The sequence below is a fragment of the Hemicordylus capensis genome, chromosome 2 (assembly GCF_027244095.1).
Source record: "Hemicordylus capensis ecotype Gifberg chromosome 2, rHemCap1.1.pri, whole genome shotgun sequence".
Classification (NCBI taxonomy): domain Eukaryota; kingdom Metazoa; phylum Chordata; class Lepidosauria; order Squamata; family Cordylidae; genus Hemicordylus; species Hemicordylus capensis.
The window spans coordinates 166,145,364-166,216,941 of record NC_069658.1 but is presented as its reverse complement, the minus strand read 5'-3'; the positions used below and the strand labels follow the sequence as shown (position 1 = coordinate 166,216,941).

General features: G+C 48.6%; 1 long non-coding RNA gene across 4 annotated transcripts; it reads left to right on the top strand.

Annotated features, from left to right (window-relative positions):
- Positions 1-40,681: 40,681 nt before the first annotated feature.
- LOC128346586 (uncharacterized) lies at positions 40,682-58,976 on the top strand. 4 transcript variants are annotated; one of them, XR_008317069.1, is made up of 3 exons: positions 40,682-40,962; positions 42,546-42,705; positions 51,933-54,352. It is a non-coding gene; the product is annotated as an uncharacterized LOC128346586 (long non-coding RNA). The 4 variants fall into 4 exon arrangements; XR_008317066.1 differs by having other exon boundaries at positions 40,684-40,936; positions 51,933-54,351; XR_008317067.1 differs by lacking the exon at positions 40,682-40,962 and adding an exon at positions 41,986-42,261.
- Positions 58,977-71,578: the final 12,602 nt, after the last annotated feature.

Genomic DNA, 71,578 nt, shown 5'->3' with positions numbered 1-71,578 from the left:
GGTTCTCAGTAGCAATATGCCAAATCCTATGGGACAGTGTTTTGGAGAGTACAGATGGTGAGGGGATTCCCTGTGGCCCGGAGAGCGTTGGTATCACGTAGGGTCTCTTCCAGATCATTGGTATCGTGCAGGAGACTCTTTTCGGTCCGGAGGCGGCCGGTCCTGAGAAGATCAGCTAGTGTTGATGGTATCATCCTCCATATGTGCTTTGTTGATGTCACCTTCAGGATCGGAGGGTGAACTTGGTGTGACTTCTCTGGGGTCTCCCTTGTTGGGAGTGGAGCGGTCTCTCGAGTCTATGTTGGGATGGTAATGATCCCTGTCTTGGCCCGGAAGTCACTGTGCAGACTTAAGGTTTGTAGATACTCAAGTCAGCTTTTTTGGAATCAGAGCTGCTGACTGAGACTTTTTTGTGGACTTTAGGCAGTAGAGATATCAGGATGGGAGTGACGAGCTTCACGGTCGACATTCTATTGGCAGCACAGTGTAGTGTGTGCATTGGCTGAGGAATCTTTTCATTCGTAGTTGGTGAAAAATGCTGAGAATAGAAAGAAATATAGAAACACTTGATTTAGTTAGGATGCACATTCCAAAGTCCTGGGGAACCCTAGAAAAGGCTTGGTTTTTGGTCAGCACCAGCTGAACCAGTGGCAACTGCAACCAAGCCTCCCCAGATGATCTGAATAGGCAGCAGCAGGGTTCATGAAGAAGGTAGCATTTCCTCTAATATCTTGGGCCTAAGCCCCAGAGACCAGCCTGGCTGCTGTATTCTACATACATTCGGCATACTACAGACAAAAACTGCCCAATGTACAGTGCATGGCACTAGTGCAGGATGTTACCAGCATATGCGCCACTGTTTCCAGGTGGTCTATCTCCAGGAATGGACGTAGCTGGCGTATCAGCCTAAGCTGATAGAAAGCCCTCCTGGCCACTGCCTCAACCTGAGAGACCAGGAAGAGGCTTGGGTCCAGAAGTACTCCCAGACTACATACGGGTTCTTTCTGGGAGAGTGTAACTCCATCCAAAACAGGCAGATCTAAGCCACTTCCTATGTCCCAACTTCCCACCATGAGTACCTTTGTCTTCCTTGGATTCAGCCTCAGTTTGTTCTCCCTCATCCGGCTCATCACGGACTCCAGGTAAGTCTTTCGGGAAGTTAGGCCATTTCCTAATGAAGTTGACATGGAGAAAGAGGTTTGGGTGTCAGCATATGGGTAACACCCTGCACCAAATCCCTGATGATTTCCCCGCACCGATCCATGTAGATATTAAAAAGCATTGGAGATAGAATGGAGCCCTGTGCAACCCCATACAATAGCTCTCATTTGGAAGAGCAACAATCTCCAAGCAACAGCATCTGGGAACTACATGAGAAATAGGAGTGGAGCCACCGCAAAGCGGTGCCTCTCACTCCCTACCCCTCTCCCTACCCCTTCAGGTGCTCCAGGAGGTGCCATGATTCACTGATATCAGAAGGATCGGCTGAGAGATCCACAAGGATCCACAGGCTCACACTCCCCCTGTCAATGCCCAATTGGGGAACAGGCCAACCAAGTCCTTCTCAACCCCATAGCCCACCCAAAAGCCATTTTGAAATGGGCTCAGATCATCTCCTTCTTCCAAGACTCCTGGAGCTGAGATGGCACTACCCTCTCAGTCCCCTTGCCCTACCATGGGTGGTTGGAGACAGGCCTAGAATGGCATCCAATGCAGGTTTCTTCAACAGTGGTCTAATCATGGCCTTCCTGAGGCAAGGAGGCATCCTGCCCTTCCTCAGAGAAGCATTCATGATGCTTCCAAGACCTAATCCGATCACCTCCTTGCTAGATGGTATAAGCCATGTTGGGCAAGGATCAAGAAAACAGGTAGTCAAGTGAAGTCTCCCAAGCAGCTTGTCCACATCCTCCGCTCTCACAAATGGAAAATGATCCAAATTCACTGTGCAAGAGGAGCTTCCGGACACCTCCACAGTAGGCTCTGCACTACCGGTAGAGTCTAGTTCCGTTGGATGAAGAGAGTTTTCATCTGCAAACATCTCGTTTAAAATGTCAAAGTGGGTAACTGATGGATCCAAATACTCATTCAAGGGAGGAGGGTCATGTACTAACCCTTTCACAACTCGAGACAACTCTGCTGAACGTGAGCTTGCAGAAGCAATGCGGGCAGAAAAGAACTGCTTCTTTGTGGCACGCATGTGATTGATGGATGGAGTGCTGTCAAGTCGGTGTCAACTCTTAGCAACCACATCATTTTGATAATGGAAAGGCAAAATGTTCATAATAAAAAATGATTTTGCCATCGAATGAATTCTTTGCATTGCATCAATATTGGGTTTCTGTATCATATACCTTTTTCACATAAGAAGTAATATAGCTACTCCTGCTAACTTGGCAAAGAGGTACCTTTAACTTGGTGATTCTCTTTATTTAGCGGGGGAGAGTAACTGGCCCTATCCACCCCCAGCACAGTATCTCCAGTGACAGTTGCTGGTGTCTGTCTTATGTTTCTTTTTAGATTGTCAGCCCTTTGGGGACAGGGATCCATCTTATTGATTTATTATTTCTCTGTTTAAACCGCCCTGAGCCATTTTTGGAAGGGCGGTATAGAAATAGAATAAATTATAAAGAATAAATACTTCCAAATTGGATCTATCCAGTTTCTAATGTCAGAAAATGAAATTAGAGCCAAAGAACATGTTTCCCATTTCAGGAGTAACCTGAAGGGTGTGTCTTCAGGGTGAGACCACTGTGTTTGCAATTTGAGCAAATGCTTTACAGATCCTACACACGATTGCTGTCTGGAACACAAGACCGAAGGGATGGAATCAGGATGACAGAAATGGGGATCTGCTGAGTCAAAGACAGCAGCCAAGACAGGAGGTTCATTGAGGCCGGGTGGGCCAACGTATATGACGACACTTGGCTTGGTGGATCCTGGGTGGTTTAGACCTGCATTCAATGTTTGTGTACAATTCCATATGGGAACACCAACCAGTGATCCTGTTCTTACGTGTGCACGGAAGGTGTCAGGGTTTCCATATGAGAGCCACTTTCACTTTGACAAGCAACACTACTCCAGAGATTTGCATCAGAGGATAAAATGGGGCACAAGCTGGGGCAAGTCCTCTCCGCCTTTCCCTGTTCTTTCTTCTGTTTTTCCTCAGCATCCAGCCCTCAGAGGGATACCTGCAATCCTTCACCGGGCTCCCCAGAGCTCACCTGTCTATCAACAGACCTATCTTCCATTAATTGGCGTAATTCTTAAGCGAAGCCGGTGGCACTCCCGACATCTCCAAGGGAATCCCGCAACATAAAGATGCATTGTGCAAAGCAGTCTGTCCTGAATCTACTGCCACTGGGTAACCAAGTTCTATTATTGTTGTTGTAGTTGTTCTCTCTCAGTCTAGAAAACCAAACAAAAAGACAAAAGATTGAGTCTCCGGTTCAAATGGCTATTCAACCACTCCCACCCGCTCCATTCTGATACTCATACAATTACCAGACTCCTCCTCCTCATTGAAGTCCTCCAGGACAAGATCATCTGAAGGGAAGAGAAGAGAAAAGATTGGGGTTTCTTCTTTCAATTTGCTAAGAGAAAAGTTAAGGAGGGACAGGTCCATGTTGAATAAATGAGGAGGTTCTAATGGGTCACTTTTTGCACTGGGCTTGCCAAAGCGGAAGACAAGCATGGCTTCCAGACCTCGCAGTTTCACTGCAAGGGCTTTCCCAAGAAGAACCATGTTTGGCCATGTAAGAGGGGTTGGGAGTTTGAGACATGCCCACTCGGGAGGCCTGCCACAGAGAGGTCAGGGCAAAACTGGTGCTCCCTGGACGAATGATGACCTTTGTCACCCAGGACCATTCTGGGATTCCAAGGAGACAGTTCTGCCCTCCCCACTTCCCTGGAAATTGGCATTACCTTTGATGGTGCTTTTAATCAAACGATGTGTCAAGTCATCTTCTATGCGCAAGAGAGCCTTGTGTGTGGTCAGCTGTAGAAATTAAGACGGACATGTTTCTTTCATGTCAATGTGACACCATATCCAAAGCAGTGAAGCATTGAAGATGACCCAGTTGGGAACAAAGTTGAGGATTCCCAAAGATGGAGTGTGGCTCTTCTGGGCACTGGGCAGCCCGAAGAGACATGGGGTGGGGGTGGGTGACAGCTCTGTCCTGTTCCTCCTGTTCCTCGGTGAGCCCCAGTGGAAACAGCCCCTCTCCAGCAAGTGTGCTGCCAGGCAGCCCCCGTGTGAGCAGAGACCAATGGGAGGTCTTCTTCTGAACCTGGAAGCTGACAAGGGGTCCCAGAGGATGCTGAAGCAGAGCCAAGCCATGTCCACAGCAGGGTACTTACTTCCACATTGGGCAGTCTGGCAACATGCTGCAGGACGTAGACGTAGGCTTCTCGGCCCAGAGCCTGCAGCCGGGGCTCCTCTGATTCAATATACCTGTGGAGCTCCTGTGGGTTGAAACAGCAGCTCAGAGTCATTGCACTGGCCTAAATCATCCCTTGCCATGCTACTGAGAGCTAAGCGCAGTAGGAATTTGTTCCACTACAGGAACTACAGGAACACTCCCTCTCTGTACCACGCCTGTGAGGGGCCCGTGCCCAGGTTCACTTTGAAAAGAAATGCAACTACAGTCATGCAGACAAAATCATGTCAGCGTTCAGACACCTGCACGCATCTGCTACCTAATGTCCCAATAGGGCTTTCATTGCGCTTACCTTCAAGATGCCAATCGTGCTGTAGACAGAGGGGGCCTCCTCCAGCAACCCCCTGAGCATCTTCTTAAAGGATGCCATTGTCTCCTTCGAGGGGGAAAGAGAAGATCAGTCATGAGTAGGAGGCACAACCGGTCTTGAGAATACAACATTGAAAAATCACTGGTACTGACTGTGGTATCACCTTTTCTTCGCAAGAGGAAAAAGCCCAAGAAGAATTTACCTGGGTCCCTGGGTCCACTTGGTTCAGCCCGGACACCGCCACGTTGAGGACTGCTGCCTTGAGATTGAAGGGCATAGGCGGCTTCATTTTGCTGGAGGGAGAAAGATGAGATTTCGTAGTGTGAGGAGGGCTGGTGATCCAGCCAATGGAAGCTCCTCTACAGAAGAGGAACATGGCAACCCAGCAAGCGTGAAAAACGACGACAGGTCTGTGATGGTTTCCCTTCTCTTTTCCAAAAATGACCAATCCCCGTCTGGGGAGGCCCTGGTTCGCAAAAGGCCATAGTACTTAAGAAGATTTGTTTCTAAAAGAAAAACCTTCACTTCAATGGCCATCTTTTGGGAAAGGGGAGATCCAGTTACAGATCTGGCCTGGTTTGCCACAGCCCTTTCCTGACACAACCCCCTCCTATTTAATCCCCGTGGGCTATAAGCATACGTGAGTTCCGTGACGGTGTCCAGGCTTAACCTCAGCAGGAACCCAGGGTCCGGATGCTTTTTGACATCCTCCATAATTTCCTGGCAGAGATCAAAGAGCAGAAGAGAGTTGCTCACTACCCACGGACTTCCTTGGGATAGCTCCACCCCCAAACACACACTTTGGACTGAGCCCTCGCTTGGGCATTCCCTTCCATTCTCTGCCACATCTCACTCACAAGTACGGCTTCCGCAGCCTCATTCTTATCATAGGTCAGGAGTTGTCCACCCTGCGAACTGACTTCTTTGACGTCTTCTATTACTGCGGACAGGAACTGGGTCCAGCTGAAGATGACCTGAAAATTAAAAGCACTGAACTGTTAGTGATGGAAGTACTCTCCGTGCCTTCCTGCAAATGGAGCGGGCACCCTGACTTGGTGGGCTGCTCTCAACTCTTTTCTGGGGACACCACCTGCTCCATGGAATATCCTGCAGCTACTGCTTCTCAGGGAGAGTGCAGAACTGGGAAAAGGATCAGAGCAGAGAGTGGGTGCTCCCAGATCCCGGATGGAAGAAATGCCTCTCACAGAGTTGTCTTGAGCTCTGTGGAGGAAGGCCCTCTACTCAAAGGTTCCCTACCTCAGCTCTGTCCATTTCCTCCGTGACAGTTGTCAGTCCTGGAAGGGAAGAAGAATGGGAAGGGAGGGGGGATTCAGGACTTGAATTCCCATGAGGAATTAACCAATGGGAATTCCCTTTGTTGGCATTCAGGCTGGCTCCCGGGCTCCCAAGCACCAGCTGGCTCACCTTCCCCAAAGGGTCAGCCCCAGTCCCAACCATTCCCCAGGAGCCTGGGCCACCTCCTCACCGATGGTGACTCCGGAGATGGCTGGGGTGCCTCCTGAGGGAGTTGGCGGTGGCGCTGGAGTCGGCTCAACCCGCTTGCTTCGTGGCCAGAACCTCCCTCTGGGGGGCTTGCCCTTTTCGGAGTCACTAGTGGGGGAGGTCTTAAAGAACTTTCTGCAGCATCTGCAGACTCTTCGCAACCTAGAAGAGAGCAGGGAGAAGGTGAGAATGCGACCTTTAAGCAGACATTGGCAGGAGAGGGGGCCAATGGGGCAGGGAAGGAGTGCAGAACAGAAGGAGGGGCAGCAATACAGGTAGCCCAATAGGCTTCCAGATGGTGCACCATCCTCCTTCTGGCTGAGGAACTGGGTCGAGACAGATGCTCCAACGCTTTGGGGCAGAGACCTTTGACATATGGGGTGCAGTTCTGGTCAGCCCAGTTCAGCCAGATGATGTTAGAGCTGGGAAAGATGCAGAAAAGGCCCGCAAAGGTGCGGAGGGGTGGAACATGGAGGCAGAATTACAGGCTCCGAAGGCACTGCCAGGGACACCAGGCAGCTGAACTTAGAGGTGGTGCTGCTGGTGCCGGACTGCACACTCCTAGGCGCTCCAGCCCTCTCCTCCTGCTTGCGACCCAGCCTCCTCCTCTACTCTGAGCTCATTTAATCGGGTTACTCTGCTAAAGGAGGGATTGATTCAATTATTCCCCCCTACAATCGGGACCTCCGTGAAGCACGTCACAGTAGGCATCTTCAGAACTGGTGCCCTTCCTAATCGGGCAGCCGGGCAGGCAGGCAGGCGGGGGTCTCTAGTCAGACCTGTCCGGGAATAGAGGGAGCAAGGCAAAGCTGTTATGGAATCCTACTCACCGTGCGAAGACGTATTTTCTCATCTTCTCCCCCATTTCCCTCCCTGTCTAACTATTCCCCCCTGACTAACTATCCCTCCTGTTCCTAAAAGCTGACTGTCCCTCCCTCCCCCCCTAGATCCCTCCCAAAACCACCCCAAACAAACAACAAACAACAAGCAACAAAATAACAAAGACTAACACTAACTGTAATACTGAATGGATAAATAAATGGATAAATCGATGAATAAATAAATGGATAAAGAAACAAATAGATGAATAAATAGATGGATAAACAGAAACAGAAACAGAAACGGACTCGCTAATACACTCTTTCCTTGCTATCTCTCCAACTCCTCTCCACCTCGCCTCCTCCCTCCTCGCCTAACTCACCCACAAAGAGCAGCTGAGCCCCGGAGGTGTCATAAAAGAGGATGTGTCATGAGCCTCAGCAATGGCCATTGGTCCTCTTGCCTCTAGTGGTTGCTTCAGGACTAGGAGGCATCCCCTGCCAAGCGGGCAAAGAGGCACCTTTTCAAAGGGCTGATTCTCTTTATTGAACAGAGGCCGCACGGGGGAGCAGTTGGCCCTACCCACCCCCTGCCCAGTAACCCTCCAGTGGTGGTTGCTGGTATCAATCTTAGGTTCCTCTGTAGATTGTGAGCCTTTGGGGGCAGGGAGCCATCTTTATTCCTTTATTCTTACTCCACTTAAACTGCTTTGGAAACTTGTGTCGAAAAGCGGTATATCAATAGTAGTAGTAGTAGTAGTAGTAGTAGTAGTAGTAGAAGTTCTTCCAAACCTCACCCTTCCTGTTCATATGTCTGTTGTTCTGAGAAATCAGAGGACTCTCTTCCCCACCATGTTGAAAGCAAATCACCACCACAGGCCCCTCAGAGCAGACCCCTCCACCTCCGCCCACTGCCATTCATCCCAAGAGCCACCTTGGTTGCTGGGATGTGCTCTTGTTTCAGCCCGACACGGGGACTCCTTCCTTCAGCGCAATCCTGACACTGATTCTCACCTGAGGGGACACGCATCACTTTGCTGGCTCTGCCCTCTGGCCACTGCTCTCTGCTCTTTCCAGAGTGTGGCGATGCTGTCACTTGCCTGCCAGGAGGCAGCGTGGAGCAGGTCGGTGGCTGCTTAGCCTTCTCCACTCTGCCTCTTCATCGCTGACTTTGGCATTATTCAGTGGAGGGTGGCAGAAGAGGCAGCAGCAGGATTCTCCCTCCCTCCCTCCCTCCCTCCCTCCGAGTCTCAAAGCCAAGAGCTGATGCCCCAAGTGGAAGGAAGCTCTGAACAGCTGCCTGGCTTCCCTCTGGACCCTCTTGTTTGGGGAACAGCAGGGCTCTCCTTCCCATGCTTGGAGAGGAGGAGACCCCGTGGAAGTGAAGGAGGGAGGAGGCTACTGACGGAATAGTGCAGCAGTCAACCACAGAGAGGCAGCCCCTTGTCTTCTCCATGCTGCCTCTCACCAGGTGCCCCATGCAAAGTGCCAGCAATGTTCAGCAAAGAAAAACAAGGCCTCTCTTGTATCCCTCATCTAATATGGAGCCCTGAGGAACACCATATGAAAGGGAAGAAAGGGAAGGGGGCGAGGAAATGTAGAGGGCCAGGAGGGTAGTACTGACCCTGGTCCATTGGTGCCAAGCAGGTCTCCTCACAAGTGGCAGGCAGCAGGAAAGCAGGAGAAGGACTGAGACGTGACATACAGCTACCACTCACAAGGTAGAGAACAAGTATGGGGAAAGTCCGTATAGATTTGGATTGAGTTCTGATCCCGAGAGCAGGGGCTGGGCCAGGAGGAGTCGTATTTCAAAACCTGCTTGGAGGCCATGCATCAGTCATAGCTGGAGGGTGTGTGTGCAATATTCAGGTAGAAGAATGAGTTCATGGATGCTAGAGTTGGTCCGTTTGGGTGCAGACCCAAGGAAGAGAAGTCTGGAAATGGCTTGAGTGAAGTGTATGTGCAGGTTTGAAGGGGTGACCTTCAACTTCTCTGAGAAGTGGGATGTCTCTTCCAGGTGGAGAGCGAAAGTTTTCTGAACTCTCAACGGCTGAGGCCTCACCAGCTCCTTAGGTTTACAAGTAGAGGGAGTTCCCTGTCCTAAAAAGGGCAAGTGGGCAACCATGAGGGTCAATCTCAAGTGTTGTTTAGCTTCCCACAACTGCTTGGATACCAACATTGCTCGCTGCTATAAGCTGCAGCTACATTGCTTTCATAGGGCTGTAGAGCTGACAACTGATATTATGGTGAACAGCATAGCCATTGCCTGATGACGTTTGAAGACTTGGGGAAGTCTGTTTCCTGATGTCTGCTCTTCAGAGTCCCAATGGCACCAGCTTTTGAACCCCTTTGAACCCCAACGTGAGTGACAACATGACACACTTGATGGTGGACTTCTCTCAGGAAAGGCACGTGCTCCAGGCTTGAATGCTCATTGCCCAGATCCTAAAGGTGGCAACTGCTGAAAGAAACCTAGAGGAGGAAAACCTGGTCAGAATAGCTCCAGAGATGACTGACAGTCTGTCTACACAATAGAAAGGAGGACACCCATTTCTCACAGACAGAGAAGCAAACAGAAGGTTGGATTGAAAGAACAGGAAAGAGAGAGAGAGAGAGAGAGAGAGAGAGAGAGAGAGAGAGAGAGAGAGAGAGAGAGAGAGAGAGAGAGAGAGAGAGGTCTTTCAATGTAGCAACCAGAAATGAGAGGAATAGTTTTGTTATTGATTCAGGCACTACCCCAAACATCCTGAATTCCCCTCAACTGTTGATAGATGTAGACAAAAATGACAAAGTTGCTGTTTGGTTTGCTGATGGGAAAAATAGTTATTCATCCAGGAGAGGAACTGCTGAACTGTATAGTAAGCAATTGGATGGGGAAATGGAAAAGATTTTGATCCAAGATGCCCTCTTAGTCCCTGATATGGAGAGTAACTTGACCTCTGTGAGAGATGGAGTCAATCAAAGCTGCAAAGTGACTTTGCAGGACAAAGTTTGCTACATCAGCTAAGAAGGATGATTTCATGATGACAGCCTATATGCATAAAGATGTGCTTTTTCAATTGGACTGTGTAACTGAACAGGCCAGGCTTGCAGCCTCATGCAAACACAAGAACTTTTCGACCATATGGCCTAAAAGACTAGCACATAGGCAAATCCATGTGATAAATGAGCTTGGGGGAAATGGCATTAGGAAGGACTTTAAAGTGGAGTCATGCAGAGAAGCTGCCACAAGGGGTCAGTGTTGCTGACTTAATCAAGGGGTGAGACCCAGCTTTTCTGCACAGACACAGACAGAGTCACAGTGTCCTTTGGAGCTCATACATTCTGCTGTCATAGAAACATAGGAAGCTGCCATCTCCTGAGTCAGACCATTGGTTCATCTAGCTCAGTATTGTCTACACAGACTGGCAGCGACTTCTCCAACGTTGCAGGCAGGAATCTCTCTCAGTCCTATCTTGGAGAAGCCAGGGAGGGGACTTGGAACCTTCTGCTCTTCCCAGAGCGGCTCCATCCCCTAAGGGGAATCTCTTACAGTGCTAGCCTCCCATTCATATGCAAGCAGGGTGGACCCCAACCTTCTCCCAACCTTGGAGAAGCCGCTGCCAGTCTGTGCAGACAATACTGAGCTAGATGGTCCTGTGGTCTGTCTCAGTCTATGGCAGCTTCCCATGTGTTCCTAAGTCCTTGCAACTCAGATTGCTAGCCAAAGCAACAGACAAGACACCATCTGAACGATGGCTTGGGCACAAACCCTCTCTAAAGCATGCCAACATGTTTGGATCGAAAGCTTATGCATACATCCCAAAGGCCAGGAGAACCAAACTCAATCGCAACTGTGAACTGGGAGTGTTGGTTAGATATTCGCCTGGCCAAAAGGGATAGAGAACCTTTGATCGTACAAATGGAGAGGTCAGGATCTGCAATGTGGTGTCTTTTGAGGAGAGACAAGGGCCAACTAGGGATGATGTGCCAGAACCTGTGCCAGAGATCCAGGTGAAAGAGGCAAGATGTCTCACGATGCAAGAGCCAGACCGTGAAGCCGAAGAATCTGTGCCACAACCAGAAGGAGGTTCAGAAGGGGATACAGATTAGAGAAGGGGCTGCACAGCCTGAGCCCGAACTGAGGCGCTGCTAGAGGCCCAACAAGGGGATTTCACCCAAAAGGTTCTCACTCGTGACCAAAGGAGGAGAGCTACAAGAACCCACCACATGGCGAGAGAAAGAAAAGATGCCAGCTGACACAAGGTGAGACATGGAGATAAGCAGCATTCGAAGGAATTGATTCCCTGCACCAAAAGGAGACTTGAAGACGTGTCAATGCCCACAGGAAGAAAGACTGCGGGATGCAAGTGGGTCTTCAGAGTCAAGCAGGATGCAGAAGGGGAGGCAGAGCGCTACAAGGCGAGGCAAGTAGTCGAGGGATACTCCCAGATCTATGGTGAGGACTACAAGGGGACCTTTGCACCACTTGTGACATACACTTCAATGAGGACACTGCTCAGCATAGCAGCGGCCAGAAAAATGCAAGTTGAAGACATGAATGTAAAGACTGCCTTCCTTCATGGGGAAATCAAGGAAGACATCTCTATGCAATAGCCACCAGGCTGGGAGGTACCTAGAAAGAAGGGGCAGCTTGTGTCCAAACCAGAAAGAAGCATCTATGGCTTCAAAGAAGCAGCCAGAGTGTGGAATGAGAAACGAAATCAACTGCTACTTAAGGAGGGGTTGATGGAAGGAAAAGCTGACCCCTGCCTATATTCCAGATTGAGAGACAATAGATGGACTTACATCCTGACTTCGGTTGTTGACTTGATTATTACATATGAGGAAAAACAAGATAGCCATGAGACTGTACAGCACCGGAACAAGGAAAGAGAGGTGAAGGAACTCGGAAACATCTCCTATTACCCTGGCATCCAAATACAAAAGAGAAGGGGGTGGGGCATTCCTTCTCCACCAGAGGCAGAAGATAAAGGGTCTTCTCCAATGCCTGTTAGCTTCCTTGGTGCTTTTCTAAATAATCACAAACCCCAACAACAGCCTCTTGGAGGCCGTTTTCAGCAACAGCTCCCTGGTGACCACCAGTATCTGGTCTGAACTTTCACACTCTGATTTGCTTGCAGAAAAGCTTTGCCATATATGGGCAAAGCTTAAGTACACCAAAATATACCCGGGATACCAATAGGGCTGGCTCATTATAAGAGAATAGCAACTGGCGCTTGTATTGTGCCAGCTCAGATGCAGCTCTTTGATTAGAACATTGAAGTCCACTCCCCTCTTCCACATCAAGCGTGATTTCTGTGCATGACAAGCCACATCAAACAGCTCGAGATATCCCATGTGCAGCCTGGCTTGCTCTGTACAGACCTCTGCTACAGGGTAAACTTGTCCCAGGCTAGTTAGATGGTCATGAACATGTTCCAAAGCCCAGCTTTCTAGATCAAATGGAAGTTTTGATGCTGACCATGAAACTTTGATGCTGAGAGAGAGAGAGAGAAAGAGAGAGAGAAAGAGAGAGAGAGAGAGATTCAACTCTGCACAAGAGACTCCCATGCTCCTTTGGAATTAGGTCAGAAATTGCACTTACTGTAAAGAAGCTACTACTCTTCGAGTTGGAGATGGAGTTCCAGTGCATCGAGCTTTTGCACCAGCTCTCCTAATGACCACTTGGGGTATTGGGAGTAGAGGTAGTTAGTGAGGGTCTCCTTACCTGTCCCTGCTTGCCTCTACTCTATGGCCCCTGCCTCGACTCCTCAGCTATTCCCAGTCAAGAATCAGTCCTCTTCCTTTCCTCTTAGAGAGTAGATGGAAACATCTCTCTCTCCCTTCCTATTCATTATGTAGCTGATAGATAGGACAAGGTTTCCCCTCTCTAAATGTACTTCACCAATACATCTTTTTCGTTTAGATTGTACAACAATCTCCATGCGAGTTCTTCACATAATGGCAACAACTCAACTCTGCACTCTACTCTGTAACTGGTGTGGGTAGCTTCCTTTTGGCACCTTGCTAATAAGATCAATACGATGCATAGCTATGTTGTGACTGGACATCAAACCAAGACATTTCATAACCACATGCTAAGACAGAGATCTATCTATCTTGGATGCGTTTTTGATCACATTTTGTCTGTTCCTTTTGCTCTTTTGGTTGCTGTTGTTGTTGTTGTTTTGTACTGAATGTGTGAAACAACCTTGAAGTGAACTAATCACAAAGTCAGATTTCTTGTGATAGCGAAAGGAAAATTATAGCGTCTGTGGACTCCACCCCACGCCTATAGGCTTTACTACCTTGAAAGAAGTTTGCTTTTGCAACAGAAGGTTGGAAGGCCATTGCGGTAGATTCAGTCTAGAACACACAAGTCTACTTGGTGGCATTGGTTAAATGGGTCATTGGTCAGGAGATCCATGTCTGGTGTTAGCAGCAGAGCAGATCCTTCTAGGGTCACACCAAGGTAATTTGGGCATCTGGACCGCCCAGCCACGAGCCCCCACCCCCATGCAAGGCTCCCCAAAACTTCCTTTGTGGGCCCACCCCACCAAAGGTCCATTAAAAAACCAAACCAAAGACTCTAATGGTGGCTGAGGGGTGGCAGCAAGGGGGGAGGTATGGTGTCTTGAAGCAACTGAGTGTCTTGAAGCAACTGAGATGCACGCCTGTGCAGTTTAGAGATCGTCACAAGCTCGTGATGTTACGGGGGACAACTCAAGTTGTTCAGAGGGCAACCCAAGCCATGATATTGTTCAAAACTGAGCCGGCTTCATCCAGGTCAGGGTCTCCTTGGAAGTCCAACTGGCACTTCCCCCCTCTGTGAAGGAAGGATGTTGAGAAATGGAATACAGAAGCAAACAACTACTTATCTTATTTATATCTCATGTTTCAAGGCAACTGTTCTCAAAGTGGTTTACATACAAAAAGGAGAAGAAAGTGGCCCCCTGTCCCCCAAAGAGCTCGCAATCTAAAAAGAAGCACAAGGGAGAAGCTAGTGCCAGTCACGGAAGGAATGCTGTTCTGGAGTTGTCGCCTAACAGAAAACCTGAATTGGTCATAAAGGTCTGTTGCCAGTTGTTCAATGTCTCGGAATGAAATAAAGAGGGCTTGGTGCTAGCATCACCAAGTTCCAGATGTCCTCTTGTCTAATCAAGTGCTGAACCTCCAGCAGGATTGTAAACTGAGAGCAGGAGCAAGCCCCAAATCCAGCCCTATGGCCATTGGTGCTCCTGTGGAGACAGCCTCTCATAAGGCATGACTGAGCCACCTCTCCTGGCTTCAGATTCTCTTTCAGCCATGAAACACACTGGGTGGCCGTGGGCCAGAAACTATTCTCCGCCTAGCCTACCTCAGAAGGCTGTTGCAAGGATAACATGGAGAACTCTACCCTCAGGGAGGAAGAGTGGGGTATAAATGTAATGGGGGTGGGGTGGGGCGGGGCAGCAGTGTTGATCTGGACCCCGGCTGACATCTGTGCTCAGCCATAAACTCACGGGTGGTCTTGAGCAAGTCACACTGTGATCCTGCCTGCCCACTGGTAAAACAGCAGCTATCATGACTCACCCAGTTAGGTGCAGATTAATCCCACCAAGAAAATGGTGTGTACAATAAAAGATGCTATGTCAAGACTATCATCCAGCACTGCTGTCAGTACAGAGCTCCTCTGCAACCTCTTCTCTACAAACCTCTTCATAACGTCACTGTATATAGACTTATGCAATCCGATTTGATCGGATTCCACGCAACACAGCCCAAAATCAAGCAAGATCAAAAGCCTGTCCATAGAATCATTGAGAAGTTCTGCTCCACTGGGCTAGTCTGTGAATTGGAATGTTTTGGATCTTACAGCCCTGAACTGAAGTATGCTTACTCAACGTAAGCCCTATTGATTTCAAAGGGATTTACTTCCAAGCAGCTATGTTTAGGATTGCTGCTTTAATCTTACTTCTGCCATCTATAGATGATGTGATATGCTTCAGGAAGTAAGACACTTTAATTTCTAGTTGAGATAAATTCAAGATATATAGCAGTTTCACTAATAGTAAGAATAAGGATGCAAATAAGAATAAGAACAATAAACTGTATTTATTAAGATAAAACAAACAAAAAATTAAATCATAACAGATCAAAAAGGGGGGAGGGGTGAAGAAAATACAAAATACAATAAAGAAACATTTCAAAGTCATTGTTAAAATCAATCATGTCACATGATATGTATTCTTAAAAACATATAATACTTCCAGGCAGCTATTCTCCTATCTTCAGGAGCATTAAAAAGAAAAGGAAGCAAATGGGTGATCAGACAAACTCCTCCTTTTCATGGAAGTCCTTGAAGACAAATCCATCTGAAGAGAAGAGAAGAGAAGAGAAGAGAAGAGAAGAGAAGAGAAGAGAAAGTTTGGGAAGGAAGGAATGCTCTGTCACCCATGGGGCACCTCCTCATCGATGGTGACTCCGGATACTGCCGGGGAGCCCCCTGTGGGAGTTGGAGGTGGTGCTGGAGTAGGTTCAACACAGTGTTTCCATTTAAAGAACCTCCCTCTGGGGGGCTTGCCCTTGGCGGAGTCACTGGTGGGGGAGCTCTTAAACAGCCGCCTGCAGCAACGGCAGACTCTTTGCAGCCTAGAAGAGAGCAGGGAGAAAGCGAGAATGCGACCCTTAAACAGACATTGGCAGGAGAGGGGGGCAATGGGGCAGGGAAGGAGTGCAGAACAGAAGGAGGGCAGCAATACGGGTAGCCCAATAGGCTTCCAGATGGTGCATCATCCTCCTTCTGGCTGAGGAATTGGGTCGAGACAGCTGCCCCAACGCTTTGGGGCGGAGACCTTTGACATATGGGGTGCAGTTCTGGTCAGCCCAGCTCAGCCAGATGATGTTAGAGCTGGGAAAGTTGCAGAGAAGTACCATGAACGAGCTCAGGGGTGAATGGAAACCATGGAACCAAAAGGCAGTCCTGTTTTCAGGCACTGCATGACACTTCCTAGCTGGACCAGGCCTGTGAGGGGCCTGTGCCCAGGTTCACTTTTAAAATGAAGCAACTACAGTCATGCACAAAAAATCACCTACCAGTGTTCAGACACCTGCACACATGTACTACCGACTGTCTGAATAGGGCTTTCATTGCACTTACCTTCAAGATGCTGATTAAGTTCCAGACAGAGGGGGCCTCCTCCAGCAAAGCCCTGATCATCCTCTGGAGCACCTCAATGTTCTCGTTCTAGGGGGGGAAGAAAAGATCAGACATGAGTATATGAGTGACAACCTGTCTTGAGAATGCAACATTGAAAAAGCACTCACGCTTATCGTGGTATTGTGTTTCATTCCAGTTGGGCCAAGAAACCACCAGGACATATGGAAGTGGGAAAGGGTGCTCACAATTAACTCCGAAGAAGAGCTTATACATTCAATCTCAGAAAAGTAAGAAACCACCTCTGCAGGGAGTCACACCATTTCAAACTTGGTCATTCTTTGGGAACTCTCCCGTTCAGTGTGGGGTCAAATATTCACTTTCCAAAGTGTTTTGGCAACCAGTTCAAACACCTTGAACCAGTTTAGTTACATTTCCTACAGAATAATATCCAAACTCTTAGCTTGACATGTAACTCTAGAAAAAGACAACCATGGGACTTGACTTGAGAAGAAAGCATCATGCCAGTCTTTCTGAATGAAACCAATGATGGAATGATGGAACGCCATCTTCTGAACTGGTTACCACTACAGGGCTTCGCTTCTGGTTCCAGTTGGGGCCAACCGGGAGATTTTCAGTTGACACTGAATTCTCCCTTCTTCATAGAACATATTAGGACAAAGCAAAACTGTGGCATCCTTACATAGAAAAGATTCCCAAGTGGTCTCAAATGGGACAAGTAGCCCGGGAGTGGAAGCAGCGGGAGTTTGTGGCGCAGGAGAAAAAAAGCTCAATAAGAATATCCCTGCGTCCCTGGGTCCAGCTGGTTGACTCTGGACACGGCCACGTGCAGGACTGCTGCTATTAGATGAATTGGCAGAGCTGGCTTCATTTTGCTGGAGGAAGAAATCTTAGATCTCATCGTGTGAGGAGGGCTGGTGATCCAGCCCACGGAAGCTCATCTAGAGCAGAGCATCATGACAACCCAGCAAGTGTTGGGGAATGTCCCGGGCTCGGTGGAGGAAGACCCTCTACTCAATGGTTCCTGACCTCCGCTCTTTCTTTCTTTCTTTCTTTCTTTCTTTCTTTCTTTCTTTCTTTCTTTCTTTCTTTCTTTCTTTCTTTCTTTCTTTCTTCTGCTTTGCAGTCCTCAGACCTGGAATGAAAAAAGAAACAGAGAGGGGTGGGACACCGTCTTTTGGAATGAAGGCTGGCTACCATTGATTGGTTACAGCACAAGTCAATAATCCATCGGTAAGACAGCCGCCTTGCTACCAAATGGCAAAACCTAGCCTGGCTGCTGGGCAAAACTTTGGGGAGGAAGGAATGCTCTGTCACCCATGTCTTGGTCTGTGGAGTCACACCAGCTGACTGGGGATGTGGATGGTAACTGTGCCTGTTGGTGGGGGCTTGCATTACAGGACACAGCAATAAAACCACAAAGAAGACATTGGAAATGTGAATGGCACCTTGCTGACAGTGGGAAGGAAAAGGCTGACCAATGGGAAGACTAGTCCTCCCAGAAAACCAACTGAGAGACTAGCTCTCACCATATGTAATTTTATCTGGCTCAGTAGGGCAATGGACTGAAATGACCCTGACACAATTAAAAAGAAATCATTAAAAATCACCTGATTTCCCAATTGCTCTGTGGGTTGAGTGGTGGGTAGCACCCATCATGCCCAACCCTCTCTGGTGCCCCCAGAAACCATTTATTTATTTATTTGAAACATTTAATCTACTGCCCATTCCAAAGACTCCGGGCAGTGCACAAAAACATGCAAAGAAGGCAATATTAAAAATCACGTTTTAAATTAAAAACTCAAGTAACTAACAACAAACAAATATTTGAAGTACAGGGCAAAAGCCTGGTGAAAAAGAAAAGTCTTCAATAGAGATTTGAAGATCAGTAAGGAAGGGGCTAGATGGATCTGAAGGGGAAGAGTGTTCCAAAGAAGTGGGGCAGCACCCAAAAAGGCCCTTTCCCGGGTCCTAGAGCCCCGAACCTCTCGGAAATCAGGGACCGACTAAAGGGCCATCTGAGACGATCTAACCGGAAGGGATGTAACCTGAAAGGGAGAGGCGGGTCTGTAGGTAGACAGGCGCCAAACCCTGCAAGGCTTTGAAGGTCAGAACCAGGACCTTAAATTGAACTCGGAAGCCAATAGGCAACCAGTGCAATGACTGCAGGAGAGGTGTTACCCCATCATCTTTTCTGGCACCCATGGGAAGGTGAGCCGCTGCATTCCAGACCCGCTGTAGCTTCCTGATTGTCCTCAAAGGGAACCCTAGATAGAGAGCTCATCACAGCAATCACCAAGAAATATTACACACAGACACATAGAGCTGAGCTGCCACTGTCCCTTTCTCTCCACAACACCATCTCACACACAGACTACCAAACCAGAGCTCTAGGAAGGAAGGAAGGAAGGAAGGAAGGAAGGAAGGAAGGAAGGAAGGAAGGAAGGAAGGAAGGAAGGAAGCCAAGTACTGCTTTTGTCAATCTGAGATCCAGCAAAACCAGATCTTTATACTGACAAGAGAACAGCATTACACTCAGTGCAGAGAAAAGGACATTACAGAATCAAACCTCCTTGCCTCTCCTGAGGCACAGCATGGAGCAGAAAACCCCCCAACCAAACCATCCCGCAGAAGAAGGTCAGAGTTCCACTGGGTAGGAACCTCCTGAGGGATCAGGTGTTCAGGTAGGTCCAGCTCAAGCTGCCTCTCCTTCAGCATGCACTGAGCCTTTTCACCCCGGTGGAAATGGCCGGCTATCTTGTGGCGCTTCTCCGCAAGAGCGCCATGGGAGCAGCAGGGGCCCGTAGCCAGGGTGTGTCCCAGGTTGTACACTGAGGCTGGCTATGGGCCTGAGCAGGGCCTGTGTGGTGGGAGCCCCCTATTGCAAGTGCCCTTCGCATCCTGGAGGCTTGGGAGCAACAGCAGCAGCAGCTAGCCGAGGGCACGCCAGACCCATTGCTGCCAGCAGGAGAATGGACCCGCAGGTGAAAGGGGTCGCAGGTGCAGCAGCACCACCATTGTCCCAAGAGGCTTGGGGTCCTTTCCCATGCTGACCCATGTAGGTGCAGACAGTATCTACTACCCACTACTACCCAGTACCTGCTACTCAGTAGGTGCAGAAAGCATGTCTATGGTCACTAAGGCAGAACTTGAAGTGATCCCACACCATCCTGCCACCATGCTCACCGGCCCATGGGTGGTGAAGCTGCTGGTTCCTTCAGGGACCCCACCATCACAACTGGAGACTGGCATTGCTAAGGGGGATTGGGGGCATGGTGTGACCGATCTCCAAGCGAGACCACTCTGGTTGGGCTAGCAGCCAAAGCAGTCGGCACCTCCTCCACAACATGTATTCAACATCAGTCAGTCCCTGCTCATACCTTTGGCTAGTTCACACAGAGAGATGCAGCAAGTTCTCATCATCACTGGCAAGAAGCAAGCAGCCTGGCCTCTGTTGGAGGGTTTCCTTGTCTCAGGTTCAGGATTACATGTCAAAAGGATCTTCACTTTCAAAGAGTGTTCTAATCGGAGGCACCTTCAGCTCAAGATGCAAGTGCCTTACAGTTCTGTGTCCCCCTTGTGAGGAACCAGCAGGGCCGGTGCTACCGTTAGGCCAACTAGGCAGCAGAGTGCAGACCTCAGACCTCAGGGGGGTGCAGAGTGTCGAGTGTCAATGTGTTTGCCTAGGGCGCAAAAGAGTCTGGCACCGACCCTGGGAACAAGTGCACCAACATCCTACCGTTGGTTTTTTCTGCTAGATTGTCTTCAACATGTTCCAAAGCCCAGCTTTCTAGGCCATATGGAAGTTTTGATGCTGTCCATGAGATGTATTTGACATTACGAGAGGGAGGGAGGGACAGATAAACCTCTTCATTTGTCTCTGCTCAGGAGACTTCCGTGCTCCTTTTGAAATTGAACGTACTGTAAAGAAGTTGCTATTATTAGCTCTGCTGTGGAATACAAAACTACACTTCTCTTGATGATGTGACCACGTTTGTTACCACATGAGAAACAACAGACCGATCAGGAAGACGTGTCAATCCAGCACAGAGCAGCATGACTTGACACCATGCAGAACTCAGTGGCGAGAATCCCAGGAACACATTAGAAGAGAGTCTTTCATACTGGAATCCTCAACTTCAGTTAGAAACTGTTGTTACAAGCAAAGAAGTGTGTACTGTCCCTCTCCTTGATCTGTCTGACAGCCTTGAGGTGCGTCAGGGAGATGAAAGAGAAGACCATGAATGGTTTGGTGTAAGTGTCATCCGCAGTAACATGCAAGAAGCCCACATGTGCAAGCCTGTGCTGCCAAAGAGCAGAGTGGAGGGGAGGGCAAGCAGACCCACACACCTTTCTCCTCCCCCTGGTAGGCATGCTGGTCTATGCAAGTCTCTGTGCTTCTCACTCTGGTGGATGGCACCTAGCAGCCAATGCTTCACCGCACCTCGCTTAAGTTAGAGTTCAGGATGAATGTGGCAGGAGCTGGTCACCCCCGGACCAAGTTTGTAATCTCCAAAGCCACCAATTCTTCAACACAGCAACACACTCTTGCTTTTTCTGTGCAATTCTCCATTCGGTCTAGAGAACCCGTGCTATCTGAGAGCTTCCTTTAGAGCAAGGTATGACCTGCTCCCGTCGGCTGTGCAGGCAGAGAGAATAAAGAGTATACCTAGGGAAGATAGAATCTGCCCTTGTGGTTAGAGGGAGATTGAAACCGTCCAACATGTATTGCTCCCTTGTCTGTTTTAAAGAGAGTTAAGACCCTCCCTGATATCTCCTTGTCTGGCACCCTTTCCAGGATGCTCAGGAGATTTTTGTGTCTCTTAGGACCAGCAACAACATGCCTCCTGGCCATGAAGGAGGAGGATCCATGGCTTGCCTATAAAGCAGAACCCTTCATAGCCCTCCCAGAGATGGTGATATGAAAGGAAACCCCTTCATTCATTCCCTGGACCTGCTTTGGATCTTCTTTACAGATATCATGGGAGCATTGTGGAATTAAAAGGGCATGGCTGAAGTTGTCCTCAGGTTGAATTCAAACCCAGTTATTCATGGATCCTGTATCTGCGGACCGCTAGGGGCATTGGGAGTAGAGGTCGTGAGTGGGGGTCTCCCTCAACTATTCTAGCTGCCTCTACTCTATGACCCCTGATCTGACTCTTCCGCACTTCCTGTGCTGATGAGTCTCAATCCTTCCTTTCCCAATCCATCAGGGCGGCTGGAAGGAAGGGCACGGCCTACTCCCCACCCGTTAAATGTGTTGAAAGTTGCTCTTTATGGAAGGAGCGGAGGCAGCAGTGCCCGGGCTGACGCCTTGCCTGCACATGCTCCAAGCGATGTGCTTGCATGATGGCCAGTTTGAAGAACTACTCCAAGAGAGAGACAATAAGATTCCAGGATCAGAGTTCCAGTATCGATTGATTGATTTTATTGAACATATTTATGTACCACCCGAAACGTCTGTCTCTGGGAGGTTTACAATAAACAGTACACATGAAAGAAAAATAAAACATGAAAATCGTGTATCGTCCTTGCTTGGTGTGAAAATGTGAAAGACACCAATTTTTGTATGATACTGAAAACAAAATCCCGCAATTAATACATCCTTTATTGGGTCTGTTGGGCAAAATGAAGAAAGCATCTCAAAAGGGAAAACCTCTTCTGGCCATGACTTCCTGATGGGAGAAAGAAGGGCTGGATAAGGGCCGCTTCTCAGCCATGGTGGTGATGGACTTCCTGGCCCCTGCTCAGCGGTCGCTGCAGCGGTGCTGGCGAGAGGGAAGACAGGGAATGTGGCGGCACTCACGGCAGGAATCAGCTGGACCTGCTCAGCTGCTGGACAGTGGAGCGCCACAGGATAGATCCAGCCCACGGACCCCGAGTTGGACATCCCTGTTCGAGGTTGTTGTGTCTTATAGAAAGGTCAGTAGATTTGAATGACGTCTTCCCTTTCATCAATGGGCCAGATCCCATTGGCCTGTACATTGGGTAGTGAGGTCTTCCAGTCCCATGCCTTCATAGGTATCTTGCATGGTTGGCTTCGATATAGTGGAGGGCTTCACGCGGTACACGTACCCTGAGTTGTATGAACTCGGTCCAACAGAGTGTGGATTTGGAAAACAGGGACCTATGTAACATAAAAGGGAGGAGGGTTAACGCAATGCAGTTTTTAAAAAAGCCTTGCCATGAACTGGAGCACAACTTCTTATGATGCTGCTATGTGGAAGAACTGCATGCAGACAGCACTGTGTGTGCTGTCAGCCTAAATTCTGTGTGTGCACCGACAGCCTAAATTCTGCAACAAGCAAGGTTGAGTTCTGCAGTGAGATAACTGATGCAAATTAAACCCCTTCCCATTATTTCTCTCACTTTGCACAAAACAATTGTGCTTCTGTTGACTATAGGAATGGAAAGGGAAGGGTACACAGCCATGAAGTTGTGGCCTCTGGAGACTGGAAATGTGTCCAGGGTCAGTTACTCTCCCCCTGCTAAATGAAGAGAATCACCATGTGAAAAAGGTGCCTCTTTGCCCCATTAGCAGGGTCCTTCAGCATTCAAGGCCCAGGGGTCTTTCAACAGTATCAACATCCTCTTAAGAACCATTTGCGTACCTTTCTAAAATCACAGGGGCTAGAAATTGGCTTTTTGTTTCAAAGAGGGACAGAAAGCTGAGACTCAAGAAGCTGAATTCTGTAACCGGATTCTGAAGACATTTTGGCACTTTAAAAATGCTGAAAATGGTCCCAATAACTACACAGCTCTGAAGAACATTCTTCTGCCATCCATCCTCTTGCAGTCAAAGCTCCACATGATTGACCCTTCCAAGAGAATTAACACCTCCTTGGGAATATCCTTTTTTGTATGTATGAGGGCAAGTTGGGTTCCAGCATTTTTCAAAAATGGTAGGGCATGCTATTCAGTTTGGCCCTCCCTTTCTTCGCTCCAGGTGCTGAAAGAGCTTCAGGTACTCCGAGGGAGACAGAGGCCTGGGATCTCCAATTGGATCTGAAGGTGTGGAACCCCATGCGATGCCCAGAGCTGTTTCAGCATCTTCCTCTGAGGCGGATTCTTCAGTTCAGGAATTTGGTGGTAGAGGGTCAAGGTCCGGCTGCTTAGGTGGTTGAGTTCTTTTATCTCTTGACTGAGACCAAGACCGGCAGTGCTGAGGAGAATGTGATCGGGACCGAGTGTCTGGATGGTCCAATCTCCCCGGATATTGGTTTCGATGTGGAGCCCAAGAGCAAGGGTAAAGATAGCGTCCTCTATCACCAATGCCAGATCTGTCGTCGAAGAAGTTAGTGGAACGATCAGGCATGATCAGATGGAGAGTAGTCCCAGTGTCGAGGTTCTCAGTAGCAATATGCCGAATCCTATGGGATAGTGTTTTGGAGAGTACAGATGGTGAGGGGATTCCCTGTGGCCCGGAGAGCCTTGGTATCACGTAGGGTCTCTTCTCGATCATTGGTATCGTGCAGGAGACTCTTTTCGGTCCGGAGGCGGCCGGTCTTGAGAAGACCAGCTAGTGTTGATGGTATCATCCTCCATATGTGCTTTGTTGATGTCACCTTCAGGATCGGAGGGTGATCTTGGTGTGACTTCTCTGGGGTCTCCCTTGTTGGGAGTGGAGCGGTCTCTCGAGTCTATGTTGGGATGGTAATGATCCCTGTCTTGGCCCGGAAGTCACTGTGCAGACTTAAGGTTTGTAGATACTCAAGTCAGCTTTTTTGGAATCAGAGCTGATGACTGAGACTTTTTTGTGGACTTTAGGCAGTAGAGATATCAGGGTGGGAGTGACGAGCTTCACGGTCGACACTCTATTGGCAGCACAGTGTAGTGTGTGCATTGGCTGAGGAATCTTTTCATTCGTAGTTGGTGAAAAATGCTGAGAATAGAAAGAAATATAGAAACATTTGATTTAGTTAAGATGCACATTCCAAAGTCCTGGGGAACCCTAGAAAAGGATCGGTTTTGGGTCAGCACCAGCTCAACCAGTGGCAACTGCAACCAAACCTCCCCAGATGATCTGAATAGGAAGCAGCAGGGTTCATGAAGAAGGTAGCATTTCCTTTAATATCTTAGGCCCAAGCCCCAGAAACCAGCCTGGCTGCTGAATTCTACATACATTCTGCATACTACAGACAAAAACTGCCCAATGTACAGTGCATGGCACTAGTGCAGGATGTTACTAGCATATGCGCCACTGTTTCCAGCTGGTCTATCTCCAGGAATGGATGTAGCTGGCATATCAGCCTAAGCTGATAGAAAGCCCTCCTGGCCAGTGCCTCAACCTGAGAGACCAGGAAGAGGCTTGGGTCCAGAAGTACTCCCAGACTACATACGGGCTCTTTCTGGGAGTGTCACTCCATCCAAAACAGGCAGATCTAAGCCACTTCCTATGTCCCAACTTCCCACCATGAGTACCTTTGTCTTCCTTGGATTCAGCCTCAGTTTGTTCTCCCTCATCCGGCTCATCACGGACTCCAGGTAAGTCTTTCGGGAAGTTAGGCCATTTCCTAATGAAGTTGAGATGGAGAAAGAGGTTTGGGTGTCAGTATATGGATAACACCCTTCTCCAAATCCCGGACGATTTCCCCGCACCGTTCCATGTAGATATTAAAAAGCATTGGAGATAGAATGGAGCCCTGTGCAACCCCATACAATAGCTCTCCTTTGGAAGAGCAACAATCTCCAAGCAACAGCATCTGGGACCTACATGAGAAATAGGAGTGGAGCCACCGCAAAGCAGTGCCTCTCACTCCCTACCCCTCTCCTTACCCCTTCATGCACTCCAGTAGGTGCCATGATTCACTGATATCAAAAGGATCGGCTGAGAGATCCACAAGGATCCACAGGCTCACACTCCCCCTGTCAATTCCCAATTGGAGATCACCCAACCAAGGACCAAGTCCTTCTCAAACCCATAGCCCACCCGGAAGCCATTTTGAAATGGGCCCAGATCATCTCCTTCTTCCAAAACTCCTGGAGCTGAGATGGCACTACCCTCTCAGTCCCCTTGCCCTACCATGGGAGGTTGGAGACAGGCCTAGAATGGGATCCAATGCAGGTTTCTTCAACAGTGGTCTAATCATGGCCTTCCTGAGGCAAGGAGGCATCCTGCCCTTCCTCAGAGAAGCATTCATGATGCTTCCAAGACCTTCTCCAATCACCTCCTTGCAAGATGGTATAAGCCATATTGGGCAAGGATCAAGAAAACAGGTAGTCAAGTGAAGTCTCCCAAGCAGCTTGTCCACATCCTTCGTGCTCACAAATGGAAAATGATCCAATTTCACAGTGCAAGAGGAGCTGCCGGACACCTCCACAGTAGGCTCTGCACTACCTGTCGAGTCTAGTTCCGTTGGATGAAGAGAGTTTTCATTTAAACATCTCGTTTAAAATGTCAGAGTGGGTAACTGATGGATCCAAATACTCATTCAAGGGAGGAGGGTCATGTACTAACCCTTTCACAACTCGAGACAACTCTGCTGAACGTGAGCTTGTAGAAGCAATGCGGGCAGAAAAGAACTGCTTCTTTGTGGCACGCATGTGATTGATGGATGGAGTGCTGTCAAGTCGGTGTCAACTCTTAGCGACCACATCATTTTGATCATGGAAAGGCAAAATGTTCATAATAAAAACGATTTTGCCATCCCATGAATTCTTTGCTTTGCATAAATTTTGGGTTTCTGTATCATGTACCTTTTTCACATAAGAAGTAATATAGCTTCTCCTGATAACTTGGCAAAGAGGTACCTTTAACGTGGTGATTTTCTTTATTTAGCGGGGGAGAGTAACTGGCCCTATCCACCCCCAGCACAGTATCTCCAGTGACAGTTGCTGGTGTCTGTCTTATGTTTCTTTTTAGATTGTCAGCCCTTTGGGGACAGGGATCCATCTTAATGATTTATTATTTCTCTGTTTAAACCGCCCTGAGCCATTTTTGGAAGGGCGGTATAGAAATAGAATAAATTATAAAAAATAAATACTTCCAAATTGGATCTATCCGGTTTCTAATGTCAGAAAATGAAATTAGAGCCAAAGAACATGTTTCCCATTTCAGGAGTAACCTGAAGGGTGTGTCTGTAGGGTGAGACCACTGTGCTTGGAATTTGAGCAAAAGCTCTACAGATCCTACACACGATTGCTGTCTGGAACACAAGACCGAAGGGATGGAATCAGGATGACAGAAATGGGGATCTGCTGAGTCAAAGACAGCAGCCAAGACAGGAGGTTCATTGAGGCCGGGTGGGCCAACGTATATGACGACACTTGGCTTGGTGGATCCTGGGTGGTTTAGACCTGCATTCAATGTTTGTGTACAATTCCATATGGGAACACGAACCAGTGATCCTGTTCTTACGTGTGCATGGAAGGTGTCAGGGTTTCCATATGAGAGCCACTTTCACTTTGACAAGCAACACTACCATAACACTGGGGGGGAACAAAACATAAAATTGTAACCCTCAAAAGAGTTTGCATTGGGGGAGACTTATTACTGAATGACCTCAAACCTGAAAGAAAGAGCCAGCTATTTGTACTTACATTCAATAAAATGAGAGAGAGAGAGAGAGAGAGAGAGAGAGAGAGAGAGAGAGAGAGAGAGAGGTCTTTCCTCTAGGAAGTGGGATGTCTGTTTTGGAATTTGGATTGTTAGCCCATCCATCAGTAGTTCTAGCCTGTCATGAAAGAAAGAAAGAAAGTCACATGATCCAGGCCAGTCAACCTAATACAGCAGAAGTGACTTTCTTTCCAACTAGTATCATAAAGGGGAGATCGAAAAATACCCAACCCACCAACCAACCCATTCACAAGAAGCAACTCCAAAAGCTCACGGCACATAGGCAACTAAGCAGGGGGAAAGCATCTTTTTTCCAGAGATTTGCATCGGAGGATAAAATGGGCCACAAGCTGGGGCAAGTCCTCTCCGCCTTTCCCTGTTCTTTCTTCTGTTTTTCCTCAGCATCCAGCCCTCAGAGGGATACCTGCAATCGTTCACCGGGCTCCCCAGAGCTCACCTGTCTATCGACAGACCTATCTTCCATTAATTGGCATAATTCTTCAGCGAAGCCGGTGGCACTCCCGACATCTCCAAGGGAATCCCGCAACATAAAGATGCATTGTGCAAAGCTGTCTGTCCTGAATCTACTGCCACTGGGTAACCAAGTTCTAGTATTGTTGGAGTGGTTGTTCTCTCTCAGCCTAGAAAACCAAACAAAAAGACCAAAGATTGAGTCTCCGGCTCAAATGGCTATTCAGCCACTCCTACCCTCTCCATTCTGATACTCATACAATTCTCAAACTCCTCCTCCTCGTCGAAGTCCTCCAGGACAAGATCGTCTGAAGGGAAGAGAAGAGAAAAGATTGGGTTTTCTTCTTTCCATTGGCTAAGAGAAGAGTTAAGGAGGGACAGGTCCATGTTGAATAAATGAGGAGGTTCTAATGGGTCACTTTTTGCACTGGGCTTGCCAAAGCGGAAGACAAGCATGGCTTCCAGACCTCGCAGTTTAGCTGCAAGGACTTTCCCAAGAAGAACCGTGTTTGCCCATGTGAGAGGGGTTGGGAGTTTGAGACATGCCCACTTGGGAGGCCTGCCACAGAGAGGTCAGAGCAAAACTGGGGCTCCTTGGACGAATGATGACCTTTGTCACCCAGGCCCATTCTGGGATTCCAAGGAGACAGTTCTGCTCTCCCCACTTCCCTGGAAATTGGCATTACCTTTGATGGTGCTTTTAATCAAATGATGAATCAAGTCATCTTCAATGCAGGAGAGAGCCTTGTGTGTGGTCAGCTGTAGAAATTAAGACAGACATGTTTCTTTCATGTCAACGTGACACCATATCCAAAGCAGTGAAGAACTGAAGATGACCCAGTTGGGAACAAAGTTGAGGATTCCCAAAGATGGAGTGTGGCTCTTCTGGGCACTGGGCAGCCAGAAGAGACATGGGGTGGGGGCGGGTGACAGCTCTGTCCTGTTCCTCCTGTTCCTCGGTGAGCCCCAGTGGAAACAGCCCCTCTCCAGCAAGTGTGCTGCCAGGCAGCCCCCGTGTGACCAGAGACCAATGGGAGGTCTTCTTCTGAACCTGGAAGCTGACAAGGGGTCCCAGAGGATGCTGAAGCAGAGCCAAGCCATGTCCACAGCAGGGTACTTACTTCCACATTGGGCAGTCTGGCAACATGCTGCAGGATGTAGACGTAGGCTTCTCGGCCCAGAGCCTGCAGCCGGGGCTCCTCTGATTCAATATACCTGTGGAGCTCCTGTGGGTTGAAACAGCAGCTCAGAGTCATTGCACTGGCCTAAATCATCCCTTGCCATGCTACTGAGAGCTAAGCCCAGTAGGAATTTGTTCCACTACAGGAACATCCCTTGGTTGCGTCCCAATGGAGTCTAAGGAGGATCTAATTCCATATAAACATCCCCCCCCCCCAATAGAGTTGACAAGATCTTCAATATTTCTGAAAGTTGCTTATGGGAGTGATGGTTTTCTCTGTCTTCTCAGCCAGTTGGCTTCTAATAAGGAAGTGACCTATTTGTATCTTAAATACACCAAGAGGATGGGGTCTGCTGCCTCTTTCTGTCAGACCACGTTCAGATGTCAGAGAGGATGAAGACAGAATCCCCATTCACACCTTATGTTGCACACTCGGACCACAAGTGGAGAGTGCACAGGGGCAGATCTGGACACAGGGACTGCAATTCATACATGCTGTTGAATACAGGCACTGCTTGACACTCCCTCTCTGTACCAGGCCTGTGAGGGGCCCGTGCCCAGGTTCCCTTTGAAAAGAAATGCCACTACAGTCATGCACGTACCAGCGTTCAGACACCTGCACGCATCTACTACCTAACATCCCAATAGGGCTTTCATTGCGCTTACCTTCAAGATGCCAATGGTGCTGTAGACAGAGGGGGCCTCCTCCAGCAGCCCCCTGAGCATATCCTTAAAGGATGCCATGTTCTCCTTGGAGGGGGGAAAGAGAAGATCAGTCATGAGTAGGAGACACAAGCGGTCTTGAGAATACAACATTGAAAAATCACTGGTACTGACAGTGGTATCACGTTTTCTTGGCAAGAGAAAAAAGCCCAAGAAGTACAGTATTTACCTGGGTCCCTGGGTCCACTTGGTTCAGCCCGGACACCGCCACGTTGAGGACTGCTGCCTTGAGATTGAAGGGCATAGGCAGCTTCATTTTGCTGGAGGGAGAAAGATGAGATTTCGTAGTGTGAGGCGGGCTGGTGATCCAGCCAATGGAAGCTCCTCTAGAGAAGAGGAACATGGCAACCCAGCAAGCGTCAAAAACGACGACAGGTCTGTGATGGTTTCCCTTCTTTTTTTCAAAAATGACCAATCCCCATCTGGGGAGGCCCTGATTCACAAAAGGCCGTAGTACTTAAGAAGATTTCTTTCTAAAAGAAAAACCTTCACATTAATGGCCATCTTTTGGGAAAGGGGAGATCCAGTTACAGATCTGGCCAGGTTTGCCACTGCCCTTTCCTGACACAACCCCCTCCTATTTAATCCCCGTGGGCTATAAGCATACGTGAGTTCCGTGACGGCGTCCAGGCTTAACCGCAGCAGGAACCCAGGGTCCGGATGCTTTTTGACATCCTCCATAATTTCCTGGCAGAGATCAAAGAGCAGAAGAGAGTTGGTCACTACCCACGGACTTCCTTGGGATAGCTCCATCCCCAAACACACACTTTGGACTGAGCCCTCACTTGGGCATTCCCTTCCATTCTCTGCCGCATCTCACTCACCAATACGGCCTCCATGGCATCGTCTTTACTATAGGAAAGCATATTGGAGCCTGACGACTTGGCATCTTTAACATCCTGGATGACGGATGTCAAAAACTGGCAGCTGTAGATGACCTGAAAATTAGAAGCACTGAACTGTTAGTGATGGAAGGACTCTCCGTGCCTTCCTGCAAATGGAGCGGGCACCCTGACTTGGTGGACTGCTCTCAAGTCCTTTCTGGGGACACCACCCGCTCCATGGAATATTCTGCAGCTGCTGCTTCTCAGGGAGACTGCAGAACTGGGAAAAGGATCCGAGCAGAGAGTGGGTGCTCCCAGATCCCGGATGGGGCAAATGCCTCTCACAGGAATGTCCTGAGCTCTGTGGAGGAAGGCGTTCTCCTCAATGGTTCCCTACCTCAGCTCTGTCCACTTCCTCCTGGATAGTTGTCAAACCTGGAAGGGAAGAAGAATGGGAAGGGAGGGGGGATTCAGGAATTCCCATGAGGAATTAAGCAAGGTGAATTCCCTTTGTTGGAATTCAGGCTGGCTCCCGGGCTCCCAAGCACCAGCTGTCCCACACTCCCCAAAGAGTCAGCCCCAGTCCCAACCATTCCCCAGGAGCCTGGGGCACCTCCTCACCGATGGTGACTCCTGAGACTGCCGGGGTGACCCCTGAGGGAGTTGGCGGTGGCGCCGGATTCGGCTCAACCCGCTTGCTTCGTGGCCAGAACCTCCCTCTGGGGGGCTTGCCCTTTTCGGAGTCACTAGTGGGGGAGGTCTTAAAGAACTTTCTGCAGCATCTGCAGGCTCTTCGCAACCTAGAAGAGAGCAGCGAGAAGTTGAGAATGCGACCCTTAAGCAGACATTGGCAGGAGAGGGGGCCAATGGGGCAGAGAAGGAGTGCAGAACAGAAGGTGGGGCAGCAATATAGGAAGCCCAATAGGCTTCCAGGTGGTGCACCGTCCTCCTTCTGGCTGAGGAATTGGGTGGAGACAGCTGCGCCAATGCTTTGGGGCGGAGACCTTTGACATATGGGGTACAGTTCTGGTCAGCCCAGTTCAGCCAGGTTATGTTAGAGCTGGGAAAGGTGCAGAAAAGGCCAGCGAAGGTGCGGAGGGGTGGAACACGGAGGCAGAATTACAGGCTCCGAAGGCAGTGCAGGGGCCACCAGGCAGCTGGACTTAGAGGTGGTGCTGCTGGTGCCGGACTGCACACTCCTAGGCGCTCCAGCCCTCTCCTCCTGCTTGCGAACCAGCTTCCTCCTCTAGGCGCTCCAGCCCCCTCCTCCTGCTTGCGACACAGCCTCCTCTACTCTGAGCTCATTTAATCGGGTTGCTCTGCTAAAGGAGGGGTTGATTCAATTATTCCCCCCTACAATCGGGACCTCCGTGAAGCACGTCACAGTAGGCATCTTCAGAGCTGGTGCCCTTCCTAATCGGGCAGGTGGGCAGGCAGGCAGGCAGGCGGGGGTCTCTAGTCAGACCTGGCCCGGAACAGAGGGAGCAAGGCAAAGCTGTTATGGAATCCTACTCACCGTGCAAAGAAGCCTTTCCTCGTCTTCTCCCCCATTTCCCTTCCTGTCTAACTATTCCCCCCTGACTAACTATCCCTCCTCTTCCTAAAAGCTGACTGTCCCCCCTCCCCCCCTAGATCCCTCCCAAAACCACCCCAAACAAACAACAAACAACAAGCAACAAAATAACAAACACTAACACTAACTGTAACACTGAATGGATAAATAAATGGATAAATAGCTAAATAAATAAATGGATAAATAAAGAAACAGAAACAGAAACAGACTATCTAATAAACTCTTTCCTCGCTATCTCTCCAACTCCTCTCCACCTCGCCTCCTCCCTCCTCGCCTAACTCACCCACAAAGAGCAGCTGAGCCCCGGAGGTGTCATAAAAGAGGATGTGTCATGAGCCTCAGCAATGGCCACTGGTCCTCTTGCCTCTAGTGGTTGCTTCAGGACTTGGAGGCATCCCCTGCCAAGCGGGCAAAGAGGCACCTTTTCAAAGGGCTGATTCTCTTTATTGAACAGAGGCTGCACGGGGGAGCAGTTGGCCCTACCCACCCCCTGCCCAGTAACCCTCCAGTGATGGTTGCTGGTGTCAATCTTAGGTTTCTCTGTAGACTGTGAGCCTTTGGGGGCAGGGAGCCATCTTTATTCCTTTATTCTTACTCCACGTAAACTGCTTTGGAAACTTGTGTCGAAAAGCGGTATATCAATAGTAGTAGTAGTAGTAGTAGAAGTTCTTCCAAACCTCACCCTTCCTGTTCATATGTCTGTTGATCTGAGAAATCAGAGGACTCTTTTCCCCACCATGTTGAAAGCAAAACCACCACAGGCCCCTCAGAGCAGACCCCTCCACCTCCGCCCACTGCCATTCATCCCGAGAGCCACCTTGGTTGCTGGGATGTGCTCTTGTTGCAGCCCGACACGGGGACTCCTTCCTTCAGGGCAATCCTGACACTGATTCTCACCTGAGGGGACACACATCACTTTGCTGGCTCTGCCCTCTGGCCACTGCTCTCTGCTCTTTCCAGAGTTTGGCGATGCTGTTACTTGCCTGCCAGGAGGCAGCGTGGAGCAGGTCGGTGGCTGCTTAGCCTTCTCCACTCTGCCTCTTCATCGCTGACTTTGGCATTATTCAGCGGAGGGTGGCGGAAGACGCAGCAGCAGGATTCTCCCTCCCTCCCTCCCCTCTGAGTCTCAAAGCCAAGAGCTGATGCCCCAAGTGGAAGGAAGCTCTGAACAGCTGCCTGGCTTCCCTCTGGACCCTCTTGTTTGGGGAACAGCAGGGCTCTCCTTCCCATGCTTGGAGAGGAGGAGACCCCGTGGAAGTGAAGGAGGGAGGAGGCTACTGACGTAATAGTGCAGCAGTCAACCACAGAGAGGCAGCCGCTTGTCTTCTCCATGCTGCCTCTGGAGTCATACTTCAAAACCTGCTTGGAGGCAATGCATCAGTCATACCTGGAGGGGCCAATTTTCAGGTAGAAGAATGAGTTCATGGATGCTGGTGTTGGTCCGTTTGGGTGCAGACCCAAGGAAGAGAAGTCTGGAAATGGCTTGAGTGAAGTGTATGTGCAGGTTTGAAGGGGTGACCTTCAACTTCTCTGAGAAGTGGGATGTCTCTTTCAGGTGGAGAGCGAAAGTTTTCTGAACTCTTAACGGCTGAGTCCTCACCAGCTCATGAGGTTTACAAGTAGAGGGAGTTCCCTGTCCTAAAAAGGGCCAGTGGGCAACCATGAGGGTCAATCTCAAGTGTTGTTTAGCTTTCCACAACTGCTTGGATACCAACATTGCTCGCTGCTATAAGCTGCAGCTACATTGCTTTCATAGGGCTGTAGAGCTGACAACTGATATTATGGTGAACAGCATAGCCATTGCCTGATGACGTTTGAAGACTTGAGGAAGTCTGTTTCCTGATGTCTGCTCTTCAGAGTCACAATGGCACCAGCTTCCGGCCTGCCTTTGAACCCCAACGTGAGTGACAACATGACACACTTGATGGTGGACTTCTCTCAGGAAAGGCACATGCTCCAGGCTTGCACGCTCATTGCGCAGATCCTAAAGGCGGCAACTGCAGAAAGAAACCTAGAGGAGGAAAACCTGGCCAGCATAGCTCCAGAGATGACTGATAGTCTGTCTACACAATAGAAAGGAGGATACCTGTTTTTCACAGACAGAGAAGCAAACAGCAGGTTAGATTGAAAGAACAGGGGAGAGAGAGAGAGAGAGAGAGAGAGAGAGAGAGAGAGAGAGAGAGAGAGAGAGAGAGAGAGACTGACTGACTGACTCAAAAAGACAAGTCTTTCAATGTAGCAACCAGAAATGAGAGGAATAGTTTTGTTATTGATTCAGGCACTACCCCCAAATATTCTGAATTCCCCTCAACTGTTGATAGATTTAGACAAAAATGACAAAGTTGCTGTTTGGTTTGCTGATGGGAACAATAGTTATTCAGCCAGGAGAGGAACTGCTGAACTGTCTAGTAAGCAATTGGATGGGGAAATGGAAAAGATTTGATCCAAGATGCCCTCTTAGCCCCTGATATGGAGAGTAACTTGACCTCTGTGGGAGGTGGAGTCAATCAAAGTTGCAAAGTGACTTTGCAGGACAAAGTTTGCTACATCAGCTAAGAAGGATGATTTCATGATGACAGCCTATATGCATAAAGATGTGCTTTTTCAATTGAACTGTGTAACTGAACAGGCCAGGCTTGCAGCCTCATGCAAACACAAGAACTGTTTGACCATATGGCCTAAAAGACTAGCACTTAGGCAAATCCATGTGATAAATGAGCTTGGGAGAAATGGCTTTAGGAAGGACTTTAAAGTGGAGTCATGCAGAGAAGCTGCCACAAGGGGTCAGTGTTGCTTACTTAATCAAGGGGTGAGACCCAGCTTTTCTGCACAGACAGAGTCACAGTGTCCTTTGGAGCTAATACATTCTGATGTCATAGAAACATAGGAAGCTGCCATCTCCTGAGTCAGACCATTGGTTCATCTAGCTCAGTATTGTCTACACAGACTGGCAGCGACTTCTCCAAGGTTGCAGGCAGCAATCTCTCTCAGTCCTATCTTGGAGAAGCCAGGGAGGGGACTTGGAACCTTCCGCTCTTCCGAGAGCAGCTCCATCCCCTAAGAGGAATCTCTTACAGTGCTAGCCTCCCATTCATATGCAAGCAGGATGGACCCCAACCTTCTCCCAACCTTGGAGAAGCCGCTGCCAGTCTGTGCAGACAATACTGAGCTAGATGGACCTTTGGTCTGACTCGGTCTATGGCAGCTTCCCATGTGTTCCTAAGTCCTTGAAACTCAGATTGCCAGCCAAAGCAATAGACAAGACAACATCTGAACGATGGCTTGGGCACAAACCCTCTCTAAAGCATGTCAAAATGTTTGGATCGAAAGCTTATGCATACGTCCCAAAGGCCAGGAGAACCAAACTCAATCGCAACTGTGAACTGGGAGTGTTGGTTAGATATTCGCCTGGCCAAAAGGGATAGAGAACCTCTGATCGTACAAATGGAGAGGTCCGGATCTACAATGTGGTGTCTTTTGAGGAGAGACAAGGGCCAACTAGGGATGATGTGCCAGAATTTGTGCCAGAGATCCAGGTGAAAGGGGCAAGATGTCTCACGATGCAAGAGCCAGTCCGTGAAGCCGAAGAATCTGTGCCACAACCAGAAGGGGCATTCCTTCTCCACCAGAAGCAGAAGATAAAGGATCTTCTCCAATGCCTGGTAGCTTCCTTGGTGCTTTGCTAAATAATCACAAAGCCCAACAACAGCCTCCTTGAAGTGAATGACCTTCACTGGGTTTGCGCATGTGTACTCGGTGAAATTACAATGCAGCAACCACATTGTAAATCGCAGTTCAATTGTCATGTTGTACACAATGCTTCTAAGTGTTAGCAACAAGATGGAGATCAGATCCTTGGAGGCCGTTTTCAGCAACAGCTCCCTGGTGAGCACCAATATCTGGTCTGACTTCTCACACTCTGATTTGCTTGCAGAAAAGCTTTGCCATATATGGGCAAAGCTTAAGTACACCAAAATATACCCGGGATACCAATAGGGCTGGCTCATTCTAAGAGAATAGCAACTGGCGCTTGTATTGTGCCAGCTCAGATGCAGCTCTTTGATTAGAACATTGAAGTCCACTCCCCTCTTCCACATCAAGCGTGATTTCTGTGCATGACAAGCCACATCAAACAGCTTGAGATATCCCACGTGCAGCCTGGCTTGCTCTGTACAGGCCTCTGCTACAGGGTAAACTTGTCCCAGGCTAGTTAGATGGTCATGAACATGTTCCAAAGCCCAGCTTTCTAGATCAAATGGAAGTTTTGATGCTGACCATGAAACTTTGATGGAAAGAAAGAAAGAGAGAGAGAGAGAGAGAGAGAGAGAGAGAGAGAGAGAGAGAGAGAGAGATTCAACTCTGCACAAGAGACTCCCATGCTTCTTTGGAATTAGGTCAGAAATTGCACTTACTGTAAAGAAGCTACTACTCTTCGAGTTGGAGATGGAGTTCCAGTGCATCGAGCTTTTGCACCAGCTCTCCTAATGACCACTTGGGGTATTGGGAGTAGAGGTAGTTAGTGAGGGTCTCCTTACCTGTCCCTGCTTGCCTCTACTCTATGGTCCCTGCCTCGACTCCTCAGCTATTTCCAGTCAAGAGTCGGTCCTCTTCCTTTCCTCTTAGAGAGTAGATGGAAACATCTCTCTCCCCCTTCCTATTCATTATGTAGCTGATAGATAGGACTAGGTTTTCCCTCTCTAAATGTACTTCACCAATACATCTTTTTCGTTTAGATTGTACAACAATCTTCATGCATGTTCTTCACATAATGGCAACAACTCAACTCTGCACTCTACTCTGTAACTGGTTTGGGTAGCTTCCTTTTGGCGCCTTGCTAATAAGATCAATAAGATGCATAGCTATGTTGTGACCGGACGTCAAACCAAGACATTTCATAACCACATGTTAAGACAGAGATCTATCTAACTTGGATGCGTTTTTGATCACATTTTGTCTGTTCCCATTGCTCTTTTGGTTGCTGTTGCTGTTGTTGTTTTGTACTGAACGTGTGAAACAACCTTGAAGTGAACTAATCACAAAGTCAGATTTCTTGTGATAGCGAAAGGAAAATGATAGCTTCTGTGGACTCCACCCCACGCCTATAGGCTTTACTACCTTGAAAGAAGTTTGCTTTTGCAACGGAAGGTTGGAAGGCCATTGTGGTAGATTCAGTCTAGAACACACAGGTCTACTTGGTGGCAGTGGTTAAACGGGTCATTGGTCAGGAGATCCATGTCTGGTGTTAGCAGCAGAGCAGATCCTTCTAGGGACACACCAAGGTAATTTGGGCATCCGGACCGCCCAGCCACGAGCCCCCACCCCCACGCGAGGCTCCCCAAAACTTCCTTTGGGGGCCCCACCCCACCAAAGCTCCATTAAAAAACCAAACCAAAGACTCTAATGGTGGCTGAGGGGTGGCAGCGAGGGCGGAGGGACGGTGTCTTGAAGCAACTGAGTGTCTTGAAGCAACTGAGATGCACGCCTGTGCAGTTTAGAGATCGTCGCTAGCCCGTGACGTTACGGGGGCAACTCAAGTTGTTCGGAGGGCAACCCAAGCCATGATATTATTCAAAACTGAGCTGGCTTCATCCAGGTCAGGGTCTCCTTGGAAGTCCAACTGGCGCTTCCCCCCTCTGTGAAGGAAGGATGTTGAGAAATGGAATACAGAAGCAAATAACTACTTATCTTATTTATATCTCATGTTTCAAGGCAACTGTTCTCAAAGTGGTTTACATACAAAAAGGAGAAGAAAGTGGCCCCCTGTCCCCCAAAGAGCTCGCAATCTAAAAAGAAGCACAAGGGAGAAGCTAGTGCCAGTCACGGAAGGAATGCTGTTCTGGAGTTGTCGCCTAACAGAAAACCTGAATTGGTCATAAAGGTCTGTTGCCAGCTCTTCAATGTCTCGGCATGAAATAAAGAGGGCTTGGTGCTAGCATCACCAAGTTCCAGATGTCCTCTTGTCTAATCAAGTGCTGAGCCTCCAGCAGGATTGTAAACTGAGAGCAGGAGCAAGCCCCAGATCCAGCCCTATGGCCATTGGTGCTCCTGTGGAGACAGCCTCTCATAAGGCATGACTGAGCCACCTCTCCTGGCTTCAGATTCTCTTTCAGCCATGAAACACACTGGGTGGCCGTGGGCCAGTCACTATTCTCCGCCTAGCCTACCTCAGAAGGCTGTTGCAAGGATAACATGGAGAACTCTACCCTCAGGGAGGAAGAGTGGGGTATAAGTGTAATGGGGGTGGGGTGGGGTGGGGCAGCAGTGTTGATCTGGACCCCGGCTGACATCTGTGCTCAGCCATAAACTCACGGGTGGTCTTGAGCAAGTCACACTGTGATCCTGCCTGCCCACTGGTAAAACAGCAGCTATCATGACTCGCCCAGTTATGTGCAGATTAATCCCACCAAGAAAATGGTGTGTACAATCAAAGATGTGATGTCAAGACTATCATCCAGCACTGCTGTCAGTACAGAGCTCCTCTGCAACCTCTTCTCTCCAAACCTCTTCATAACGTCAGTGTATATAGACTTATGCAATAATATACAAGACTTCCAAACGATTCGATCGGATTCCACACAACACAGCCCAAAATCAAGCAAGATCAAAAGCCTGTCCATAGAATCATTGAGAAGTTCTGCTCCACTGGGCTAGTCTGTGAATTGGAATGTTTTGGATCTTACAGCCCTGAACTGAAGTATGCTTACTCAACGTAAGCCCTATTGATTTCAAAGGGATTTACTTCCAAGCAGCCATGTTTAGGATTGCTGCTTTAATCTTTCTTCTGCCATCTATAGATGGTGTGATATGCTTCAGGGAGTAAGACATTTTAATTTCTAGTTGAGATCAATGATGCTGAAGGTAAGAGTTTCATTCAAAAGGAAGAGCTGTGAAAGTTCTTCCCTTTGGGGAGATGAATCATGTTTGTAGTAGTCCAACTGGAATAGGAGAAAGACTGAGCTGGTCCACATAAGAAGGCCCCAAACTAGGTCCTTCTTCGTTCTCTGCATTAGTCCTCAGCGCTCTCCTGACTGTCATTTGGAAGTAGTGTCATCTTTTCAGGTGGCCTCATCTTTTAACCAGGTCTTTTAAAAGGTCTTTTAACCTTTTAATCAATAAAGGGGAGGAGGGGTGAAGAAAAAACAAAATACAATACGGAACCATTTCAAAGTCATTGTTAAAAACAATCATGTAATATGTCTGATATGTATTCTTAAAAACATATAATACTTCTAGGCAGCTATTCTCCTAGCTTTAGGAGCATTAAAAAGAAAAGGAAACAAATGGGCGATCAGACAAACTCCTCCTTTTCATGGAAGTCCTCGAAGACAAGGCCATCAGAAGAGAAGAGAAGAGAAGAGAAGAGAAGAGAAGAGAAGTAATATTCTGATCTTAATTGAGAGACGCCTTCCTGTTCATTTTTGTCCCAGACTGGGGTTGCACAGCCTGGCCCAGATGAGCCCCAAACCACCTACCCCGCTAACAACTGCTTTAACCTTTGGGGCCTGCCTCATCTGGGCCCGAGGAGCCATTTTTTAGCACCTCCTGGGAACAAGAGCGCCAAATGCACTCAGCATAGAATAGTCAGGTGAGCTCCTCCACCCGCCACCTTTCCCAGGTTTGGCCCACTCCAGGGCTCCAGGTATGCTATGAATGCTCCTGTGTGGCCAGCCATCATGGGCCTCCTTAGAGAGATTCCTTGAAGGAGATCAGGAATGCAGCATCACAGCCTAGAAGTGCTTGCCCCACTATCAAAACAAACAAAGCTTTCCATGTTTTCTTCGCAGAATTCAAAAAGAAAAATAGCACTTAAGATACACCTTATCATCACCTGTCACTGGGAGAGTCACTGTGGCACGAAGAGTCCACATTTCCCATTGGGAAGTCCCTACTTTAGATATTGTCTCTTCCACAAAAGGCATAAGGAGAGCTTAGACATACCCCAGTGCCTGAGTCATCCCATCTGTGAGATAGGGCCAACGAGACTCACCTACCCTACAGGGCTGTTGTATGAGTTGCAACAAGACACAAGGGTCAGGATTCTCCATTGCCTCTCAACAATTCCCCAGGGACCCAGTATTCTACTCACCTTCATTCTCTTCCTCTTCTCACTCTTCTTTCTGGGCACTTTTACATCTAGTTCCTTAAATATTTCCCAATTGTGTAGGGGTTCTCCACATCTGAGGGCCCCTCAGTGGCAATGTCGGTGTCCTTATCCAAGGATGCTTCAGGGTGTAAGTTAGGGTGGATACTGACATCCAACCCAATTCCGCCTTGGTGTTCCACAAGCTCTTTGGGTGAATATTTGCTCCTTTACCCTGAAGGAAGGAGACTCCCATCTCCTTTGTCCCCCCATCTTCATCCATAGGAGACATGGAAAGGACTTGAGCTATTGACGTGATCCTTCCTATGCACCTTCCTTTCCTACTGAGTGGTCCTCACCAGCTCTTCTTACTTTAATGTCCCCCCACTTAACCCAAACATCCCTTGCTTTCTTTCCCCGTCTCCTCTAATAATAAGCATCTAGTCAGTTAAGCACATACACTTAAGGCCCATTCACATGTTATGTTCAACACTCATACGACGAGTGTACAATGTACACAGGTAAAGATCTGTACACAGGGCAGTCATTCACATGTTATGCTGAGTGCAGTACAGAAGCAAACTTCCTATCTGTACCATAATAGGAAACAGATTTGAAGGAAATACCACTACTACTAATAATAACAACAAACAAACAAACTTTATTTGTTAGCTGCCCCATAACAAATTGTTCTCTGGCCTATATCCTGGCCTATATCCAGGTTCACTTTTAAAATAAACACAGGCACAGCCATTCACACAAACAAGTGAACAGGTGTACAGACATCTGTACACTCGTACCGCATAATGTCTGAATCAGACTATAGACAGTAATGCTGTATTAGTGGCCAGACACGTGAAACATCTTGCGTGATCTGTGTCATGTGGAAATGTCATGTGTGTTTCTTTAAATACAAGTCAAGCCTCTCTTTTGAATTCAATAACACATATTTTTATTTCTATTTTAAACCTGTGGGTGGTCAGTTCTTTTGAGAAGTGGTCTATAACTGTGACTCGCTGATTTTTTGTTGAACCCTGTTTGCTCTTTGTGACATCACTCTCTGTGATATTACCAACTGCCTTCTCTCAACTGACTCAACTGCTCAGAAATTTCTGGTGGGAGCAAAAGGGGTTGATTTCTGCCATTCCTGGAGCCGTTCCCATCACTGAATGAGAGAGAGGAGCTGGGAGAGGAGCTGCTTCCTTCTCGCCTCTGCTTTCCTCTGCCGGGGTTAGCAGAAAGGTTGATCTCCAGATGATGCAGTTAAGGGCTTCAAGGATACCAGCAGGCCTTTCTCTCCTGGGCGCCTTCAGCATCATAGCAGGTACAGGATAAAGATCATGATGGAGGGTAAGGGGCTTCTCTTCTGTGCTGTGAACCGTTTCATCAAGTGGCGAGGAGTTTCAAGGGTAGCCCTGGCTTTCCTCTGTTTCCTTTGGAGGAGACGTAGGGGGTTTCTGTAGAATTTCCTTTATCCGGCTGTTAGCTAGACCTTGGTCCACTGGGCCAAGTAGAGACTCTTCTTTTGAGCAGGGGGAGAGCAGTTGTCCCTCTTCAGCACTGCACAGCGCCCTTTCCAGGGCCTCCCTTGTGTCTTTTTTCCAATCATGTGGCCCTTTGGAACAGGGAACCATGGCGGGGGGGTTCCTCTTTTTGTGCCACACAGTTTGGGAAACGGCCCTGCTCCCTGGGCCAAGAGGGACCTTTGGACGAAGTCACAGTTCCTTTTGGGACACGGAAACATCTTCGGGCCTTCTTGTGACACACAGCTTGGCTTCCCTCCCTGCTAACTGAGCAAAACATTTTTTAAAGTGGTGCCTCGCTTATATTTCGGGGTGGGGGGCAGGGAGCAACTGTCCCCTAATCAACTCAGCATAGCATCCTTCTGAGGCTACTGCTGGCGTCTCTCTGGAGCTGCTGCTTGGACCGTGAGCCCCTCTGGGACAGGGAACTCTCTTCTCATTCCTTTTGCAATGTTAACTCCTTTTAGTTAAAAATGGCATCTCAACCTTTGTACTAATTGTGGATCGTGAGTGTGACTGGAAAGAGTGATGAGATCGCATGGTCCCTCCTCCCTGCATGAGAGGGAGGGGTCTGGTCTTGTTCAGACACACCTCTGCACGTCATTCAGACCCGGGAACTGTGGGTTAAGTGCTTACACATCTGGATGTATCTGATTTTTCTTTATGTCAAAAGAAAAAGAGATACCAAAGCTGGACCGTGAAAGATTTGGGGGCACAAGAGGAGAGCTGGTCTTGTGGAGGCAAGCATGACTTGTCCCCTTAGCTAAGCAGGGTCCACCCTGGTTGCATCTGAATGGGAGACTTGATGTGTGAGCACTGCAAGATATTCCCCTCCGGGGATGGAGCCACTCTGGGAAGAGGAGAAGGTTTCAAGTTCCCTCCCTGGCTTCTCCAAGATAGGGCTGAGAGAGAGTCCTGCCTGCAACCTTGCAGAAGCCACTGCCAGTCTGTGAAGACATTACTGAGCTAGATAGACCAATGGTCTGACTCAGTATATGGCAGTTATCTATGTTCTATGTTCCTATGTCTTTTCTTCTGTCTACCTGGAGGAAGGTCAAGCTGCACAAAGAGAATGCAGGATCCTGCAAGGAAACAGCTGACTGTGATGAGGGCATAATCAAGAAAGGTCTGGATTCTTGAACAGTAGAGCCTGAACCAGCTGCACCCAATAAGGGCTGGAGAGACCAGCTACAGGGTGGAGACCTGCAGGCCCCCATTTAAGCCCTGCTGAGTCTAGATGGCCCTTGCTACAAGAGCATGTTTAGCTGTGTTTCCTAATGTTTGAGTCTCTGTCTGTCCAGCATCCAGGCTCTGCTGGCTTATCTCCTGGGGCCTTGGTCTTTCCCTGTTGTTCCTTTCTGCAGGAGTTCTCTGGTCCTTGTCCAAACTGTCTTCCTCTCCTCTTTTTAGGCCTGGTCTCCACTTGGCCTAGCAGCCTTCCCTGAGCTGGGCCTGTGCCAAAGTAAAAGTGCCCAGGAGAAGGAGTGGGAATCGGAAAAGAATGAAGGCGAAGCAAGCAATGGAGGATCCTGATAGCTGTGTCTCCTGATCCATACTACAGTCCTGTAAGGTAGGCGAGTCTTGTTGGTTCCATATCACAGATGGGATAACTGAGGCATTCGGGGTTTGCCTGAAGTCTTCTGAGGCCAGATCCAAAGCAGGGACTTCCAGATGAGTCATCCAGACTCCTGGTCAGCCGGTCCTAGTAGCTCTCCTAGTTACAGAGAGGGCTTTGGGAAGAAGCTGGGTCCGTCTTAGAGAAAGTAGGTGCTCTTTGTGTCTCTGAATTCTGTGGGGGGAAACATGGAAAACTCTGCTGTGTTTGGGTTGTGGGGCAAGCACTGCTGGGCTGTGATGCTGCGTTCCTGGTCTCTTCCAAGGAATCTCTCCAAAGATTGGGGAAAGGAGGCTTGCCTTCTCCCCATGGCTCTGCTCTATGCTGAGAGCATTTGGGGCTCTTTCCCCCAGCAAGTGCTCCAAGATGGCCCCTCAGGCCCAGGGGAGGTAGGCCCCAAAGTTAAACCAGCTGTCACTGGGGTAGGTGGTGTGGGGCTCATCTGAGCCAGGCCGTGCAATCCCAGTCTGGGACCCAAATGAGCAGGTGTGGGGAAGAGATGCCCCTGAGGCCCGTGGGGAGTTGCAGGGAGGGAAGGAGAATCGTGTGGAGTGTCTCTTGTTTCAATCTGCAAATCAGCCCTATAGGGTAGGCAAGTCTCCTCCGGCAGATGGGAAGCCTGAGGCCCTGGGGTTTTCCTGATAGATTTTTAGCCTCTCTTAATGTCTCTCTGCCATTTAAGTCAAATACATTTAAAAAATATTGCACAAAGTTGACTGAAATGCAGCAAACTGGAAGGAGGTGGCAGCTAGCAGGCGGTCCTGGGACTGGATTTGGGGAAAGTGCTGCAGAAGTCGAGTGTGTGGAGGGGGTTGCAGGAAGGCCTGGTCCCTGCAGCTGTGTGGAAGACAAGGGCCAGATCGCAATGCTCAGTAGCAGTGAATGGGCCCCGTGAGCAGGGGGGGCTGGTCAGTAAGGGCAGGGGGGCTGTGCCCCCTCACCCCCCCCGAATCCCAGGAGGACAGGGGCAGAGGGGAGCATCTCCAGTCAGTGTCCCAGGAGCAGAAAAGGAAGGACTTGCCTAACTGATGTACCAGGCTAGAAGGACTCAGTATCACTTACTGCCTGGCTTTGTGTTTTCATTTTTGAATTCCTGTGTGTCTCCTTGGTTCCCTGTGCCTGCCTCTCAATTTGTGTGCCAAGGTAGGCTTGAGGTGAATATGCCCTAAATATTCTGTTTTCTCAGTATATTCTCACGGGGGCTGGGGGTGGGAATAGGAAATTGTGAGTAATTCCTACTGAGCATTAAAATATTTGGAAAACATTCTCCAAATAATTCTCCCAGCAGCCTCATTGGCAAATGAGAGCTGAACTTTTAATCTGCTTAGAAATGCAGATACAGTTAATTACCCAGCAGTTATAGCCCTTTATTGCTGTGACACCTCCTCCTCTCCCATACTTAATTTACAGATTCACTGTAAAACTGACTCCTGATTCAGTAAGAATTTCCCTTTTTTGTTACTTTGATTTTAAAAATTAATCTCAGCCTGTTCAGAATCATCATAGCAGGAATGTTAGCATTGAGGAACAGGAGCAGCCCATCAAGACACACGTTTATGTCCTCTTTTCTGCAAACTGACCTTGGAAAAGCAGAATTAAACACAAAATTGTGAAATGTAAAACCCCACATTTGGTGTGCTGATTGTGTTGTGTCTGTTTACCACAAGACAACTGGCGTATGACTCAGGGAGGCGTGAGTTTGAATCCCCCACTCAGCCATGAAAGCCACTGTGTGTGACTGTGGGCCCACATGCTTGTCTCTCAGCCCAAACTACATCTCTGATGGTTGTGAGGATAATAATCATCATGTAAAAATACGACGATGGATATTCATATATTGCTTTTCAACAGCAGTTCCCAAAGCGATTTACAAAGAGAAATAAAAATAAAGATGGATCCCTGTCCCCAAAGGGCTCACAATCGAAAAAGAAACCTAAGGCAGACACCAGCAACAGCCACTGGAGGGATGCTGTGCCTGGGTTGGATGGGGCCTGTTGCTTGCCCCCTGCAATGGTAAACCCAAAGAAAACCACAGGGCTCTGTGGGCGCCAGGAGTCAAAATTGACTTGACGGCACACTTTACCCTGCCATAGAAATATATGGCACTGTCTATATTGCACTGTCCTCTTTGCCTTCTCCATACTCCATAATCTTAATCTTGACCAATCCCAAACTGAAAGAAGTGTGCACACAAATTCTAAACTTCAGACAAAGATCTTCATAAAGAGAAGAATAGGCAGCAGACACTTACCCATTGTTCCAAGAAAAGAGGTCAATCTCTCTCTCTCTGTATTAAGATTAAGAGAGGCTAGAAAACATCCCGTTCCTTTTTACCAAGGCCCTCTTCATAACGTGGAGACTGGAGTAGCACAGGGCCAAGAGGCTGCACTAGCAGTCTGACAGCCCCCACTGGATGCTGCCTCTATCAGGAAAACCCCAGGGCCTCAGGCTTCCCATCTGCCAGAGGGACTTACCTACCCTATAGGGTTGATTTGCAGATTGAAACAAGAGACACTCCACACGATTCTCCTTCCCTCCCTGCAACTCCCATGGGCCTCCAGAGCATCTCTTCCCCACACCTGCTCATTTTGGTCCCAGACAGGGATTGCACGGCCTGGCTCAGATAAACCCTGTGCAGTAGTCCTGTTCAGGTGTTACATCAACCGTAGATGCTGAAACCAAGATGTACTGGTTTCAATACTAGTACTGGTTTCAGTGCTAGATGTACTGAAACCAAGTACAGCATCCTCTAGAGCAGAGATTCTCAACATTGGGTCCCCAGATGTTATTGGACTTCAACTCCCATAATCCCCAGCCAAAGGCCACTGGGCCTGGGGATTATGGGAGTTGAAGTCCAATAACATCTGGAGACCCAACGTTGAGAATCCCTGCTCTAGAATATGCTCTGTCCCTCACGTCCACACTCCATCCCCACACTATCCATGAGTACAACATTCAAATACTATAGTCACAGATTGTGTGGGCTAAAGAACACGTCAGTGTGAGGATGAGGTGTGCTACTGGAGAATGCTGTAGCTGGGTACAGCATCCATGCTTATATAAGACCTGTACAGGGCTAGTGAATACAGTACCTACGATGCAGAAACTGGCACTTACCCAGATCACAATGGAATGTGGAGAATCCATGCATCTTTGATTGTGTTGAAAATTAGGATATCCCCATGGAGATGGTGGGCTCTGCACTACTTCCTGCACATTGCTACATCCCTAAGGATGCTCTGGACACTGCTCTTAGACCCATCCAAAGATATGTTCTTGCCTAGAAATCCTGACAGTTGCATTGTAAAACAATAGCAACAGAGAGATGGGAGGGGGGATAAGAAGAATGCCTTAGCTCAATGCTTTATCTGCAGACATCCACAGTAGTTAGGGTACAATGTAAAGGGACTGAAGTGAAACTTCATTTACATGTCAGAAATGTGGTACTTCTCTAGGCCATGACTGGACACTAGGAACCAAGCAGGAATCTCCCACAGCTTATTTGGGGGTTCTCCTGTCAGCCTGCACAGCTTTTCTGAGGGAGAAGCGAGGCCGATTTTCTCCTCGGAAACAAGGGCTTTTCTGATTAGGGCTATCTCTAGCTGGGAGGTTTTTTTCATGCGAGTTTCCGTTAGCTTATGCAAGGAATGGCACGGGGAGACAAGACTAGGGCCCTATACCTAGCAGTCCTTGCACTGGTTTATCCCACTATGTTCTGTCCACACCAGGGCAAGGTGTAGGGAGCTTCTTGGGTTGGGGTTGCTCACCTGCTCCTCCCTTTGAGGTTTAATCTTTTAAAATGGAGGTATCTTGTAGGTAGGGATGTGCACGGAACCGCCAAACTGCGGTCTGGAACTGGGGTGGGGGTAGCTTTAAGAGCGGCGGGAGGGCTTACTTACTCCTCCCGCCTCTTTCCCGCTCTGGCGCCGTAAGTTTAGTAGTAATTGGGGCGGCAGGATACCTCCCTGCCGCCCCTTCCCCGCTGTTGCTGTAAAACTCCCAGGAGTCCTTTGCGTGCACACGCGCACATTGTGCGCGCGCTTCACGTCTCTGTGACGTGCACGCGCGCAAAGGACTCCTGGGAGTTTTACAGCAACAGCGGGGAAGGGGCGGCAGGGAGGTATCCTGCCACCCCAATTACTCGTAACATTACGGCGCCAGAGCGGGAAAGAGTCGGGAGGGGTAAGTAAGCCCTCCCGCCGCTCTTAAAGCTACCCCCCCACCTGAACCGGAACGCCAAGGTCCGGACCATTCCGGGCCCATCCCTACTTGTAGGGATGTGGATGAATCAAGATCTGTGCACAGATTCACAGCACCGTTTTGGCCCCTTTAAAAGGGAGGAGAGAGCAGGTGTCTGCCTATTCCTCCACCTCTCCATGCTGCTTCCTACTGCGATGGCGCTCCCCCCAGTCGCCCTGGCGCAGCGGTGCAGCAGCACAAGCAGCACACACATGGCCTCTGCACATCTTGGTTTGTGCACATCCCTAGTATGTTGCTGCCCCTGCTAACTGAGGAAAGAGGCACCACCTTTTCAAGAGGTGACTTGGTCATATTGAGCAGTGGGTGGAGCAATTCTTCCTATCCAATTCCAGCATAACACCCCTCCATAGTAGTAAACCACTATGGCCTGGTTTACACAGTCATTTGAAGCTAGGTTTAATGTGGGTTACCAGCACTGAAGTGATTGTGTGAACCAAGGTGTTAACCTGAGATTCCCACCTTGACATGGGTTCATGCAATCACACTAATGCTGGTAACCCACATTAAACCTAGATTCAGACTATTCTGTGAACAAGCCATATATTGTTGTTGTGTTAAGATTTTTTTTAAAAAATTTTGAGCCTTTTGGGGAAAGGCAACCATCTTTTTCCTTTTTTCTATGTAATAATAATAATAATAACAATAATAATAATTCAATTTCTATACTGCCCTTCCAAAAATGGCTCAGGGTGGTTTACAAAGAGAAATAACCAACAAATAAGATGGCTCCCTGTCCCCAAAGGGCTCACATTCTAAAAAGAAACATAAGACACACACCAGCAACAGTCACTGGAAGTACTGTGCGGGGGGTGAATAGGGCCTGTTACTCTCCCCCTGCTAAATAAAGAGAATCACCACGGTAAAAGGTGCCTCCTTGCCAAGTTAGCAAGGGTTCCTTTAAAACCCTTGTTGCTCTTGTTGAAAAGTGATATAGAAATATTTGACATTGTCGTTGTTGCTGTGGACTTCTGGTAGTTCAGCCAATTTTGTTGCTCGTCTAGTCATCATGGTGGATGATTAGTGCTCGATTGTCTCTTATTTAGCCAGTGTCTTCATTATTTCCCCACTTTTATTTCCATTTTAGCAAAACTGTGCAATAGTGACTAGAACTCCCAGCATCATTTTCTTTTCTTTTTTAAATGTAGGAACAGAAGAAGCTGCCATATACTGAGTCAGACCATAGATCCATCTCTCTCACTATGGTCTACACAGACTGGCAGTGGCTTCTCCAAGGTTGCAGGCAGGACTCTCTCTCAGCCCTATCTTGGAGAAGCCAGGGAGGGAACTTGAAACCTTCTGCTCTTCCCAGAGCAGCTTCATCCCCTGAGGGGAATATCTTGCAGTGCTCACACATCAAGTCTCCCATTCATATGCAACTAGGGTGGACCCTGCTTAGCTAAGGGGACAAGTCATGCTTGCTACCACATGACCAGCCCACCTCTCTGTAGCTGCAGGATGTGTGGATATGGATAGGGGCCAGGGTGCAGAGGGATGGGGATCCAGTCTTCTGCTCTTGTGCCAATTACCAGCTTAGATCTCAGTATTCATCACGGAAAGGAAAGCTTATGGGCATTTCCCCTTCAACAGCTAACAAATTCTGGTAGCAATTAGCATTAGGGCTATGGATTTGAGGGGAAGCATTATACCCCTCCTGCACACTACAAACGTCATCCAAATCAGCCCCTCCCTTTGTGGCTTGCTTTATTGGAGGGAGGAGAGGGCATTAGGAGTTCCATAGAGATCCTGAAATACAGTCCCTCTATGTTCAAATACACCCCACCCATTGAGTATTTATCCTGTCTTGAGATTCAAGGTATAAAGAGAGTCTTTGGTCCTAGCAAAAATACATAATTTCTCCCTACAATCAGGCTCTGAAACTACAGGCTGCTTAGCTTAACTTCTGTGCCAGGTAAATTGATGGAAAGCATACTTAAGGACAAAATTGTTAAACAAATAGAAGAATAGGCCTTGCTGAATGAGAACAGGTTCATATGTGGTCTGGTAACAGAAGGCAGGAATAAATGGGCAGTTTTCACAATGGAGGGAAGTGTGAAGTGGGGTCCCCCAGAGATCTGTACTGGGACCAGTGTTATTCAACTTGTTCATAAATGATTTAGAAATTGGGGTAAGCAGCTAAGTGGCCAAATTTTCAGATGACACTCAACGATTTAGTGTAGTGAAATGCAAAACAGATTGTGAAGAGCTCCAAAAGGATCTCTCCAAACTGGGTGAGTGGGCGACAAAATGTCAAATGTGGTTCAATGTAAGCAAATGTAAAGTGATGCATATTGGTATTTTAAAAACCCCAACTTGACATATACACTGATGGGGTCTGAGCTGTCAGTGGCTGACCAGGAGAGAGAGCTTGAGGTCATGGTGGACAGCTCATTGAAAGTGTCCTCAGTGTGCGACAGCTGTGAAAAAAGGCCAATTCTGTGCTAGGGACCATAAGGAAGGGGACGGAAAATAAAAATGTTAGTATTATAATGCCCTTATACAAATCTATGGTGTGGCCAGATTTGGAGTACTGCGCACAGTTCTGGTCACCGTCTTTTAAGAAGGACATTGTCGAACTGGAAAAGGTGCAGAAGAGGGCAACCAAGACAATCAGGGGCCTAGAACTAGGGGCATATCTAGGGGAAATAGTGCCTAGGGCAAGCACTGAAATTGCACTCCTGTCCAAACAGGGATGATGGGACTTGTAGTCAACAATATCTGGAAATGCCTGTTAAAAGGAACACTGTACCATCTAGAGTAGAACACTGTACCATCTAGACATGGTTGTTGATCAAAACCTGAAAACATGAGCCATCTCTGTAAAAGACTTAGAACAGCAGTCAGGAGTTATGTGAGGATTCCAAGTTTCATTTTCGGTCTCATCTCATGCTTTAAAAAAACAAAAAACAAAACCGTGACTTTGTCCTAGAGGATCACCTGCCCAAATAGCCACTAGCAAAATAGGGGAAGAAGAAGGTGTTGGTGGTGGTGGTGGGGTGTCTATAAACCAGTGAATGATTCCTGCCAGCCTTTGTCTTGTGATGACTGTTGGCTCATGATGGGGTATATGTGCATTCACCACACTAGTGCTTACTTTGGCACCAGGAGGGAGGAGGATACATTAGTTTGCCACACGAGACAGAGGAATTTGCATTTGCAACAGGAGCAGACAGCCAAGTTCTGGCAGGGCCAAAACCAGCCCCTGCCAGACTAAGAAATCATTGTCATTTGCCCCTTCCTGTCACAAGCAGTGTGCTGTTCTTTTATTATTGACTCTAACTCTCAGATATCCCAGTCATGGATGGAAAATTCAGGGTCAATTTACAAGAGACACATTTTCTACATGGAAGTTTCTTCTGTGCAGGTGTTGTGCAGAAACCCATGTGTAGTGACCACCAGGGGCATAGCAAGGTTGGAATGGGCCCAGAGATGAGATTTTAAAATGGGCCCCCAGCCCCTCAAAGTCCAGGGCCTCCACACATCCCAGGCCCCCAAGGATTAAGTCTGATATTTCAAAATAAGTATGCTGCCTGGAAATACATTTCACTGAATACACACACGCACACTTCACAGTATATAGTGATAGACATTGAGTACTATATATTTGTGCTACTTTTAATGCCTAGAACACACCAGAAACACTAATTATTAAAATGGCCTCCTCGCTGCAGATTAGCAAAGGAGACTTTCAACCATGCAGGGTGAGCCTATGTTTGTTTTCTCAGAATTCTTGAACAAATTCAGTCAAGTTTGATTCCAGGAGGTTTTTCACATGAGGCTTTTAAAGCCCTTTAACACACACCTCCTCTGGAATGGAGGTGCTGCATTCACATGTTGGCCAGATTTATCCTGAAGTCCCTACAAGTTATTGGGGAGCAGTTCACACGCAATTCAGGTTTTTCCACTGCTCGTTAGAGTGCAGCCTGATTGATATCCAGAGTATGAGAAGATGCTCTTATACAAAAGTTCTCATGTCTGAGCAAGTTACAGTCTTCATATGCTCATTGTAAGAGAGCAACTAATCATTGGTTTGACTCATGCTGTAGGACACTAAGTAAACAATTGAAGAGTATTTACAGACAGTATAGATCGGGCTCAGAACACTCCCACCAATCTATTTTTCAGATAAAGAAAACATACAAAAGCCGTCTCAAATTTGCTAAACATCAAGCCTCACAAAATGACAATGGATATTCATATACTGCTTTTCAACAGAAGTTCCCCAAGCGATTTACACAGAGAAATAAAAATAAAGATGGATCCCTGTCCCAAAGGGCTCACAATCGAAAAAGAACCCTAAGACAGAAGCCAGCAACAGCCACTGGAGGGATGCTGTGCTGGGGTTGGATGGGGCCTGTTGCTTGCCCCCTGCAGTGGTAAACCCAAAGAAAACCACAGGGCTCTGTGGGCGCCAGGAGTCAAAACTGACTTGACGGCACACTTTACCTTACAAATGCCATCGGTATATAAATATCAGAGCATCAGCATTTAAAATGGTGTCTCTTTGCTCAGTTAGCTGGGGTAGCTGCTAATTGAGTCAAGTTAAGTAGCTAATTGCTAAACTTTATTTTCTTAAAACTACTTGCTTTCATAAAACTCCCCTGCCTTGTCTAGCACTCCTCTGTGTATATGGAGATTGTAGCAAATCCTAAGAGATCAAAGGTAAAGGTAGACTGTGCCGTCGAGTCGGTATCGACTCCTAGTGACCAGGAGTGGTTTACCATTACCATCTCCCATGCAGTACGAGATGATGCCTTTCAGCACCTTCCTGCTGCTGCCCCATATAGGTGTTCCCCATAGTCTGGGAAACATACCACCAGGGATTTGAACCAGCAACCTCTGGCAGTCATGTCATTTCCCTGCTGTGCCATTGAGTAGCTCCTAAGAGATTAGCAAAGCATAAAAAATCTTTCTCTATTTCACAGTGTTGAAGAACCTCTTGAATTTGTCTTCCCAGAAGATGGAGAGGTAAGTCTGACTCCTACCACCTCCAGAGGCCAGACTGTCAGAGAGCTACATAGGAAAAGACAGCAGTCCACAGATATCAAAGGTGTTGAAAAAGGAGCGTACTTCCTCTCTGTTGCTACTGAGCGCAGCACTGAACGCTGCCAATACGAGAATGCAGGTTTAGGCTAGGCAGTAGGAATGCTTTCCCAAATGGGAGAAGGGTTGCCAAGGTCACCTCATGGAGTCCTGGGCTCCTCTTTGCTGATGGTTTTCAGACAGAAGCCAGATAACGATGATCTCCAAGGAGCCTTCCCACTCTAAAATGCAAAGATTCTGCTGTGATCGTCACATTGAGTCTGCAAGGGATCTGCAAGTCCCGCCCCCCCGACACCCAGACTGATTCTATTTGCCCCCCAAGTTGACTGCAGTTATGAGGAAGCAGATTTAAGCTAAGCCTTGAGAATAATTTCCCACGGGAGAGATGTCTGCAGAGGCACACACAACCATCCCAAGTACAGATATAGATAGTATAGAGGTACACTCGCACATATACTTGTGAACACTTTTTTAATGTCAATAATTGGTAAAGAGGGACCAGTGATGCATGGATTTATTTTTCTGATTGAATCCCTTCCCTTGATGGGAGTTGCAGCCCAACAACATCTGGGACCAAGTTTGAGAATCTCTTGTCTGTTGGCTTCCCAGAGGCATCCAGTGAGCCCCTATGGGGAAACAGCATGCTGGATTAGATAGGCCTTGGGTCTGATCCAGCAGGGCTGTTAGGTTCTTAACAGTCAGGTATGATGGGAGTTGTAGTCCAACTTCTATTTCCAGTCATTCTCTTCAGCCTGACCTACTTTACAGGACTATTGTGAGGATAGAAGAATTGCATATTTGGAGGTCCCGGCAGTAAGGGCAGATATAAATTCCAGAAGCCAAGGGTTCTTAAAATTGGGTCCCCAGATGTTTTGGGACTAGAATTCCCATCATCCTCAGCTACAAAACCTTGCAGGAGTATTGCATGTCTTGTTGATCAAAAGGGAATCATGCATGTTTGGAATGGAAGGGTCCTTGTAAGAGCCCTGAAAAGTCAGAAGTTAGATTACACAGAAGTTATATTAGAAGTTACAAATATTTTAAAGTTGATGCTTATGCTTTATTTTAAAAATATTTATATATTTCATATTGAAAAGACTCTTGGTTAAAACAACGCAGGGTTGTGTACAGCCCATCGGATCCCTCTACTACCTCTTGGTTTCTCCCAAGACGTGCTCAAGAGAGATTTCCATAGAGATCTGCTTGCACAGACATTACACTTTCATCTTGCTTCTGCATCCTTGCAATAGCTGCCACTTGAAGCACTAGAGGGGTGGGGAGGGATAGCTATTCACAGCAATTAGCCAAGAAGCTAGGGATGACCCACCTGTAGCTCAGCAGCTGCTGTTGGACTAGAATTCGCATCATCCCCAGCTGCTGTGTTGAGACTACAGATGATCACCCCCATCAAAACAGGTGGCTGGGGATGGTAGAAGTTTTAGTATGGTGGGAGTTGTAATCCAACACAGTGATAACAAATATAGTCCCCTGATGCAAATCCATGGTGAAAAGCATCGTGAAAGAAAGCATCAGGGTTTGGGCAACAGCTTGTATAAGGGGGCTGGATAAAGAAATCAACATGAAAATAGGAAGGTTGAAACTAAGGGCGAATAAGGGAAGGCCATTAAAGTAACACATTGATCTGAATTTAAGATGCTATTACCCCAAATGATTTGATGTTAAAACTCAGGGTCACGACGTAAATTCAGAATCCTGCTGTTTTAGGTAAGTAAATGTTTAACATATATTAAACTGCCACCCATTCCTGGAGGGCCGGCTGCCCGTTGGTTCTTTCCTCCTGCCTCCCAAATGACTTGATGTTAAAATTCAGGTTCATGACATAAATTCAGAATCCTGCTGTTTTAGGTAAGTAAATGTTTAACATATATTAAACTGCCACCCATTCCTGGAGGGCCATTCGCCCGTTTGTTCCCTCCTCCTGCCGGACCCCACAAGGCTTGGCGTTCCCTCCTCCTGCCGGACCCCACAAGGCTTGGCGTTCCCTCCTCCTGCCGGACCCCACAAGGCTTGGCGTTCCCTCCTCCTGCCGGACCCCACAAGGCTTGGCGTTCCCTCCTCCTGCCGGACCCCACAAGGCTTGGCGTTCCCTCCTCCTGCCGGACCCCACAAGGCTTGGCGTTCCCTCCTCCTGCCGGACCCCACAAGGCTTGGCGTTCCCTCCTCCTGCCGGACCCCACAAGGCTTGGCGTTCCCTCCTCTTGCCGGACCCCACAAGGCTTGGCGTTCCTTCCTCTTGCCGGACCCCACAAGGCTTGGCGTTCCTTCCTCTTGCCGGACCCCACAAGGCTTGGCGTTCCTTCCTCTTGCCGGACCCCACAAGGCTTGGCGTTCCTTCCTCTTGCCGGACCCCACAAGGCTTGGCGTTCCTTCCTCTTGCCGGACCCCACAAGGCTTGGCGTTCCTTCCTCTTGCCGGACCCCACAAGGCTTGGCGTTCCTTCCTCTTGCCGGACCCCACAAGGCTTGGCGTTCCTTCCTCTTGCCGGACCCCACAAGGCTTGGCGTTCCTTCCTCTTGCCGGACCCCACAAGGCTTGGCGTTCCTTCCTCTTGCCGGACCCCACAAGGCTTGGCGTTCCTTCCTCTTGCCGGACCCCACAAGGCTTGGCGTTCCTTCCTCTTGCCGGACCCCACAAGGCTTGGCGTTCCTTCCTCTTGCCGGACCCCACAAGGCTTGGCGTTCCTTCCTCTTGCCGGACCCCACAAGGCTTGGCGTTCCTTCCTCTTGCCGGACCCCACAAGGCTTGGCGTTCCTTCCTCTTGCCGGACCCCACAAGGCTTGGCGTTCCTTCCTCTTGCCGGACCCCACAAGGCTTGGCGTTCCTTCCTCTTGCCGGACCCCACAAGGCTTGGCGTTCCTTCCTCTTGCCGGACCCCACAAGGCTTGGCGTTCCTTCCTCTTGCCGGACCCCACAAGGCTTGGCGTTCCTTCCTCTTGCCGGACCCCACAAGGCTTGGCGTTCCTTCCTCTTGCCGGACCCCACAAGGCTTGGCGTTCCTTCCTCTTGCCGGACCCCACAAGGCTTGGCGTTCCTTCCTCTTGCCGGACCCCACAAGGCTTGGCGTTCCTTCCTCTTGCCGGACCCCACAAGGCTTGGCGTTCCTTCCTCTTGCCGGACCCCACAAGGCTTGGCGTTCCTTCCTCTTGCCGGACCCCACAAGGCTTGGCGTTCCTTCCTCTTGCCGGACCCCACAAGGCTTGGCGTTCCTTCCTCTTGCCGGACCCCACAAGGCTTGGCGTTCCTTCCTCTTGCCGGACCCCACAAGGCTTGGCGTTCCTTCCTCTTGCCGGACCCCACAAGGCTTGGCGTTCCTTCCTCTTGCCGGACCCCACAAGGCTTGGCGTTCCTTCCTCTTGCCGGACCCCACAAGGCTTGGCGTTCCTTCCTCTTGCCGGACCCCACAAGGCTTGGCGTTCCTTCCTCTTGCCGGACCCCACAAGGCTTGGCGTTCCTTCCTCTTGCCGGACCCCACAAGGCTTGGCGTTCCTTCCTCTTGCCGGACCCCACAAGGCTTGGCGTTCCTTCCTCTTGCCGGACCCCACAAGGCTTGGCGTTCCTTCCTCTTGCCGGACCCCACAAGGCTTGGCGTTCCTTCCTCTTGCCGGACCCCACAAGGCTTGGCGTTCCTTCCTCTTGCCGGACCCCACAAGGCTTGGCGTTCCTTCCTCTTGCCGGACCCCACAAGGCTTGGCGTTCCTTCCTCTTGCCGGACCCCACAAGGCTTGGCGTTCCTTCCTCTTGCCGGACCCCACAAGGCTTGGCGTTCCTTCCTCTTGCCGGACCCCACAAGGCTTGGCGTTCCTTCCTCTTGCCGGACCCCACAAGGCTTGGCGTTCCTTCCTCTTGCCGGACCCCACAAGGCTTGGCGTTCCTTCCTCTTGCCGGACCCCACAAGGCTTGGCGTTCCTTCCTCTTGCCGGACCCCACAAGGCTTGGCGTTCCTTCCTCTTGCCGGACCCCACAAGGCTTGGCGTTCCTTCCTCTTGCCGGACCCCACAAGGCTTGGCGTTCCTTCCTCTTGCCGGACCCCACAAGGCTTGGCGTTCCTTCCTCTTGCCGGACCCCACAAGGCTTGGCGTTCCTTCCTCTTGCCGGACCCCACAAGGCTTGGCGTTCCTTCCTCTTGCCGGACCCCACAAGGCTTGGCGTTCCTTCCTCTTGCCGGACCCCACAAGGCTTGGCGTTCCTTCCTCTTGCCGGACCCCACAAGGCTTGGCGTTCCTTCCTCTTGCCGGACCCCACAAGGCTTGGCGTTCCTTCCTCTTGCCGGACCCCACAAGGCTTGGCGTTCCTTCCTCTTGCCGGACCCCACAAGGCTTGGCGTTCCTTCCTCTTGCCGGACCCCACAAGGCTTGGCGTTCCTTCCTCTTGCCGGACCCCACAAGGCTTGGCGTTCCTTCCTCTTGCCGGACCCCACAAGGCTTGGCGTTCCTTCCTCTTGCCGGACCCCACAAGGCTTGGCGTTCCTTCCTCTTGCCGGACCCCACAAGGCTTGGCGTTCCTTCCTCTTGCCGGACCCCACAAGGCTTGGCGTTCCTTCCTCTTGCCGGACCCCACAAGGCTTGGCGTTCCTTCCTCTTGCCGGACCCCACAAGGCTTGGCGTTCCTTCCTCTTGCCGGACCCCACAAGGCTTGGCGTTCCTTCCTCTTGCCGGACCCCACAAGGCTTGGCGTTCCTTCCTCTTGCCGGACCCCACAAGGCTTGGCGTTCCTTCCTCTTGCCGGACCCCACAAGGCTTGGCGTTCCTTCCTCTTGCCGGACCCCACAAGGCTTGGCGTTCCTTCCTCTTGCCGGACCCCACAAGGCTTGGCGTTCCTTCCTCTTGCCGGACCCCACAAGGCTTGGCGTTCCTTCCTCTTGCCGGACCCCACAAGGCTTGGCGTTCCTTCCTCTTGCCGGACCCCACAAGGCTTGGCGTTCCTTCCTCTTGCCGGACCCCACAAGGCTTGGCGTTCCTTCCTCTTGCCGGACCCCACAAGGCTTGGCGTTCCTTCCTCTTGCCGGACCCCACAAGGCTTGGCGTTCCTTCCTCTTGCCGGACCCCACAAGGCTTGGCGTTCCTTCCTCATTTTGTCTTATTTTATTTCAATTCTTGTGTCTGTCCTTCATTCCCTTTTCTTGTTTCCCCTGGAACTATATTTGGGGACCTTCAACTTTATTTGGGCAATGTCCCCCAGAAGTTTTGTATGTGAAATTTTTGTACTTTAAATTGCCTCTATCTTAAATGGTTTCTTTAAATTTTTGTACAGCCTATTGGATCCCTCTGCTGCCCTTTGATTTCTCTTGGACCAGCTTGACAGATGTTTCCGTAGTAGTCTCTTTCCACATGTTTCATGTTTCTGCTGCTTGTTTGCTGTAGCTGCCACTTGAGCCCTCATGCTAAATATGCTAAATAAAATAAATGTGTGGTTTTGTGGGGCAGCGGGTGGGGCTATCTATTCACAGCATTTAGGCTCTGGCCGGGTGGAGTTGTGGTGTTAAGAGGGGGCAGGGCAGCAAACTGATTCTCTACAGAGCAGACATCCAAAAGCAAGAGAAATGGCACAGAGGAAGCCGAGAGGCTAGAGATTGCCCGACGCTTCCCAGCTCTTGTTGGATTACAACTCCCATCATCCCCAGCTTCTCTTGTTCAGGACTACAGCTCCCATCACCCCCTGCCATAAAGCTTGGCTGGGGATGATAGAAGCTGTCCTCCAATCACCCCCAGCCACCTTGTATTGTGGCATGAGTTGATGGGAGTTCAACAACAGCTAGAGAACCTCAGGCTGGCCACACCTGCAATAACAAATACAGTCCCCTGATGTAAATCCAGATCTTCTTATGAAGAGAACCATCACGTTTTGAGCAATGGCTTGTTGGGGGGGCGGATAAATAAATCAACATGAAAACCAGGCAGTTGAAACAGAGGGTCGTGAAGAAAACACCACTTAAGTAGCTCACATTTGTTTCCTTTTTCTTCTCTCTCCGCTATACCAGGAAAGAAGAGCTTCCCTTTCAACATCTAAGAAAGGATCCCATCCTGCTTCTGATGCACTGTTATCAACGCGAGTGCTGAGGGTTGCATCGGCCGGGTAAATATGCATTGACACAATGACAAATCTCTCCGGTGGCTGAGCGGAATGGTGGGCCCTAGAGAAGGCAGGAAGAGGCTGAGGAGAGCAACCCCACAACAGATGCCCATTCCCTTTTTGACTAGGTTTGCAAAAGCCTCATGTACACTCAAGGTCATGAGGCTTTTGCAAAGAGGGGGCATAGTTTCCCGGGAAACGACTTCACCCCAGGAGTGGAATCCACACCTTAGTTTACAGAGCTCCCTTCAAACTAGTTACTGAAGTTGCAGCCCAGGTTTGCACCCGTTCCCTCTGTCCCATCTCTTGATTCCGAGTCTGGGTCCCCACCCCACCCCTTCCCCTGGCTCTGCATCCAGTGCGGGGTGCAAATGTCACGTCCAGTCCTGGCAGGGTGCAAGAAACAAGGCTGGACCCCACAGTGAACCATTCTGTAAGGCCAAGCAGGGGGGCAGAGGGTGCGCTAGTGAAAGCGATCCCCGCCCTCTCTTGGCCTTCTGCAGGGACACCTCGGCATCCACTCACCCTCCTCAGGTGACAGTGTGGGATTAGCCGGTCGCCATTTGGGGCCGAGTAGGAATTTTCCCCATCCACCCGGATTGGCCTGGAGGTGGCTGGTTTTTTGCCTACTCTGCACTGTTGCACTGGACGGGATTTCTGATCTGGCGGATGTTAGGAGTGGTGCCGCTAAATAGTGTAGCCCCTTGGTCACCATGGCAGGTCCGAGGAGGGGATGTAGTGCCCCACCCCGTTGGTGGCAGGTGCGATTTCCCCCAGCTACACTCTAGTTCTCTGCTAAAATGAGTCAATAAAGTGATGGCCCTAGTTTCAACCCATTTCCTGTGTGCTGTCGTTTATTTCTGGGTGTGGGTGCAAAGGGACTTCATGGCAGAACGCTTGCAAGACAGTCTCAAGTAGCATTGAGTGTGAGCTATAGATCCACAAAGGCAAGCTTTACAAAGAGGCAGAATCCGAAATTCAGGAGAAGCATGAGTTGCTCCTTCTGCTCTAGCCAGGTCTTCTGCTCCTCCAACTCCACAAATGGGAGTCTGGGTCATACTCACACAATCAAGTGGCAAAGCTCTGCATAGACTGTATCACTTCAGGCTGCAAGTGGAAGGTAGGGTTTTTAAATGCTCTCCCTCATAATAGTTTTTTTTAAAAAAATAGCATGTTGGGAACAAGTGTTCAACTCAGGGGTGCAAACAGAGAAAAAGCTTAAGGAGCACCTCATTAATTTTATTTTGTGGATAGGTATGGGCTATTAGAGGCACAGTGGGGAAGTAACTTGCCTAGGGAGCAAGAGGCTGCTGGTTCAAATCCCCGCTATTTCCCAGTCTATGGGAAACACCGATATCGGGCAGCAGTGATATGGGAAGATGCTGAAAGGCATCATCTCATACTGCCGGGAGATGGCAATGGTCAACCCCTTCCCAATTCTACCAAAGACAACCACATGGCTCTGTGGTTGCCAGGAGTTGGCAGGTGGTGTGATAAAATGCAGGGGAAACTGCTCAATTGGTTAAGGGTGATGTGCACTCTTGGTTCAGTCTAACCCTTTCCCTTCAGAGCTATTTTTCGATGTGCAGGGATCTTCTGTGGGGAGGGATGCACAAATCACACATCTGCAGCTTGAAGTGATACAATCCAGGAAAAGGTTACTCAGTGATTTTGCTGAATGTTTCAAGTATTGTCAGCAGTCTGTCTGTGAGCACAGCAAAAAGAGAATCTGGTGTTTAGTAGGTGCCAGCATGAATTTGTCACACTGGAGTAATCTCTCCTCCTCTTTTAACAGAGTTACTAGTTTGGTAGAGGACAGGGATGCTGTGGACAAAGTGTGCCTTGATTTCTGCAAAGCATTTGACACAGTCCCCACAATATTCTCCTTGACTTCTGTGGAGAATGGGGCCAAAAACTCCATGTTGTAGGTTTGCTTGGTCTTTATTTTGATTTATATTTAAAATGGCTGTCCATTCCCCACTTGCGTTGCTGGAGTAGATGAAACCTTGACCTTTTCCCTACCCCAGGGTTGTTTTTCTGGCTGGTGTTCATCCCTGCCCCACCCCCCCCCCCAAGTTCTGGTTTGTGTTTGCCCTGATTGGCTAATCCAGGGCGCTTTCCAGATTACACTCTGAAATTATGCAGGGATTGTGGTGTCACAACACAGGAAGTATGGAAGCACACTGAGCAGATTAGACATTGTTTTAGGGTTTAATCTGGAAAGCGGCCTCAGGAGGTGGGCAGAGTTCCAGGGATTCAAAGGGGAGGTTGGAGCAGTTTAGGGAGCAGGAGAGCAGTTGGAGGAGCTGAATCGCAAAGAAGAGCTGAAGATCACACAGAGGAGCTGGATTGCTCTTGGAGCAGCTGGAGGAACAGATAGCAGCAGAACCAGACAAGGCAGCGCTGAGCAGAGAGAGAGAGAGCCAGGCTTGCAGGGAAGCCAAGTGGGCTGACGAAGAGCTGCTGGTGAGGTGCCTCTTAGGGCCAGCGTGGAGTGTCCGATAATTGCTGGAAGGGCTTATCTCATTTTCTTCTTCTTCTTCTTCTTTGCTCTTATGGTTGTTAAACATTGCAAAAGCTACGTTCAAATTGGTATTTTTCCCTCTCAAGTAAAGATTTCACCTCTTGATTAAATTCTGGTGTCGTCTCTGTCTGTGTTCTCCACCCCAGGCTTAAATGCCACACCACCCTGCCTAGATTGAGTGAGAGACGGAAGGCTGATGGGCTGCCAAGTGGAGACAGCCAGGAAACATAAGGAATTCCACTTGGGGTCAGGAGCAGTAAAGCTGGTCAAATCATGGGGCTGGTTGAGACCAGACCGTGACAATCTCTCTCATAATCTGATCTATTTAACCTAACTAGCCTTTGCCTGCTGCTGCTTCTACAATTATACTGGATTCTCTGGATAAATCAGAGTGCAGCAAAATCCCCTCTAAAGCTTCCCTGAGAATTACTTGCCGCTTTCTGTAACAATTCTCTCTTTCAAAAACGGAAGACCAGAATGGGCGAGGTCTATTGGTATAAAATAGCACATGGTTTCCATAGATGGTGTGTGTCTGCCATCAGGGAGCATTTATGGCTCTAGTCTGGAGAGTGCCTTCAATAGGTGGAAAGGAAAAACACATCCACTCACTCATTTCATTCCACCATTAGTGGAGATGGTTTTGTCTCTATGGCAATTACTACTGACTAATAACTTACTCCAGAGCAAGTGCACATAATGACATTCGTACCTGTAAGCCTAAATTTAATACCACAATTAGTGAAGAAGCTCTTGAAAGTTAGTTGGGTGGTAGAGCACACATCTTCATGTGCGAGGTAGCTTCAGACTTCAGTGTCTCCAATTCTGCACTCTCTCCAGGCCCATAAAAGTACGGAGGCACCTTCAGATGTGATATTGTGCATATTTTTCAGTGTTGAGAGCCAGTGTGGTGTAGGTCTTAGGGTTTTGGACTAGGAATAGGGAGACAAAGTTTAAATTCCTGTGCAGCTGTGAAATTCAGTGGGTGTACCTTCCAGGCTTGTTGTGGGGACAGACATAACATGTACTCTGCTCTGGGATCCTTGGAGGAAAGCCGGAGGTGGGGGTGGGGGAATAAAAGTAAAAACATTTGCCCATCTTATCCATCTAATGTTGTATACCTACAACAGCCCTGTAAGATAGTTTAGTATATTGCCAGTTGGGGGAGCCATGGCTAGTGGACAATGGGCTGCCAAAGGTCTGCTTCATGACTGAGTGGAGATTGGAACCAAGCAGTGTTCCCTAGAAGAGGGATTCCCAGATGTTGTTGACTACAACTCCCAGAATCCCCAAGCAAAAGCCATTGCAGCTGGGGATTCTGGGAGTTGTCAACATCTGGAAATCTCTCTTAGAGGGAACACTGCAGCCAAGGGTTTTTAGCTTGTGGTTGGAACCACGACGCTGCACCAATTCTTCTGCTTGGGTCCTGATTAGTACCTGGATCATCTGAGAAGCCCATGCATGTTGCTCCAAGCTCTGAAGAGGTGGTCTGTTTTGGTATTCATTCAAGACTGAAAGAAGACGCCACGTAGCAAGCATAGGATGAAAGAAGTCCTGTGGAATGTGCAGGGCTTTGGGGAGTAGTGAGGGTGAAGGGAGGCAGGCCAAAGCTTAGGCTCGAGTTGAAGTGATTCCATCAAACAGGGCCAAAGTAAATTGGATTGCTCCCCTGAAGCATCAAACTGAATTGAGAACACATCTGAAGCACCAAGGTGATCCCCAAATCAAATCAGTGCTGATTTATTTGGCCCTGCTATCTAGCCCAGCATCCCGTTGCCCACCATGACCAACTAGAAGTCTACAAGCAGGAGGGAGAGGCTATATGCTATCTCTAGGCTCAGTAGGGTGCTGAATGGCAGTTGTGGGGAGAAACAGTGGAAGAAGGGAGGTATGCCTTCAAGACCAATATCCACGGATAGATGTGTCCTCCATGAATTTGTCTAATCCTGTTTTAAAGCCATCTAAACTAGAGACCATCAATACACCTTGTGGCAGCAAATTCCAAAGACTGATTAAGTGCTGCTGTGTGCATGAATACAGGGAAACCTCGCTATCTGCAGATCCAACACCCATGCTTTCGTGTCTCTGCTGTCAAGTCATTGACAGCCGACCTCGGCTTACGCAGGGAAAAAAGGTGAAGAACGGGTTTATTTTGCATGTCCAGGGTGGCTGGAAATGATCCCCAAAGTCATTTCCGGCTGCCATTTTGGGAATAGGAGCCATTTTGTGGCTCTTTTTAAAAAAGAAGACAAATGGCCAATTTGGGACTAGCGGAGGGTGGGGGTGGCGGTTTTCCTGGAAGGCTGGAGACTTTGATAGGGCACTTGCTTTTGCTATTTCCCCTCATTTCCTGCCATTTTTGCCCTTTCCCCAGCCTCCAGGAACCTAAGCCCCGGATTCCCATTGCCGCAATACGCCGCTATCTGTGGATAATGGGGTTCACCTGTAAGTCCTTTTGTCTGTCCTAAATCGTATGCCAATCAGTTTCATGGAATGACTCCTGTTCCATTTTTTCAAAGTCCAGCAGATGGAAGTCATTAGAATAATGTTTAAAAGGATACCATTGCTCCTGTGCAGCAGGCCTTTTAAAATTGGAATCAAAATCTGGGGTCTCTTCATTCTCAGCAGACCAGACCTCACTGGGTAATGGAATGACATCTCTTCTTTGGAGGTGCACAAAAACAGCTGCTGTGCAGCCAGCTCAGGATCCAATACCCTTGAAGTAGATGGTTTTGCATTTCACTGAGGAGGACCCAGCTTTGCTAAAAGCAGGCCAAGAAGTCCTACACAGAGAGGAGAATTGGGGGAATGTAGCTTCTCTGGCAACCAGTGGGTGGGACAGCAAGAATGATAACAGATTGCACGCAATATCGTCAGACAGAAACCAGCTTCAAAAGGTGGAAGGCAATTCAGCAATCAAGAGAAACTCCAAAAGCCAGAAGGAAACCAGAGATGTGAAGGGGGAAATCCATGGCTTGCCAGGGGGACAACTTTCATGAAATTCCAGTTCAGCAAGCAAAACAAATAGGAATGAAAAGGAGTGTCTACCCAGTGTGTGAGAAAAGCTTGAATCGCACACCAGACTTTAATGCCCATTGGAGAATGCACACAAGAGGCAGTATAAATGCATGGAATGTGAACATTTTAATTATTTTAATTATCAATCAATGTGTACACACAGAAAAGCCATATAAATGTCTGGAATGTGGAAAGAGCTTTTCTGATCAATCATATCTTCTTAAACAGCAAAGAATCTGCACATGGAGAAAAGTGGATCAATGCTTTTTTAATTTTGTATTATACACTACATTTATAGACCACCCCATCCAAAGGCTCTGGGTGGTGCACAACAAATTTAAAAAGACATAAAACACCATCTAAAACACAGTACTTAAAACAATATAAAAACAATTCAAAAGCATTTAAAATCAATTAAAACACGCCCAAACAATTTAAAAACCTTGGAAGACCAGGCCAAACAAGTTTTCAGGGCCCTCTTAAAGGCCAACAGCGAGCCTAAATTGTGGCTATCTGCTGGGAGTGCATTCCATAGGCCAGGAGCAGCTGCAGAGAAGGCCCGGTTCTGAGTCGCCACCAGACGTACCGGTGGCAACAGGAGATGGAACTTTCCAGATGACCTCATCGTGAGATAGGGATCATACAGAAGAAAGCACTCTCTAATGTAACCCAGACCCAAGCCCTTCAGGGCTTTAAAGGTAATAACTGGCACTTTGTATTTTGCCCGGAAACATATCAGCAACCAGTGCAACTCTTTAAAAACAGGCATAATCTGGTCTCTCCAGGTTACCCCAGAGACCAGTCTGGCTGCCGCATTTTGAACTAACTGAATTTTTCGTACGAGTGTAAGAGATTTTTGACTCCCCCAAAACTCCTGCAACCAGGAATAAATGAGGGCTCCAAAAATCCCCACATTCATAGACGTGGGTCCTTTCTGATGGTACTGGCTGCCAAGAATCCCAAGACCCAAGAAGACACGAGGAGAAGTGAAGAGATTATATTTAATCAAAACAGATTTATTTTCTTACCAATATTTAGATGAATCACAGCATACAGCATGCAGTAAAATTATTTCTCTCACACAAAGCAGTCACAAAACTAACAGCCTAGAGACACTGACAGATCCGCCAGACCCTTGCGGTCACAATATACTATACCCCAAGGGAACCTCGACTTGTTCCTCTTTTTGCTAGATGCTTGGTGCCGTCAAATTGATTGATCGGATCAACTTCCTGCTTTCCTCCTCCTGTGTGCCGTGCCTGAGCCACCCTCCCTGAGGGAGAGAGACCCTTTTTTCTATCCTCAAATTAGGGTTTTAAGTATCCTCTCCTTTCCCACCTACGCATCTAATAGTGATTGGATGAAGAAGGGGTCTTGACCATTCATGACCCTCGGCTAACCTGTTCCATTTGACATTTAATATCATTGTCTAGGGGAGATGTGGAAAAGGAACAAGGCGTGGGCCAAGTGACCCCCCCTTCAAATGGAACACCGAGCCTTGGCGTACTTTCGATCTGAGGTACTGAAAAATGAGGAAGTGTGCCCGAGCCGACAGGCCGATTTTCTCCAGTTTTAGACAGAAGCTCTAGATGGGGGCTGCTCTTGACAGCATGGAAAATTTGCTGGAACAGGGGAACTTGGCGTTCACTCACGGGTTCATGCCAAGATCAAGGCCTAAACTGTGTCGAGCAAACAGACTCAAGTTAAGCATCTATCTAATACAATATGGCTAACCTATCTATGCGCTAATTCAATATAAAATTGACCGGATTGGGCCTTACACTAGGTACATCACTGTTTTGAGATCATTCTCTTCAAGGAATGGACGCAGCTGTCGAATCAGCCCAAGTTGATGGACAGCACTCCTGGCCATAGCCTCCGCCTGAGATACCAGGATGAGGCCTGGATCCAAGAGCACTCCCAAGCTGCATACCTGTCCTTTCTAGGGGAGGGTAACCCCATCCAGCACAGGAAGATCTAACTCATCTCTCAGATTCCAATCCCCCACAATGAGCACCTCCATCTTGCTTGGATTCAGCTTCAATTTGTTATCTCTCACCCACCCCATTACTGCCCATAGGCAGCCATTTAGGGAGTTAATGCCATTTCCTGATGATGATGACGATGACGACGACTGATAAGGAGAAATAGATTTGGGTGTCATCAGCATACTGATAACACCCTGCACCAAATCTCCTGAAGACCTCACCCAGCAGTTTCATGTAGATGTTAGAAAGCATAGGTGACAGAATGAAGCCCTGAGGGGCTCCATACAATACTTCCCATTTCAAAGAGCAACCACCACCAAGCTCCACCATCTGGAATGGCAGGAGCAAAACCACTGCAAAGCAGTGCCCTCTATCGCCAACTCCTACAGGCAATCCAGAAAGAAGGGGGAGGGCAGGAGAGGGTGGGGCAGGGGGAGAGGGGCAGGGGGAGAGGGGGAGGGCAGGAGAGGGGAGCAGGGGGGAGAGGGATGGAGGGCAGGAGAGGGTGGGGCAGGGGGGAGAGGGGAAGGGCAGGAGGGAGGGTAGGATGAGGAGGGAGGAGGGCAGAAGGGAGGGCAGGAGAGGTTGGAGCAGGGAGGAGAGTGGGGCAGGAGAGAAGAGCAGGGGGAGGGGAGGGAGGGCAGGAGAGACTTTGGCAGGAGAGACTGGGGCAGGAGGGGGAGAGGGGGTGGGAGGGGAGGGAGGGCAGGAGAGACTGGGCCAGGAGGAGGAGAGAGGGGTGGGAGGGCAGGGGAGATGGGTGGGAGGGGGACGGAGGACAAGAGAGAGTGGGAGGGAGGGAGGGAGGGCAGGAGGGTGAGTGAGAGGGGTGGGAGGGGGAGGCAGGGGGCAAGAGAGTGGTGTGAGAGGGAGGGGCAAGAGAGTGGGGCAGGAGGGAGGGGAGGGGTAGGAGGGAGGGGAGGAGGCAAGAGTGTGGGACATAGGGGGGAGGGAGAGGGAGAGTGGGGCAGGAGGGAGGGAGGAACAGCCAGCCCCAAAGAGCACACAGATGCTCTGTGCGGGTTGGCTAGTTTCCTTGATTTCCTGACAATGAGCTCCTTTCCCTGCCTCACAGGGGCTGAGGAGCCACTGGCAGGACTACATCCTCTGGCCGCCCAAGTGTTCCTTGAGCCCCTGATGTTAGCCAGTGGCTAACATTCATTGCTTCTTTTCAGCTGATATGTTTATATAGAGATGGAGATGCTGCATTGCTAAGATTGAAGCCCTGGGTGCAAAGATTGTAGGGAACACAGCAAGTTTTGCAATTTCACTTCTCCTTATTGCATCTGTAAGTTTTGGAAACTTAGCTTCGATTCCTCTGATTAATATATGGTGATTGATTGATTAAGTGCCATCAAGTCAGTGTCGACTCTTAGTGATGACATAGATAGTTCTCTCCAGGATGATCTGTCTTCAACTTGGCCTTTAAGGTCTCTCAGTGGTGCATTCTGTTGGAAGTTAAGGACTTTGCACTGTCTCTTGTCTCAGACAGTGGAGGATAGACTAGTGAGTCAGAGGACTAGAGGGTCAAGACATTGGTCATCCCTTCTCTACTGCTCTGACACTATTCCTTTGGATATGTAGATTGCTAATCTCAGGGACTAGCTTCCTCTCTCTCTCTCTCTCTCTCTCTCTCCCCTAACAGCCCTTCTACCTTGCAACATGGCAAGCCTCTCTCCCTGCACCATGTGTGCAGAGAAGATGCAGAATCCATCTGCATCCAGATAGATAGATAGATTAGAGATCCTAACTCCTCACTTTCCTATCTAGAATAGAGTTCCTTAATAAATGCCTTATATATTGATTTGAAACTATGAATTGGCTCCAAGTTACTTTACTCTCAGCATACACGCATGCCTAACTAAATTCCGCTGTGCTGTGCCTCTGTGCACTCTGCTATAATGAGAAAGGGATTCTCTCACCACAGAGAATTTCCAACACATTCATTGCTGTTGTCATCGAGTCCATCCGCCTTGCTGCTAGTCGTCCTCTTCTCTTTCCTTCAACTTTCCCCAGCATTATGTACTTCTCCAGGGAGCTGGGTCTTTGCACAATGTGTCCAAAGTATGATAGTTTGAGCCTGGTCATTTGTGCCTCGAGTGGAAATTCTGGATTGATTGATTCTATGATCCATGTGTTTGTTTTCCTGGCTGTCCATGGTATCCTCAAAAGTCTTCTCCAGCACCAAAGTTCAAAAGCGTCAATGCTTTTTCTGTCTTGCTTCTTCAAAGTCCAGCTTTCACATCCATAAAGTGTCACGGGAAAAACCACGGTCCGAACAATTCTAATCTTTGTAGGTGTAGACACGTCATGGCATCTAAATATCCTTTCCAAGGGCTTCATTGCAACCCTACCAAGTGCTAGTCTGCGGCATATTTCTTGACTGCTGGATCCTTTACTGTTGACGGTCGATCCTAAAAGGCAGAAGCTATCTACCACTTCAATGTCTTCATTGTCAATTCTGAGGTTGGTTGCTGTACCTGTTGTCATTAGTTTAGTCTTCTTTACATTTAGTTGCAGTCCCATTTTTTTCACTGTGCTCCTTGACTTCCATTACTAGAGCTTGCAGATCATTCTCAGCTATCAGGGTGGTGTCATCAGCGTAGTGCAGGTTATTGATGTTTCTTCCTCCAACTTTAAAACAGATTGGTCTCTGGGGCAACCCGGAGAGACCATATGATGCCTGTTTTGAAACAGCTACACTGGCTGCCGATATGTTTCCGGGCAAAATACAAAGTGCTGGTTATTACCTTTAAAGCCCTGAATGGCTTAGGTCCGAGTTATCTAAGAGAGCGCCTTCTTCTACATGATCCCCACCGCACATTAAGGTCATCTGAGGAGGTCCGTCTGAAGTTGCCGTCTCCAGTTGTCTGGTGGCGACGCAGAGGCGGGCCTTCTCTGTAGCCGCTCCTGGGCTATGGAATGCACTCCCAGCAGAAATTTGTAATTTGAGATCTTTGCTGTCCTTCAAGAGAGCCCTTAAAACCTACCTGTTTGGCCTGGCCTTCCAGAGTTTGAAATGATTAACTGTTTTAAACTGTTTTAAACTGTTGCCCTGATTTTCAGGGCTTTTAGCTGTTTTATTGGTTTTATTGTGTTTTAATAGTTTGATTTTAATTGTTAATTTGTTTTAATTGTTTTTATCATGTTGTGAACTGCCCTGAGCCATTTTGGAAGGGCGGTATATAAATCAATCAAACAAACAAACAAACAACCACACTCATCTTCTTCCAATCCAGCTTCTCTCAGTCGATGCAATCAAAGGCTTTTCTGTAGTCAATAAAGCACATATTGAGTTCTTTCTGGTATTCTTTGGCTTTCTCAGTTATCCAGGGTGCTTCAGCAATGATGTCTCTTGTTCCTCAGCCTTTTCTGAAACCAGCTTGAACATCCAGCATTTCCCTTTCTACGTAGGGCTCTATTCTGCATTGGATGATCCTGAGCATTATTTTGTTAGCATGTGCTATTAAGGATATTGCGCGATGGTCTTCGCAATCTGTTAAGTCTCTTTTCTTTAGTAGGGGTATGTAGACTGACCTCTTCCAATCTGTTGGTCTCTAGGCATCTTAGAGTTCTTAGATCTCCTTGGGGACAGAATCCAGCTGCAGGACTTCCGCGGGTCAGTACTTTTGCATTGATGCCTCCAGCACTGTCTGTCTGAGCAATTTTCAGCCCAGCCCAGAAAAATTAAAGCCTCACCTGGGGGATGGCTAAAAACAGGGGACAGGTCTGAGGAGATAAGGAAGCTAAAGGACAGGCAGCCCGCAGGCAAGGAGGCTGAGGGAAGGGGGCATTGCTGGCAGTGAACTAAGGGCCGAACTACGTGTAGCGGCGTGAGTTTTGGGTGGTATATAAGTATGGTAAATAAATGAATGTGAGAACAAGCATGCGATTAGCCCTTGTGTGCCAGCTGTACAGCAGGGAAGGGCAGTCTGGCCTGGGGCCATGGTGTGTGGGACAGGGCTGAACTCTTTGCCGCTGCCACAGTTCCCATCCAGATCAGGCCCTCCCTAAGGCTGCTCTTCGCCCTGGGAAAGAAGTTCCCATTGGCTTCAGGTGGATGATCTTCACTGGGACTGTAGCGTGAAGGGAAATGGTTACGTATCCCCTTGCTGGACGTCACTGTCCTGATTCTGGGCAGCCTGTCAGATACTGTTTTAACTTTTAAAACAACAACAACAATTGCGGGGCCATACGGCGCATTACATTGACACGCACACAAACATGGCCCTAAAAGCATGGGCTGTGAACTCAGAAATTCTCAGTCATAGCTAAGTTGAGATATGGACTTACTGGTTGGCCTCCTAAGATAGTAGTTTAGATTCATTTAGCTTCCAGTCCCCATCTGCAATATCAAGAGTATTGAATAATAATGCTGATTATAATCCAAACTGTGCTTTGGATCTCAGAGACTGCTCAGGGCTGAATATCACACGCTTCCTCTGCTTGCAAATGCCACCTGCAGTTTGACACAGAAACCGGACAAAGAGCGGTTCTTTTAAAGTTCTGCTTTAATAACAGGAATCTGACGGCGGGTGGTTGTTGTAGGGTCACTGGGAGAAGTTCTTTAAAACGGTCAAAGTGTTATAACAATACTCGTTAAAGTGAAATAACTTGTCCCAAAATCCATCTCCGTTGATCAGGCAAAATAAAAGAAGAAAGGCAGCACAGGAAGATCTTTTATTGTCACAAGCCTACTTGTAGTCACAAGTGGAGCAAACAAAACCATGATCTACGACAGATCATCATTCTCAGAACTCTGCTTGTTTTTTCAGTTAGATTGCTTAAATCTTAAATCGTGAAGCACCAATGTGTGAAGCAGAGAAGTGTGAAAGAACAAGGAGAGAGGAGAGGAGAGCTGGTCTTGTGGTAGCAAGCATGACTTATCCCGTTAGCTAAGCAGGGTCTGCCCTGGTTGCATATGAATGGCAGACTAGAAGTGTGAGCACTGTAAGATATTCCCCTCAGGGGATGGAGGTGCTCTGGGAAGAGCACAAGGTTCCAACTTCCCAGTTCCCTCCCTGGCTTCTTCAAGATAGGGCTGAAAGAGAGATTCCTGCCTGCAACCTTGGAGAAGCCTCTGCCAGTCTGTGAAGACAATACTGAAGCTAGATAGGTCAATGGTCTGACTCAGTATATAGCAGCTTCCTATGTTCCTATGTAGCAAGTGACACAAACCTAAATGGCCCTTCATTCTCAATTGATTTATTAATCATCAGCTTGGAGAACCTCCAGCTCTCAGCAGCTGCAAGATGTGATGGGCTTAGTGCTACCATGTGTGTCCAGGCAGGCACTAGATGGCCTGGTCCAGACCTTTCTGAACTGGAACCTGGACCGGCCTTAGGGGTGGGCAAGGCAACTGGTTGCCCAGGGTGTCAACTTTAAGCAAGTGCAAAGAGCTGAGTTTGCACAAGCTGCACAACTTGGCAACACTGAAAGACCAACCTGAGGGGTGTGTGTGTGTGTGTATGTGTGCGTGTGCATGCCAAAAGCACTCCTCTCTCCTCAAAGGTGCTGTGTATGATAGGGCCAGCCCTACTCAGAGTACTGAGTAGTTAGCTTGTAAATATTTCCAAAAACAAATATGCAACACTCTGCGTGCAGGAGCGTGTATGTGGATGAACTAGGGGGGAAGGAAGAAGTTGGAAGATGCTGCAAGTCATAAGAGTCTAGGTCAGGGCTGCACAACTCAAATGCCCTAGTGGGCCAGAACCATACACAACTTGGCATGCAAGGGCCGAGGTCAATTTTTAGCACATTATTACCTTAAAATAAAAATATCGTTAGTTACTTGTGGACCTATTCCCCCTGTCAACAGACCCATAGTTTTAACCAAGAAATAGTGGCCAGAAAATAGGTCCTGTCCCTGCTCAGTCAGTGGGACCCCTGGAGTGCAAACCGGCCCCCCAAA